General features: G+C 39.9%; 1 protein-coding gene across 2 annotated transcripts; it reads left to right on the plus strand.

Annotated features, from left to right (window-relative positions):
* Positions 1 to 14343: 14343 nt before the first annotated feature.
* Positions 14344 to 56369, plus strand: LOC120306741 (cytochrome P450 2J2-like). 2 transcript variants are annotated; one of them, XM_039340496.1, is made up of 9 exons: positions 14344 to 14956; positions 32444 to 32606; positions 34727 to 34876; positions 35073 to 35233; positions 37125 to 37301; positions 38981 to 39122; positions 48479 to 48666; positions 48787 to 48928; positions 55933 to 56369. In XM_039340496.1, the coding sequence occupies exons 1-9, from the start codon at positions 14930 to 14932 to the stop codon at positions 56115 to 56117; spliced, it is 1335 nt and encodes a 444-aa protein (XP_039196430.1). In that variant the 5' UTR covers positions 14344 to 14929; the 3' UTR covers positions 56118 to 56369. The 2 variants fall into 2 exon arrangements, with proteins under 2 accessions (XP_039196430.1, XP_039196429.1); XM_039340495.1 differs by lacking the exon at positions 14344 to 14956 and adding an exon at positions 25488 to 25728.
* The last annotated feature ends 15720 nt before the right edge of the window (positions 56370 to 72089 follow it).

Raw genomic sequence — 72089 nt, forward strand, 5'->3', positions numbered from 1 at the left:
CCATATTATCAAACAAAGAAATCATCTTATTAGATTAACTCAACATTACATAATAATTTTCATAGAAATAAACCTATCCTTCTAAAAGACACATTCTTAATCAATTTAAAATGTATATTCCATTAATCACCCATTTTTCTCTTACTTCTAACTCACAATCTTATTCCTTAAATCAGTCCATAATTCTAGATTACCTTTAATCCATTACATAAAAATATCTCTTTTTTAAGCTAAAATATTGATCTATCCTAAACCTATCTAATCCATCAATCAAACAATCTCTTTAAGCTGACAAAATAATATCAAACCATAGATCAGCGGTTCTCAACCTATGGGTCGCGACCCCATTTGGGGTCGATCGACTATTTTTCGGGGGTCGCCAAAGGCGGCGATCTGCCATTTTTCGTGGCGCCGTGCACGTGCGCCGCGCATGGGGGCGGTGCCGTGCACATGTGCCACGCATGGGGGCCACCGCACATGCGCGCCACGCATGGGGGCCACCGCACATGCGCGCCGCACATGCGCGTCGCGCATGGGGCAACGCCATGTATGCGTGCCGCGCATGGAGGGCATCATGCATGCGTGCCGCACATGGGGGCCCGCACCCATGCGCGCAGCGCCGCGCATGCGCAGAACGTTTGTGTGACGGGGGTCGCCGTCACACAAACGTTGAGAAGCACTGCCATAGATCATTTCAATCCATTAGGTATCAAACAAACAAATAATCTTATTAGATTAACATTCCATTAGTTATTAAATCAATCCAGATCTAAAACATCTCTTCAATTTTCTTCCTTCCATTACATAATAATTTTCACATAGATAAACCTATCAGTCCAAAAAATACATTCTTAGTCAATTTAATATATATCTTCCATTAATTGCTCATTTTTCTCTTACTTCTAGCTCATAATCTTAGTCCTTAAATCAATCCATAATTCTAGATTGCCTTTAGTCCATTACATACAATTTTAAATTTCATTTATTTTCACTCTTATTCTGGCTTTCTTCTTATGCCAAACAGGTTTCCATAGCAGAGCTTCCCTTCCAGCTGATAAGTCTCTCTTTGTTGCTTGCAATATAATTTGAATCAGTGAAAACCATCTTGGCCTCTGTATTGGCCCTCTGTTTCTCTTAACCATAAAGCTCCATTGCTTTAACAGTTCAAATCTGAGTCTTTGCTTTTTCTGGTCCTCAAAGTCATAAGTGAACTGCTTGTTCCTCAATTATATCTTGCTCTAATAAATGTCGACATAGTTTACTTATAGTCTTGCCTTCCCTACTAAATAAGATTTCATCTAATTCTGAAGAGTCTTGCTTTATTCCCCGTTCCTTTTTGTCTTTATTAAATATGGATTGGATCTGAAGATACACCCACCATTCCAGATCAATTCCTTCTTCCTTTAAGGTATTTCTCACTTTTAATTCTCCTCTCTCATTCAAAATATCTTTATAGGTGACAGCACCACCACATTTATCAAATTTGGATGTGTGTACATTTCTAATGTAGACACCCAGTTGGGGATTTTCATATAATTATTTCTTTTTATTTTTTTCCAGATATCCAATAGTGCTCTCCTAATATAATGCTTCTGGAAGTATTGCTGGGCTAAATGTCTTTCTTCCCACAAAATAGCAGGCCACCCTGTCTGTAGGTCATGACCTTCTATTGCTAATAATCTTGTATTTTTGAGATGCATCCACTCGCTTAGCCAGAACAACGCTGCTGCCTGATAATACTTTCTCCAGTCTGGTAGGTCAAATCCTCCTCTTTCTCTAGCGCAGTGTTTCTCAACCTTGACAATTTTAAGGCATGTGGACTTCAACTCCCAGAATTCCACAGCTAGCATTCCTGGCTGTGGAATTCTGGGAGTTGAAGTCCACATGCCTTAAAATTGTCAAGGTTGAGAAACACGGCTCTAGCGTCTTGTAATAGTTTTAATCTGATTCTTGGTCGTTTCCCTTGCCATATGAATTTTGAAATGAGTCTATCCAAATTTGTAAAAAAATCCTTTTTAAGCCAAATTTGTATGCATTGAAATAGAAACAACACTTTCAGAAGAACATTCATTTTAAAAATTTTAAAACAACTATAAAAGTTGTAAACGCCTCTCTCTCCTTAATGGTATATATTTCTATTAGATGACATAAAATGAAACAATTATCAATGGTGAAGTGACCAGACTTAAAACCAGTTTACTCTTTGGGTAGAAAGCCCTTTTCAATTAGCCAGTCCTCATTCTTGTATCAAAGGCATTTGGCCTATGATTTAGCTACGATATTCATGAGACTAATTAATCTATAACTGAAGGGTCATCCTTATCACACTTTTGCTAAATGGGGACCTCAGTAGAAATTTTGATAGGAGTTATGGATATGGGTCAATAAATTTGCAGATAAAGGAGCTCACCAATCAAAGGGACATTTCAATAATTTAGGGTGTAGAAAACGTTTCTTAGGAGACCTGCTGGACTACAAAATCTGAATGACTCCTCTAGTCTCTCAGTCAGTTCCTGGCATCCTGGGTGGAGTAGTACAGGAGTACAGGACATTTGTAGAACATATTTTGGGACCCTGTAGTCCAATACAACTTGGGGCAGTGAAGAATTGGAGGTAATATTTCTCTCACATGGAGGCAGGTATAGAGATATCCAAGGGGAGCCTACGTTTTCTCAATATGCAACCGAATACAAAATCAAAAGGTGAGACACCAGGACTAGTTTACCTATACTCTTGTCTAAAAAGAGTTTTTTTAGGGGTGGGTTGTAATGTATCCCATTCTCTCAATCATCAGCAGATGTGAGATTAATGGAACCTGATATATTCAGGTATACACACTGATTGGTGATTTTGCTTTTCCTTGAAGACTCTACTTGCCAAAGCAGCATCCCTGGTCAATGCAATTCTATACCATACTGTCTTCTCTTTGTTGCAATGTTTCCTCTAATTTCCTTGTGAGTCTTCCCCTGGCACTCCAATGCATTGGTGTTAAGGTTGTTCATCTGAGGCTCAATGCTAGAAGAGTTCTGAAGATCTCGAATATTTGATTGAGTCTGCGGAGCTAGAGGCGTTGTTCTTGGTAGACTGTTCTTGGTAGTGGGTTGATCCAAAGTTTTGTGAATTTTCTTCTGGAGTGGGGTTTAGTTACCGAGCAGTCCTTTTGGTAAAAACATGGCATCAGGGGAAATGAAGTTGTTGTTTTTAATGGTGCAAGATCAATCTTTCTTCATCTTTTAAAATTGCCAGATTGTCCTCCTTCTGGTTGCTCTTCTGTTGAAAATCCTCACTTAAGTCAAAGTGTATCAGAGGCATTTGTAGATGGCTATCACTGTTCCTGCAACCCTTTTGGGGAAGATGTTGCCACCAATTCAGTCAGAGATTCTGCTGCTGTATGAGTTGATAACAGTGTCCATTGTAACTACATTAATTTCATCTGGCTCACTATTTGGTGGGGCTCCAAAAGAATGAATGATCTGTTTCTAGACATTCTGTGCAGAATGATTTCCAGAGCTTGGGGAAGGAACTTAGCAGAATAGGCTGTAGGCTTACTTTCTCAGAGGTTTTGCCAGTGTATAAGGAGCAAAATGGAAAAGGCCAGCGCATAGCACAATTCAATATGTGGCTAAAGGAGTGGTGTAAAGGGGAAGGCTTTGGATATATTAGTCATGATGTCAGTAGCTGGTCCAATCAAAAGATGTACAAAAGAGATGGTTTGCATCCATCAAAAAAAGGGACTGAGTTACTCGGCTATAAATTCACAGATTTTCTGGAGGGAAATTTAAACTAAACAGCGGGGACAGGGAGTTAATTGATACGGAACAACCCTGTCCCCGGCAATTTAAAAACTATAGGGCTATCAGTGCATGTAGCATAGATGTGTGTGTGGACAAGAATACCAACCTTGCTATCAAGCAAAATGAAGCCTCTAATAGCGAGTGCCACATAAAGTGCACTAACCAAATAGGTGGTAAGACAATAGGGGAACTCAGGCACCACACAGGTTATGTAGAAAGGAAACACAGGGCCACCCACAAAGGACTCAAATGTTTATACACCAATGTACAGAGTATGAACAGCAAACAGGGTGAACTAGAAATTCAGGTTAATGAGGGCAGATACGATATTGTTGCCATTACGGAAACATGGTGGGATGAAACCCACACATGGAACACACAGCTAGAGGGATTTAAATTATTTAAAAGAAGCAGACAAAATAAAAGAGGAGGTGGAGTTGCTCTCTATATAAGAAATAACTATATCTCCACAGAAATAGAGTACAACAATGATAAAAACTGTCTTGAATGCATTTGGGTCAATATAAAAGGGGGTGGGAAATGACATTGCTATAGGTGTATACTACAGACCACCCAACCAAACAGAGGAAATAGATGAACTTTTTGTTAGTCAGCTAACTAAGGTATGTAGGAAGCACATGACAATAGTAATGGGGGACTTTAACTACTCTGACATCAGCTGGGAGACAAACTCCGCACCAAGTGGAAGATCAAACAGGTTCCTGGCAAACCTAGCAGACAACTTTGTCTCCCAAAAAGTAGAGAAGGGAACTAGGGGATTAGCCATTTTGGATCTAATTCTCACTAACAGAGATGAAATGATAGACGGTGTTGAAGCCATAGGAACCCTGGGAGGAAGTGATCATGCAATATTAGAATTCAACATTATAGAAGCACAAGCAATAGAACACAGTCAAACTAGAGTCTTGGATTCAAGAGAGCTAATTTCAATAAACTTAGAGAGGGCTTGGGAAGGATTCCATGGATGAGAATCCTCAAGGGCAAAACAACTCAAGAAGCTTGGGAAATTTTGAAAAATGAGATAATAAAAGCACAGTCTAGCACAACACCAACAAAGAAGAAAAATAACAGCTCTCAAAAGAAACCAGCATGGCTGCATAAAGAACTCTCTGACAAATTGAAAGATAAAAAGGACAAGTATAGAAAGTAGAAAGAGGGGAACATAACTAAGTCAGAATATCAGCAAATAGCCCGAGCCTGCAAAGATGAAGTGAAGAAAGCCAAGGCTCAAAATGCACTAAGGCTTGCGACCAAAGTCAAAAATAACAAAAAAAGCTTCTTTCAACATGTAAAAAACAAGAAAAAAGTGAAGGAAATGATTGGTCCATTAGTGGGTGGAAGTGGCAAGAAGGTGACAAGCAACAGGGAGAAAGCAGAACTATTTAACTCATTTTTTGCATCTGTCTTTACACAAAGGGAAAAAACAGACCAACCTATCAAAAATAGTGCCATAAAAAACAAAACAGAAACACAAGTTAAGATAGGCAAGAAAATGGTTAGTGAGCACCTGTCCAGCCTAGATGAGTTCAAATCGCCAGGACCAGATGGATTACACCCCAGAGTTCTCAAGGAACTGGCAGATGTGATATCGGAGCCACTGAACTATATTTTTCAAAGATCCTGGAACACAGGGGAACTACCAGAGGACTGGAAAAGAGCTGATGTAGTTCCCATCCTCAAAAAAGGAAAAAAAATGGATCCAGGAAATTACAGACCTATCAGCCTGACCTCAATACCTGGGAAGATCCTGGAAAAGATAATCAAACAACGAATCAACGAACACCTAGAGGCAAACAAAGTCATTACTAAAAGCCAACATGGTTTGTCAAAAATAGATCATGCCAGACAAATCTTATTGCATTCTTTGACCAAGTGACAAAATTAGTGGATCAGAGGAATGCTGTGGACATAATTTACTTGGACTTCAGTAAGGCATTTGATAAAGCAGATCACAACCTACTACTTGACAAGATAGAAAAATGTGGGGTAGACAGAACCACCACCAGATGGATCCGTAGCTGGCTGACCGGCCGTACTCAGCGAGTGGTCCTCAATGGAACTGCATCTATATGGAGGGAAGTGTGTAGTGGGGTGCCCCAGGGCTCTGTTCTGGGCCCAGTGACTCTTCAACATCTTCATCAACGATTTGGATGAAGGGATAGATGGGGAACTCATCAAATTTGCAGACGACACCAAGCTGGCAGGAATAGCCAACACTCCAGAAGACAGGCTTAAGATACAGAAGGATCTGGACAGACTTGAACACTGGGCACTAACTAACAAAATGAAATTCAATGGTGAAAAAAGCAAGGTTCTACATTTAGGCAAGAAAAACCAAATGCACAAGTACAGCATAGGTGGCACCATGCTCAATAGTAGTAACTGTGAGAGGGACCTCGGAGTCCTAGTAGACAATCACCTAAATATGAGCCAGCAGTGTGCTGCAGCTGCCAAAAAGGCCAACACAGTGCTAGGCTGCATTAACAGAGGGATAGAATCAAGATCATGTGAAGTATTAATACCACTCTTCAATGCCTTGGTAAGGCCACACTTGGAATACTGCATCCAGTTTTGGTCACCACGATGTAAAAAAGATGTTGAGACTCTAGAAAGAGTACAGAGAAGAGCAACAAAGATGATTAGGGGACTGGAGGCTAAAACATATAAGGAACGGTTGCTAGAATTGGGTATGTCTAGTTTAACGAAGAGAAGGACAAGGGGGGACATGATAGCAGTATTCCAATATCTCAGGGGCTGCCATAAAGAAGAGGGAATTAAGCTATTTTCCAAAGCACCTGAAGGCAGGACAAGAAGCAACGGGTGGAAACTAATCAAGGAGAGAAGCAACCTAGAACTAAGGAGAAACTTCCTGACAGTGAGAAAAATTAATCAGTGGAACAGCTTGCCTCCAGAAGCAGTAAATGCTCCAACACTGGAAGTTTTTAAGAAGAGACTGGACAGCTATTTGTCCAAAATGGTGTAGGGTTTCCTGCCCGAGCAGGGGGTTGGACTAGATGACCTCCAAGGTCCCTTCCAACTTTACTACTACTATGTTTTTGTCACCAAATGACTTGAGTCAAGGCTAAACTCCGAAAGCTCTTTGTGGTAGACACTTACCAATCCCAGAACCTAGAGGGCGATCTTCAGCTTATATACAAGGATGAAAATGTGACCATATTTTATTATCATGAAACACATCTAGTGGGAGTATTTCTGTACCCAGAAAAGATTTTATTTTAAAGCAGCATAGTTGGTTTTATTGAGCATTTAAATGTCAGCAAAACTTTTTTACTTTCCTTTTTACTGGGTAGCCATTCTGCTCCCTTTGGGCCTATTAAAAGATATTGACAGCAGAGATGTGGACTTAAGGATAACACAATCTCTCTTTTTGATATTCCAATGACTCATGTTAACTCTATTAAGAGATATATGTAGGGCAGCCTAGTTTGAAGGATATAGGTATTCCAAATTTTTCTCTTCCTTTTCTCATCACATAGTGATTGGGGATATTCTTTCCTGTCACTGTTACAGTTTCTATTGCTTCAGCTTTTCTTCCTGATGGCTGTATTCCACTGATTGCACATTAATAGCAGCCCATCTTTTGATGCTCTGTCAAATCAGTGCTGGTATTTTCTTAGCAAGACATTAGCCCATTGATTTCCTTACAAATGCTGAATGCTTGGAGTTTTGTGTGCCATTGCTGACCTTGGAAACAACTCTCTGATCTCTTGTTTTGTGTTGTGAATTTTGCTTGGAAACCCTGAAACTCTGACCATTGGACTGGCTTACAAACTTGATTTGGTGTTCAAAGACCTCAGATTGGATTTTGGCTTCTTTTCTGAAACTGCTCAGGCAAGCTTGTATTTCCACAGCCTCCTTAGATTTCGGATATATGTTTCTTTCCTTGTTATCTATGTGGCCTTGAGTAAATTACTCTTCTAATCTAACTGTGTGTGAGTCGAAACCTGAAGAAGGATGGCTTGTTCCATACACACACTTTCCCTGCCTAAAGAGTTAAAAACATATGAAACTACTTGCAGCCAGAGGCTGCTGAAGGTGTGTGTGTCTTATTTAAGTGAGCTAATGAAGGTTTTGTTCCATACAACATGTATTATGGAATTTCATATTACATGTTTAGATTTAGATGATACTGGAGGAGGGGAGGAATGTGGCATACAAAATTGTAATAAGAGCTGATAAGGCATGGCAGAATAAAGAACTGGGTGGAAAGCTAGCATTTCAAACTAATTGGAGAATGTGATTTATTACTGTTACTTGTAAGATGGAATTGTGCTTTGATCTATGTGCTGAAGGGAGGGGAAGTCAGATTTTGGCTTCTACTATGTACATGCCAAAGCTATGCTGCTCGAATAAAGATTCTTTAAGGTAAACAATGCGTCACAGTTCTTTGAAAAGTTTCATCTTTCAGAACCATGATATTATGGTCTATCTCTGGTACATATAATACATTATCTATTTCTCCTATACCATAAATACATAAACTTTACCTTCCCCTTTAAGAGCAGACTGTTGTCCATTAGCCAAGCTAACAAATGCTTGCTTAGCTGGTCTCAAATTGGAAAACATTTGTGGGTCATTTGCAATATACTAACTGCCTCCACTGTCCAACAACCAAGTATTTTTCTCAGTTAATGTCGCTGCCAGGGAAAATGTCAGTTGTCTCGCTACTGCTCTGTTTCTCCCCTCAGGGCAGTGTCTCTGGAGATGCTCTGTAGAACCACACTTGAAACAGCATTACACCATGCAAACTTTCTCAGCTACTCTGCCGCACCCTGGGATGTAGCAGTTCTAGGCTTGAGCGGTGTGTTGTTATCCCCTCTCTGCTGCTTTTCCAAACATTTCTGTTCCTCCTCCAGCAACCAGCCAGTCAAATAACTCATGGTTAAGTCCTTCTCCTGCATGGACTCTAAATTGGTCATTAGGACATCCCATGAATTGTCCCAATGAACTGAGCACCACATACACCTTATGTGACTCAGTGAAAGTCATTCCTCTGTCCTCTAATTCTATGAATGTCTTTCTCATGGATTGCAAATGCATAGACATGCTCTCTCCTGGCTTCAGCTGTGCTTTATACAGCTTTCTTATCATCATTACCTTGCTGCTCGCAGTCCCTCTCATGTATATACTGCACAAAGCTTACCAGCACTCCTTAGCAGACTGGAGACCCCTCATGTGTATCAGCTGTCTATCTCCTAAACTCAGGAATATGCTGGCCAGTGCTTTCTCATGCCTTCTCTGGTCCCCATCATTCAGGATTGCATGTGGGTCAGTAACTATCATCCACAACTCCTCCCTTCTCAGGTACATCTCCATTTTCAGACTCCAGGAGAGGTAGTTTGTCTCATTCAGCTTAGATACTATGAAACTTCTTCCCATTATGCTGATGGAGTCCATGTTGCCAAACCATAACAAACCACAACAGACCACAAGCCTCAACTCCTCTGACTCTGGGTCAAACTCTCACTGGGTTTCTCCTCACTGTGGGCCCATAACCTGTCAGAGCATGCACAGTCTTCTTGCACTGAGTTAACCCAGGAGTAAATACAGTAAACAGTGGTTTGTAATTAAATGTGGTTGATATTACACTATATCTACAAATATACACTAGAAATAAAACACATATATGTGGTTAAATGGAAGAGAGAGAAAAAACTCCAGTAAAAACTCCTTTTATACTCAGCCTCTTAAAGGCACAGACACAGACCTTGCTGCATCATCTTATCATTGCATCGGCCACATTCCATTACGGCAGTGGTTCTCAACCAGTGGGTCGGGACACCATTTGGTGTCAAACGACCATTTCACGGGGATCGCCAAACAACGCAGTCCGACATTTTTTCCCCCTTTTTCTTAGCTGTGCTACTCCCTTTTATTCTATTGGCTTTTGAAAGCCAATAGAATAGACTCTCTTGAATAGAGTCTAATTCTATTGGCTTTCAAAAGCCAATAGGAATTGTCCAGGCTGTCTCTGCCCTGCTGAGCCCACCAAAAGTCCCATTCTGCAAACAGTGCTGCACCAGTTGAGTAGTCCTCAACTTACGACTGGTTGAGTAGTCCTCGACTTACGACCAGTTGGGGTTGCGGCATTAAAAAGGTTGGGAACCACTGCATTACGGGTATGTCAAACCCGCAATGTCATGTGACATCGTGCAACATATTGGGACTTTTCCCCCTTTGCCGGCAATTGGGTGGGTGCAGTTTCAGCGTGACGGATCCGGCCTATGGTCCAGCAGTTTGACATGCCTGAAATAAGCTGTTAAATTATCATCCTGACATTCTGAGATCATCATGGTCTGAACAGGAAACCAAGGAATCGAAATTCCTTCTAGTTTCAAAAGGAAGAGCCTGAATTTCCCTTAGGCTATAAACTTTGAGCTATGAAGGAATAGTTAGACTGTAATTTTACTATTGCAGCTTTGTAATATATGGACAAGATTGCACGGTTATCTCTAGTGTTTGGGGGAAATTATTAGCTAAATCCAAAGAACACTTGCTTAATTGTAGCTTCTTACTGATGGATCTGGACCACAGAGTTATTATATTCCTTGCAGGAAACTGAGTTTCTATCTACTTACATTGGATAATAGGCAGTATTAAACATGGGAGTCATGCCCTACTTATGTTACTCCACTCCCATGCTCTGTTCACCCAGCATCAATGATCAAAGCACATAGAAATCCCTGAAAATCACCTTTGGTACATAATCCTGCGGAATCACTTTCTAGGTATAGGCCAATAGGAAGGACTGGAACTACTCTGCCCCCAAAGCCCAACTCCAACCGATGGCCCAGAGACATGCATGGTCAATGGATTGAAAGTAATTGATGGAGGCAGGAGAATTATCTCTCCCCACATCAATATTCTGGCAATTTTTTTTCTCAAGAGAACCAAAACATGTTGAGTAGCATAAGTAAATAAAATACCAGTTGAAATGCCCAGTTTCATCCAAATGCATCTGTACTTATGAGACATTGCTTTCTTTATTGCTTGAAATATTTGAGAATGATCTATATTCATAAAAAAAGGTGATTTAACTCTACCAGTAAAAAGAGACCCTTATAAGTGATGTTGGGCCATCTCCATATTTTTTCAAATCAGCAAAGACTCCACAAAGCACAAGGCATAAGATTGTCTTGGTGTATTCCATCCAGACCTATCTAGTACCTCAACCACAGTATTTTAGTAGCACTTCATCCCTGCAGAACATGGTCTGCAGAAGGTAATCTCCAATTATTGCAGAGATTGGTTTCCATCTGACATAATGGCATCCACATCCATCCATAGCAATAAAGGTTATGTTGTTTCTTATTCAGATAGAAATAGAATATCGAACCCAGAATCTGGCATCCAACAGTAGATAGGAGAGATCCACAGCAATGATAGCTGACATCCTGGGCCATTTCAATCAGAATATATCTGGGACCTTGGATGTCTTCTAGTCCAACCCCCTGCTCAAGCAGGAGATCCTGTATCCTTTCAGATTGGTGGCTGTCCAGTCTTTTCTGAAAAACCTCCAATGATGAAGCACTCACAACTTCTGCAGGCAAGCTGTTCCACTGGTTGACTGTCCTCATGTCAGGAAGTTTCTCCATAATTCCAGGTTGCTTCTCTCCTTGATCAGTTTCCAACCATTGTTTCTCATCCTTCCCTCTGGTGCTCTAGTGAACAACCTGACCCCTTGTGCCTTGTGGCAGCCCCTCAGATACTGTAACACTGCTATCATGTCTCCCCTATTTCTTCTTTTCTTTAGACTATCCAGACCCAAGTTCCGTAGCTGTTCTTCGTATGTTTTAGCCCCCAGGTCTTTGATCATCTTATTTGCTCTTCTCTGAATTTTTTCCAAACTCTCAACACCTTTTGGTGATATGGTGACCAAAATTGGCTGCAGTATTCCAGGTGTGGTCTTACTAAGGTTTATAAACACTGTTTATACAACCCGGGATTATATTAGTTTTTATGGTTGCTGCTGCACACAGCTGGCTCATAGTCAAGTGATCGTCCACTAGGAGTCCAAGGTCCCTCTAGCAGATACTGTTTTTAAGCCAGGTCTCACCCAATCTGTCTTTGTGCCTTTAGTTTTTCCTGCCTAAGTGTAAGACTTTGCTTTTCTCCATGCTGAAACTCATTTTGTTGGATAGGGCCCGTTGATCGAGTTTGTCACAATCTTTTTGGATCCTGAGTTTGTCTTCTGGGGTGTACTCCTGACAGCTTGGTGTCATCTGCAAATTTGACGAGTTTCCCTTCAATTCCTTCATCTAAGTCATTAATGAAGATATTTAAAAAGAGCCGAGGTGGCGCAGCAGTTAGAGTGCAGTACTGCAGGCCACTTTAGCTGACTGTGTTCAGCAGGTCAGCGGTTCAAATCTCACCGGCTCAAGGTTGACTCAGCCTTCCATCCTTCCGAGGTAGGTAAAATGAGGACCCAGATTGTTGGGGGCAATGTAAATATATATATATATATATATATATATATATATATATATATATATATCATATATATATACATTGCTTACTGGTGTACACTGCTTAGAGAGTGCTTGCACTTAAAGCGGTATATAAGTCTCATAAATAAATAAATAAATAAATATTGAAGAGTACTGGGCCTAAGACGGAACCTTGTGGTACCCCACTCTTACTTCTTGCCATATGAATGTAGTGCCATTGAGGACTACTCATTGAGTACAGTTTGTCAGCCAGATACAGATCCATCTGGTGGTGATGTTGCCTATTCCAGCTTTTTCTACTTTACCAAGGAGTAGGTTGTGGTTTACTTTGTCAAATGCCTTACTGAAATCTAGGTATACTATGTCCACTGCTTTTCGCAGTCTACTAGTTTAGTCTACTAGTTTAGTCAACTAGTTTAGTCACTTTATTGAAGAATGAGGTCAGATTGATCTAGCATGATCTGTTTTTAACAAACCCGTGCTGGCTCCTAGTTATGACTTTGTTTGCTTCTAGTTGTTTGCAGATCTGTTTTTTTAATTATCTTTTCTAGGATTTTCATAAAGGATTTGCAATTAAAATAAGCATAATCATAGTGCTAATAAGGAGGGCTGTTGTAATAGATTCTGCAACAACTATTATTGAATGAAAGATGTCCTTAATCCAAGCATCTAATTATAGGTAGAGTTATAAGTGTTTCGAAATAGCTATCTGAAAACAATGTCACAACTCCAACTGCCTAACCCATTAGCACATCTGAATATGATCCATGCTAAAGGTTTACCAGGGACAATTTATCTAACTCTGAAGTAACATTAAACCCAATAGAGACCACATGGCTTGATTAGGACCTAGCCATCCTTTGTGATATTTTGTTTTGCCTTATGGGCCAATATTTTTATTGTTCTTTTTATTCCTTACCACTAACTATATTACTGATTGCTATGATGTATCTCATTCTGAGCACAGTCTGAAACTTTTGAAGTTTTTTTGAAGCTCACATTTTCCTGAGCTTCAGGTGCTTTCTTTTTCTCCTTGGGAACACAGCAGAATGACTCATGTTTCACTTCATTCCTTCAGTCATTCTATAATTATCCCTTCATAGCACCACCTTTATGGTAATTGGGTGTCAGGCCCATGCCTCAAAGACAGGGATCCCCCAGTTCTATCCTTGAATCATTTTCTTGCTTGTTGTTAATTTACTTACTTACTCAGTGCACAAATTGTCTCATTCAGAGCCGTGGTGGTACAGTAAATTTAGTACTACCGTATTTCAGGCTAACTCTGCCCACTGCCAGCAGTTCAATCCTGACTGGCTCAAGATTGACTCAGGCTTCCATTATTTCGAGGTCGGTAAAAGGAGGACCAAATTTTGGAGGCCAATACACTGACTCTGTGAACTGCTTAGAGAGGGCTGTAAAGCACTGTGAAGCTGATATAGGTCTAAGTTTGCTATTGCTATTGCTAATTCACCAGAGTGACTCTGTGTGATTTGCAATACATGAATTTTTTTCCTAACTGCTCTTGTCCCTACCCCAGTCCTTGCCATTCATTAAAAATATTCCCCTCCCCACAGTGTCTCCTTAAGTCTTAGTCTCCAGGTGTGCCTTGTGGAGAGGGGTGGGGCCTCTCTTCCCCAGTAGTTGAGCCCACCTGTGTTGTTTCCTGTTTTCTCCACTCTCTGTGCTCTAGGATCAGGAGGGGGTGGCCCTTGCTCATCACCTGAGCTGTCTCTCCTGTTCATCCTGTCCCAATCCTGAAAGGCCCTGGCCTGCCTCAGCCTGTTCTTCCCCACATTCCTCTCCAGTTCCAGCTCATTTTCCTCAGCAGATTCAAGCTCCGATGGGGGCATGCAATTACCTGTATCCAGATTAGAGATAATGGGAGCTAGTATACATCCTTGACTGACTCCTCTATTGGTATTAATTTTCCCCGTTAGGGTGCTATGCATTCCTGTGTGTACCTTAGGCATGAATCTGTATATAATGTCTTGAATAAAGAGAGGAGTTTAGGATCCATGCTCAGGTCCATAGGTTTTTTTCCACAGAAGTTCTATGTTTATTGAATCAAATATTGCACTGAGGTTTATAAAAGTTATAAATATCTGTCTACCCTTATTGGTATCTTTTTCTATTAAATAACATAAAATGAAAGAGTTAAAACCACTTTGCTTTTTGGTAGAAAGCCCTTTTCTATTACCCAGTCCTCATTCTTGTATCAAAAACATTTGGCCTATAATTTTGCTATGATATCAATGAGACTAACCAGTCTATAATTCGAAGGATCATCCTGATCAAGCTTTTGCTAAATGGGGACCACAATAGAGACCTGCCAACCAGATGGAATTGGCAGGAATTATTTATTTGGGTAAATAAACTTGCAGATAAGGGAGCTCACCAATCAAAGTGACATTACAATAGGGGTAGAAAACGTTTCTTAGGAGACCTTCAGAATGTGAATGACTCCTCTAGTCTCTCATTCAGTTCCTGGAGTCTAGGGTGGAGTAGTACAGGAGTACAGGCCATCTGTAGAACATTTTTTTGGATCCTCCAGTCTAATACAACTTGGGGCAGTAAATAATTGGAGGTAATAGTCCTCTCACATGGAGGCAGGTATAGAGATATCCAAGGGGAATCTACATTCCTTCAATGTTCAACCGAATGCAAAATCAAAAGGTGAGACTTCATGAACTTGCTAGTTTAGCTGTACTCTTGTCTAAAAGGAGCTTTTTTTGTAATATTTTATTGATTTTCTAATTTTACATTTAAGTAGTTAAAAAGCAACGTGGTGGCTGGGTTAATCGAAAATTCAATAACATACAAAATCTCAAGCTACCATATCAAATATTTCCTCTCTTTTTCCCTTAATATCTACAGTCTCAAATTTGAACTAATACAGTTCTTATTATATCAATTAAGTAAAAACATTGTTACATTTATCAATAAATTTTTAGCATATAAATATCCTAGTTGCTTTAACATTCAATCTTTATAGACAATCAATGTCCTGTTGTTAGTTTTTCCCAATTTTTAGTTTCCCATCACTATTTAAATTTAACATTTGATATTTATAATTTCCAAGTTTTAGGTAACCAAAGTTTTGTTTATCACAATTCCTAACAAAGTCTAATATTCAAGATACACATCTTATCTATTTGAGTATATTCTTTTTCTTACCATCTTACCTCATCTAGTTATTAATACAGTATAATATCCTTATTTCCAACTAATTTCTAAATGTTTTAAATTTAGTGACCACAATTTCTCCTATTTCAATTTCAAGTATTTCCTCTCTTTTTCCCTTAATATTTCTTTTATTTGTTTTCCCCAATTTTTTAATTTCCCATCACTATTCAAATTTAACTTTTAAGATTTATACTTCCAAGTTTTAAGTGACCCAAATTTTATTTATCTCAATTCACAACAAAATCTAGTATTCAAAATACATATCTTGTCTATTTGATTATACTCTATTTTAATTAGTAATATAAAATCCTCTCTAATAAATCAACACCCCAATTTTCTTCAGCCTTATTCTGGCTTTCTTCCTTTGCCAGCTCGCCTTCCATGTCACTGCTTTTAAGTCATCAAATAGATCTCCCTCTGTTGTTATATATATTATTTGAAATAAAAGAGACCATCCAGTCACCATTTTTTGAGAAGGGCTAACGAATTGTCTCTCTATTATTCCAGATCCCCATAGTTGTCCTGATATGTTTGTCTTCCCTTCATTCTGTTCTTCTTCTTGCTCCTCAAGTTTCTTCTGGTTTATATAGAAAGTCATTTTCATTTTCAGTGTTGTCAGTCCCTTTTCTGGATTTTCCAATGATTGTATTTGTTGGTCAGTTGAATCCTCTATCATAGTATTTCATTGTTCCACTTTTTCTGTTTTCTTCTGCATAGTTGATTTTTTAATTGTAGTCAAAATTTAGGTTCGTATATCTAAGCTGACATCTTGTTTTTTCTGTAGCATCTTATTTCATCACAAGCTGAAAGAATGGTTTCATGTATTGCATTCAACATAAAAAGAATCTGTTCCTCGTCTTCATCCACATTTTCTTAATGGTGTGTTAAATGGAGGGCTTTAAAGTCAGAGAATGAAAATAATTTTATAACTGAGTATAGAACATAGCTGAGCTTCTCACAGCTGATATTTGTCAAGGTTGAAAAAGTCTTATCTGTAGTCTGGGCTTCAAGCCAAGTTTCCTTTAGACAATAACAACTTGTAATATCAAACTTGGCCACAATATGTCACCAATGCCATTTAAAGATTTTTAAGTCCAAATTTTTTATAATCCTTTTTCCAATTTTATTTCTTTTTTGTAAATAAAAACCAAAGTCTTCAGTAAAGATAATAAATTTTTGGTCCCCAAATTTTAGAAGCATATAAATCCAGTTAGATTAAGGTTATTTTTTCAGTGTTTTAACTCCCCTGGATAGTCAGTCACTGCTATTCTTAGAGGATGGGGTATTTAAGGAATTCATCTCTCTTAGAATGACATATGTATTCAGAATCTTTTCTATTTCTTTAACCATATTCAAACTAATGTTTCTTTTTAAAATATTCTCTCTGGTAGATCCCATCATCTATTTTCTTAATGTTCACTTTGATCTTTTCCCTTTGACCAGTATCTTTCTTGATCAATGTATTTTGCTGAATCAAAAAGTTTTTCCATATATTCATGACTGTTGCTGTAGGTATAAGAAATAAATCGAATAAAGTGTCTTTATGTGAGGCTTTTGCCTTTCTGTGTTTTTTGAAAATGTTTCTCTCTTTCTCCTTCTTTGCTTCTCTTATCACTTCCTTTCTCTTTGATGTTTTCACAATCTCTACATTCCATTTTATCCAATCTGTTTTTTTGGCCTCAGATTTATCTTGTAGTCTTAAGGGATGAGTTGTTTTTTCTATTTCTTGTAAAAAAAAATCTCCACTAGGATTAAATCATGTTTTCTTGCTTTATTAAGTTCTGTCTGGGTCTCTAGTTTCAATTTTATGTCCACTTTTTGTTTTATCTGCTCCTTCTCTGTTGTTGTTTCTTGGAAGTTTTTTTGTTGTAAAGTTAACTTAGAGATAGATTGATTTGTATTTTCAAAGTTATTTTGGATTTCTTTGTGATTTGAACTCAGTGTTATTTGAATTAATTGCAGTATACTATATATCTCCTCATGAGAGGTATTTATGTTTCCTTGGTGTGTTCTGTCTATGTCTCATATCCATGATAGCCAAAAGTTTGAGTTTTCGTTCTTATCTACAAATAGCTTTAGAGTCCTGGTTAAATAGGTATTTGTAATTCAAAGAGTTCAAAACAGATTTTTTTTTCTAAAGTTTATACTTCTCTCTTTGTCTGCTTTCTTTTTTATCATAGCTGTTCTTTATTATTAAAGCTTTGAAAATCACAAGCAGAGATTAGCTTTTCCCAGGTTTTGGCAAGTTCTCTATAGAAATCAGCTGTCATAATCTTCAACCACCACTATGTGTCAGCATCTATTTAGTTTTCAATATGAGCAATGATCTTTAAAATGAGAGTCTTAACCATTCAACCATCTTAAACTTGTCCAAAGTTAAATTTTAGCTTTCAAGTTTATAAATTTATTTCACTACCATATATTTTGATCCTCCATAGAAATTTTAATTTGCCACTTCTGTTAGTATAAGGATAGGGCAGAAGTCCTCCTCCTTCCTTTTCAGAGGCATTTTGCTTCTTGAGGATCTTTTCCAGGAAATTTAGAATAGAGAAGAGAAAATCAGATTCTCACCCAGTTTCAAGCACGCTGTTTATTGTAGTGTTGGTTAGTTCTTTTGGACGCCGGTTGCAAGTAGCTTGGGCTGATTGATGAAATAAAGCCTTTCTCCTGTCGGGTTAGAAGGCTTTCCCCAAGACAAATGGAATGACCGCCATGATTCCAGAGTCGCTGGGGCACCCTTCTTTCTTCATTACCTCTCCAGGGCGGCTTGGATGCATGAAGGACTTTAGGCAGGATGAAAGTTGGCAACGGGCGTGGGGCAGGCCGCAAGCCTGCGACCAGTCGCTACCGCACAGGACCGGAAGTCTGGGAACCTGATATATTTAAGTATACATACTGATTGGTGATTTTGCTTTTCCTTGAAGACTCTACTTGCCAAAGCAGCATCCCTGGTCAATGCAATTCTATACCATATTGTCTTCCCTTTGTTGAAATGTTTCCTCTAATTTCCTTGTGAGTCTTCCCTGGCACTCCAATGCATTGGTGTTAAGGTTGTTCATCTTAGACTCAATGTTAGAAGAGGTCTGAAGATCTTGAATATTTGATTGGCTCTGCTGAGCTAGAGGTGTTGTTAGACTGTTCGTGGCAGTGAATTGATCCAAAGTTTTGTGAATTTTTTTTTGGAGTGGGGTTTAGTTACCTAGCAGAGTCTTTGGTAAAAACATGGCATCAGGAGAAATGCAGCTGTTGTTTTTTAGTGGTGCAAGATCAATCTTTCTTCATCTTTTAAAATTGCCAGATTGTCTTCCTTCTGGTTGCTCTTCTGTTGAAAATCCTCACTTAAGTCAAAGTGTATCAGAGATTACTGTAACCGCTGTTACAATTGCGGTTGTTTTCTTTTATCTGATGCTTTAGCTTTTCTTCCTGATGGCTGCACTCCACTGATTGCACATTAATAGCAGCCCATCTTTTGGTGCTCTGTCAAATCAGTGTTGGTATTTTGTTAACAAGGCATCAGCCCATTAATTCACATAACTCTGATTATGTTTCACTTACTGTAAATAGGGGAATTTTTAAATGAATGGCAAGGTCTGGGGTAGGGGCAAAAGCAGTTAGGGAAAGAAATCCACATATTGCATATCACCTAGAGTCACCTTGGTGAATAGCAATAGCAATAAAACTAAGACTAATATATTACTTCACAGTGTTTTACAGCCCTGTCTAAGCAGTTCACCGAGTCAGCATATTGACCCCAACAATCTAGGTTTTCATTTGATCAACCTCAAAATAATGGAAGGCTGAGTCAACCTTGAGCCACTCATGATTGAACTGCTGGCAGTGGGCATAGTCAGCCTACAATACAGTAGTCCTCAATACACTGCAACCCCATGGCTCTGAATGAGATAATTTATACATTGAGTAAATAAGTAAATTAAAACAAGCAAGGAGGTGATTCAAGGAGAGAACTGGAGGATCCCTATCCTTGAGGCATGGCCTGGCACCCAATTAGCATAAAGGTGGTTCTATGAAAGAATAATTATGGAATGACTCTAGAAATCAAGTGAAACACGAGTCATTCTGAGTTCTGCTGTGTTCCCACGGAGAAAAAGTTAACACCTGGAGCACAGGAACAAGGGCAGATGTGAGCTTCAAAAAAACTTCCAAAGATTCAGTCTGTGCTCAGAATGAGATACATCATGGCAATCAGTAATATAGTTGTAAGGAATAAAAAGGATAACAAAAATATTGGACCATAAAGCAAAAAAAAAATATCACAAAGGATGGCTAGGGCCTACTCAAGCCATGTGGTCTCTATTGAGTCTAATATTACTACAGTTAGGTAAATTGTTGCTGCTAAAACTTTAGCATGTATCATATTCAGATGTGCTAATGGGTTAGGCAGCTGACTCGTGACATAGTTTTTAGGTAAGTATTTCTAAACACTTATAGCTCTTGATCTATAATTAAATGCTTGGATTAAGGGCACCTTTCAATCAATAACAGATGTTGCAGAATCTATTACAACAGCCCTCCTTATTAGCACAAGGATTACACTTAGTTTAGTTGCAAAAGGCTGCACAGCACCAGAAATGGTCCTTAACTGAATGAACCCTTCATGAAGACATTCCCTTATTTCTAAACAAAATTGAGGTAGTTTTATTTTTATGATAACGTCCTAAAATTGGACTTGCAAGGATATGTATGAGATATAACCCTGGACTGGATATTATCTCTTTGGCCCATGAGGTACACTATGATTTTAAAATAATTCTGGTATACTATAATGTTTGGGACAAAATGGATTACATAACCCTTGATTTTTAAAAAAATAATGTCTTCCTCTGTTCCAATATCTCAGGGGCTGCCCCAAAGAAGAGGGAGTCAAGCTATTCTCCAAAGCCCCTGAAGGCAGAACAAGAAGCTACAGATGGAAACTAATCAAGGAGAGAATCAATGTAAAACTAAGGAGAAATTTCCTGACAGTTAGAACAATTAACGTATGGAACAACCTGCCTCCAGAAGCAGTAAATGCTCCAACACTGGAGGTTTTTAAAAAGAGACTGGACAGCCATTTGTCCGAAATGGTGTAGTGTTTCTTGCCTGAGCAGGAGGTTGGACTCAATGACCTCCAAGGTGCCTTCCAACTTTATTATTATTATTATTATTATTATTATTATTATTATTATTATTATTATTATTATTATTATTATTATTATTATTATCATCATCGCACAGTCAGCCAGATGTTCAGACTGGATTTGGCATTTTGTCTACCTATCGAGTCCTTACCCAGGACCTGGGATAGGCAGATGTGGATGTTTGATGGTATTACAGATATCGTCGCAGGATGGAAGCAGTTCCTAATAAGGCCGCCTTTTGCAATTGACTAATAGCGAAATTTGTCAATGCCAATGGTGTTCAAGTGGTGCTCCAGTTGTTTTGGGATTGCACCCAAGGAGCCTATGACTATTGGTACTACCCTTGCTTGCTTTTGCCACAGTCTTTCTATTTCTATTTGTAGGTCTTTGTATTTTGTTATCTTCTCCAGTTCTTTCTCTTCTATTCTGCTATCTCCAGGCACTGCCACGTCCACTATCCAGACTTTTTTGTCTTTCTTATCGACAATTGTTAAGTCTGGGGTGTTATGTTGCAGGTGCTTGTCTGTTTGAATTCTGAAGTCCCAGAGCATTTTAATTTTATCATTTTCTATGACTTTCTCTATTTTATGATCCCACCAGTTTTTGCTTACAGGCAAATGATATTTTTTGCAGATCTTCCAATGCACCATTGTTGCTACTTTGTCATGCCGCTGCTTGTAATCAGTCTGTGCAATCTTCTTGCAACAGCTTACCAAGTGGTCCACTGTTTCTTCAGCTTCTTTGCATAGGCGGCACTTACTGTCTGTTGCTGTCTTCTCAATTTTGACTTTGTATGCATTTGTCCTTAAGGCTTGGTCTTGTGCAGCCAGAATTAGTCCCTCGGTCTCTTTCTTCAATTTTCCTGCTCTTAGCCATTGCCAGGTTTTATTATTATCTGCTTTCCCAGCTATTTTTTTCATGTATTGGCCATGTAGTGCTTTGTCTTCCCATGCCTCTATTCTGTTCTTCATTTGGTCTTTCTTGTAGGCCAGTTTGGTCTCTCCAGTAGTTAGTAAGCCTTCCTGATATACTAATTTCAGTGCATCTTCATCATTGTTCTTCAGATATTCTTCCAAAGCCATTTTTTCTTCTTCAACCATCTGATGTACTTGTAGCATTCCACGCCCACCTATTTGCCTTGGTAGATAAAGTCTATCAATGTCACTGCGTGGATGAAGGGCATGATTCATTGTCATTATTTTTCTGGTCTGCCTATCCATTGCTTTTAGTTCTGCTTGAGTCCAGTCCACTATTCCAGCTGTGTACCTGATGACTGGGATTGCCCAGGTGTTGATTGCCTTTATGGTATTTCCTCCATTGAGTTTGGATTTTAAGATCTTCTTCACTCTCTTGATGTATTCACCTCTAATCTTTTTCCTGACTTCAGTGTGCTTGAGGTTGTCAGCTTGAAGGATACCCAAGTATTTGTAGTACTCTTCCTCATCCAGACTCTTAATGTTATTTTCGTGGGGCATCTTGATTCCTTCAGTTTTCACTATTTTTCCTTGTTTGATAGTAAGTGAACACTGGGCACTAAGTAACAAAATGAAATTCAATGGTGAAAAAAGCAAGGTTCTACATTTAGGCAAGAAAAACCAAATGCACAAGTACAGCATAGGTGGCACCATGCTCAATAGTAGTAACTGTGAGAGGGACCTCGGAGTCCTAGTAGACAATCACTTAAATATGAGCCAGCAGTGTGCTGCAGCTGCCAAAAAGGCCAACACAGTGCTAGGCTGCATTAACAGAGGGATAGAATCAAGATCACGTGAAGTATTAATACCACTCTTCAATGCCTTGGTAAGGCCACACTTGGAATACTGCATCCAGTTTTGGTCACCACGATGTAAAAAAGATGTTGAGACTCTAGAAAGAGTACAGAGAAGAGCAACAAAGATGATTAGGGGACTGGAGGCTAAAACATATAAGGAACGGTTGCGAGAATTGGGTATGTCTAGTTTAACGAAGAGAAGGACAAGGGGGGACATGATAGCAGTATTCCAATATCTCAGGGGCTGCCATAAAGAAGAGGGAATTAAGCTATTTTCCAAAGCACCTGAAGGCAGGACAAGAAGCAACGGGTGGAAACTAATCAAGGAGAGAAGCAACCTAGAACTAAGGAGAAACTTCCTGACAGTGAGAACAATTAATCAGTGGAACAGCTTGCCTCCAGAAGCAGTAAATGCTCCAACACTGGAAGTTTTTAAGAAGAGACTGGACAGCCATTTGTCCGATATGGTGTAGGGTTTCCTGCCCGAGCAGGGGGTTGGACTAGATGACCTCCAAGGTCCCTTCCAACTTTACTATTATTATTATAAGTGTGGCACATTTGTCCAAGTCAAACTCCATTACAATATATTGGCTATATATACGGACAGTGTTGAGCAGCGATTCTATTTCAGATGATGTTTTTCCATACAGCTTCAGATCATCCATATAAAGGAGGTGGGATAGTCTAGCAGATGTTTTTGATGTTTGATAGCCATGTCCTGAGTTATTCAGTATTGTTGACAGAGGAAACAGTGCAATAACAAATAGTAATGGTGATAATGAATCTCCTTGAAATATTCCTCTCTTGATATTAACCTCTCCCAGCCTCTCACCATTGATCTGCAACTGTGTCTTCCATTGTGCCATCGATCTTTGCACAAATTTTCTGATGTTTCTACTGACTCCTGTTATTTCTAGGCACTTGATTATCCAATCATGTGGCAGAGAGTCAAATGCCTTTTTGTAGTCAATCCATGCCACATTCAGGTTGGTCTTCCTTCTCTTGCAGTTTTCCAAGATCATTTTGTCTATTAGGAGTTGATCTTTTGTTCCTCTGCTATTGGGGCGGTTTCCTTTCTGCTCAGGTGGAAAGAGATTGTTTTCAACTAGATGCTGTTGTACTGCATCAGCTACCACACCAGTTAGTAATTTGAAAGTTGTTGGTAAGCAGGTAATTGGCCTGTAGTTACCTGGTGTTGCCCCTTTTGCTGGATTTTTCATTATTAGGTAGGTTTTCCCAGTTGTTAGCCACTTTTCAATTTCTCCTCCTTGTAGTATATTGTTGAACTGTTTGGCAATGAGTGGGTGTATAACAGTTAGATGTTTCAACCAAAACCCATGCAGTTCATCTTCACCTGGTGCTGACCAATTTTTGATTTTCTTTGCTCTTTTTTCTACCATTTTTGTTGTTATTACTAGTTCTTTCATTTCAACTTCTGTTTTATTTGCATCTACCTCTTTTAACCAAGCTGCATCCTTGTTGTATTTCTTTGGGTTATCCCATATCTGCTTCCAGAACTGCACTGTTTCTTCCTTGTCAGGTACTGACTGATTCCTTGCAGTTTCTCCATTGATGGATTGGTAGAAACGTTTCTGATTGGATTGAAATTGGAGGTTCTGCCTATAGTTTGCAATTCGAGCTTCATATCTACTGATTTTCCTGGCTATAGCTGTTATTTGTTGCTTTATTATTTCCAGTGCTTCCTTGATCTTCCTTGTTTCTAAGTGGTATTTCTTGATTAGGTATTCTTTGGTCTTCTTGTTCTTCAGCTTCTTTTCTTTCATCTGTTCTAGCTTGCTTGCATGTGATCTTAACTTGCTGATCTTATTTTTAATCTAACCTTCCATTTTTCTGGTGCACTGTTTGTTTGTTTTTCTTTTTTGTTGATTTTGCATCCCAGGTATTCTGTTATAACTGCAGCTGTGCTGTACATTAGTTGGTTTGTTTCTTGCAGTGAATTGGTGCTTATACTTGATATTGCGGTATTTGCATCTTTTAATGCTTGTGCAAGCTGTTTCTTTGGAACAAGCTTCCATGCAGGTAGCCTTATTCTGTTGTTTTTGTGCTGTTCTAGATGCTCAGTTATTCTTTGTTTCAATTCTTTTATTTCTTTAGTTAGAGGGTTTTGTTCTTCCTGAGGAAGAGGTGCCTGGTTTCCAAATGAGAACAGTTGTATATCTCTGCTGGATTCCTTCACTGCCAACTCCCCCTGGTTTGCCTCTACATTCTGAATTACTTCTGGTAAGGCTTTGATTTCTTTGCCCTGGGTAAACCTTTGCAGTTCGTCCAATTCTGTTTCTGTGAATACTTTATTTCGTGTTATAAATCGGCGTTGATCTGCTAGTCTCTGTTCTATTATTTCTGATTCTGGATGTTGTTCTTTCCAGAACTGGTGCATTCGTTTTAGATATCCTCTTCTTGTTGGACTTGATCTGTAGTAACAGATCATTATTTCTTTGTTTTCCATCACTGTGTATCTGCGACGGGTAAACACCTTTTCTTCCAGTAGTTCTGCAGCTGCTGGCCCTGGTTGCTCAGCCAACAGTCCTGAGTCCTGTAACCCATTTTTCACCAGATATCCAGGAACTCCGATATCTAGCGCGGACCTTGTTAACCCAGGCGACGTCCGAGCCGGTATGGCATTCTGCAATTTACGTCTCACCATATTTTTTATGGGAGAGACACTCTTTGTCTGACTCCTCTGATGAGACCTGTCCAGTATGGTTGAACCTCTGGCATAGCTCTCATCTTCCTCAGAGCACACAAGCCCCACAACCACGTCAAGGTAGTGCCTCACTGGGGGTTATTATTATTATTATTATTATTATTATTATTATTATTATTATTATTATTGCCACCACTACTAATACTACTACTACAACAACACCTATTAAATTTCTCATGAGTTGACCTGAAAAAGAAGTTGTTTAAAGAACTGGCCACTGAATCTCATGAGTTATTTTTGTGGCATGTGATTAGAGGCAACCTCATTAACCTGAATTAATGTGATAGTATCTTCTTGACAAAGTTCCACCACAAATGAGGCAGAACATCAGCATCATGTTGCTATTTGTATCCCATCAATGGAGTATATAAAACAGGAAGGAAAAAAAGCATCAGACAAAAGGATACAACCATCTTTAGATCCACAAGTGAGGATCAAAGAAAAAAAAGCCAGAAAAATGATTGCTGTAGGGACAATTTTGTTTGTTTTGCTGCTTGCTCTGCTGATTCTCTTCTTCCTGAGACAACTTTGGATCCAAAGACATTTACCTCCTGGTCCTTTGGCTCTACCTCTCATTGGGACCTTGTGGGCTTACGGGCTTTGGTTTCGTGAAGATTATTTTCGTAAGGTATTTCATTCTCAATAATTAACCAACAATATAAAAAATCATTCTCAATTATTTTCTCTGTAACATAACTGTAGAAAAATGTATTAACCTAGTAAATATTCTTGCATGACGAAAAATACAATTAATTAAATGATAGTGATGACACATGATTATTTTCCTCTTCATATCAGAATATCCAAGCCAAGTTCTGCTCATCACCGTTTCACAGAGTAGGATGTGAAATAAATGGGGCTGAGTTTTTAGGCAGCAGATTCTAGTTCAGTCTTACAGAGAAATATTTGAAAATGGAACCAGTTCTTCAGAGAGGAGAGGTTTCTCCTTCATTCTGCCTAAATGAAGCTAGACATTTTATAATGATTTCAAAAGCTCTATGGATCTTTGTTCTAGACTAACATCTGTTTCCACTACCTGCATGAGTCATAATATTACAAGGAAGTATTTCCTCTTTAAGTTGGCTATTGAATGGTAGGAATTTTTCATTTTTCTGCCGAGGATCTGCTGATTTTGCTTCCAAAGCTGGTTCTCTGGCAGTGCTTCTCCCTGGATTTGAATGAGAGCACTTAGAAATGAGCCAAGACAGCTCATGAAGGGGAGTTGTGAAGATTCCAGGTCCCCGTGGAAGTAGTCAGAAAGTTTCCAATCATCTATCTTCCTCTCAGCAGTTTGTTTTCTTAAGCATGCCTGGGTTTTAACTTCACTTTTTGAGTCTTTTGTTTTACTTTGACTTTTATCTTTAAAAGTAGACTGGCTGGCAGAATGCTGATTTATTTTAACCCCTTGTTGGACTTTATAACATCTTTTTTTCTTTTTCCCTTTGATTTATGTGGTTGTTTTGAATAAGGTTTGCTTTTCTGTAAGGAAATATAGCATGCTCTTGGATAGTGGAAACACTTTTATCTGATTTACATCTATATTGGACTTTCACCACAGGGTTTTTGCATCTTATTAATTTTGCAAAAATATTTGGAGCTTATTTTTTATTTTTATTTTAACTTTTGATCAAAATATCCAGAAAATATTTTCCCTGCTTCATTATCTACTTCTTCACTTTGCTTTAGGATTTTGTGTTTCCTGTTTTCTTTCATGTATCAATGCTAAATTACACAGAGCAACAATATATCAGATTACAGACCAGCAAATTTATCTGTTATCTGATAAAAAGTTTGATAACATGCAATCCTTAGTTTTGAAAGCCATTTTAAAAAGTTTGATGAAATGATAATGGCTTTGGAAAATATTCAGATGCATGTAGCTGTGGATAAATTAGATCCAGAAAAGGAATGTGGTTTGAAAGCAGCAGATTCATTTCTAAGAAATGTGGACTGTACAAACTAGCATAACTTGTATTGATTTCACACAACTCAATGAAGTTCAAGTCTGAGTTCTTTTACAACGGCAGAAATCTAACTGAATGGAGAAGTGATAAACTGATTTTCCCTAGGAGGGTTGAAGGCAATTTGGGGAATGGATTTATCACATTTAACTGGAAAACAATTTCATCTGGACTTTTTTGGGTAGATAGACCAACTTTGAAGATTGAATTTATTATATTTAACCAGATAAATATTGAAAAGATGTGGTATTGAGAAATAAATGTTGATATTTAATTTAGGATGAATCACTGTGAACTCTTGGATTGATTTGGGATAGATAAGATGCCATGGTAGATTTTCTATGAGTTGATTAAAATAACAATTTTTTAGCAGGATTTTGAAAGTTTAACCTTGCCTTTTTATTATTATTATTATTATTATTATTATTATTATTATTATTATTATTATTATTATTATTATTATCATTCATCGCACAGTCAGCCAGATGTTCAGCCTGGATTTGGCATTTTGTCTACCTATCGAGTCCTTACCCAGGACCTGGGATAGGCAGATGTGGATGTTTGATGGTATTACAGGTATCGTCGCAGGATGGAAGCAGTTCCTAATAAGGCCGCCTTTTGCAATTGACTAATAGCAAATTTGTCAATGCCAATGGTGTTCAAGTGGTGCTCCAGTTGTTTTGGGATTGCGCCCAAGGAGCCTATGACTATTGGTACTACCCTTGCTTGCTTTTGCCACAGTCTTTCTATTTCTATTTGTAGGTCTTTGTATTTTGTTATCTTCTCCAGTTCTTTCTCTTCTATTCTGCTATCTCCAGGCACTGCCACGTCCACTATCCAGACTTTTTTGTCTTTCTTATCGACAATTGTTAAGTCTGGGGTGTTATGTTGCAGGTGCTTGTCTGTTTGAATTCTGAAGTCCCAGAGCAGTTTAATTTTATCATTTTCTATGACTTTCTCTATTTTATGATCCCACCAGTTTTTGCTTACAGGCAAATGATATTTTTTGCAGATCTTCCAATGCACCATTGTTGCTACTTTGTCATGCCGCTGCTTGTAATCAGTCTGTGCAATCTTCTTGCAACAGCTTACCAAGTGGTCCACTGTTTCTTCAGCTTCTTTGCATAGGCGGCACTTACTGTCTGTTGCTGTCTTCTCAATTTTGACTTTGTATGCATTTGTCCTTAAGGCTTGGTCTTGTGCAGCCAGAATTAGTCCCTCGGTCTCTTTCTTCAATTTTCCTGCTCTTAGCCATTGCCAGGTTTTATTATTATCTGCTTTCCCAGCTATTTTTTTCATGTATTGGCCATGTAGTGCTTTGTCTTCCCATGCCTCTATTCTGTTCTTCATTTGGTCTTTCTTGTAGGCCAGTTTGGTCTCTCCAGTAGTTAGTAAGCCTTCCTGATATACTAATTTCAGTGCATCTTCATCATTGTTCTTCAGATATTCTTCCAAAGCCATTTTTTCTTCTTCAACCATCTGATGTACTTGTAGCATTCCACGCCCACCTATTTGCCTTGGTAGATAAAGTCTATCAATGTCACTGCGTGGATGAAGGGCGTGATTCATTGTCATTATTTTTCTGGTCTGCCTATCCATTGCTTTTAGTTCTGCTTGAGTCCAGTCCACTATTCCAGCTGTGTACCTAATGACTGGGATTGCCCAGGTGTTGATTGCCTTTATGGTATTTCCTCCATTGAGTTTGGACTTTAAGATCTTCTTCACTCTCTTGATGTATTCACCTCTAATCTTTTTCTTGACTTCAGTGTGCTTGATGTTGTCAGCTTGAAGGATACCCAAGTATTTGTAGTACTCTTCCTCATCCAGACTCTTAATGTTATTTTCGTGGGGCATCTTGATTCCTTCAGTTTTCACTATTTTTCCTTGTTTGATAGTAAGTGTGGCACATTTGTCCAAGCCAAACTCCATTACAATATCTTGGCTATATATACGGACAGTGTTGAGCAGCGATTCTATTTCAGATGATGTTTTTCCATACAGCTTCAGATCATCCATGTAAAGGAGGTGGGATAGTCTAGCAGATGTTTTTGATGTTTGATAACCATGTCCTGAGTTATTCAGTATTGTTGACAGAGGAAACAGTGCAATAACAAATAGTAATGGTGATAATGAATCTCCTTGAAATATTCCTCTCTTGATATTAACCTCTCCCAGCTCTCACCATTGATCTGCAACTGTGTCTTCCATTGTGCCATCGATCTTTGCACAAATTTTCTGATGTTTCTACTGACTCCTGTTATTTCTAGGCACTTGATTATCCAATCATGTGGCAGAGAGTCAAATGCCTTTTTGTAGTCAATCCATGCCACATTCAGGTTGGTCTTCCTTCTCTTGCAGTTTTCCAAGATCATTTTGTCTATTAGGAGTTGATCTTTTGTTCCTCTGCTATTGGGGCGGTTTCCTTTCTGCTCAGGTGGAAAGAGATTGTTTTCAACTAGATGCTGTTGTACTGCATCAGCTACCACACCAGTTAGTAATTTGAATGTTGTTGGTAAGCAGGTAATTGGCCTGTAGTTACCTGGTGTTGCCCCTTTTGCTGGATTTTTCATTATTAGGTAGGTTTTCCCAGTTGTTAGCCACTTTTCAATTTCTCCTCCTTGTAGTATATTGTTGAACTGCTTGGCAATGAGTGGGTGTATAACAGTTAGATGTTTCAACCAAAACCCATGCAGTTCATCTTCACCTGGTGCTGACCAATTTTTGATTTTCTTTGCTCTTTTTTCTACCATTTTTGTTGTTATTACTAGTTCTTTCATTTCAACTTCTGTTTTATTTGCATCCACCTCTTTTAACCAAGCTGCATCCTTGTTGTATTTCTTTGGGTTATCCCATATCTGCTTCCAGAATTGCACTGTTTCTTCCTTGTCAGGTACTGACTGATTCCTTGCAGTTTCTCCATTGATGGATTGGTAGAAACGTTTCTGATTGGATTGAAATTGGAGGTTCTGCCTATAGTTTGCAATTCGAGCTTCATATCTACTGATTTTCCTGGCTATAGCTGTTATTTGTTGCTTTATTATTTCCAGTGCTTCCTTGATCTTCCTTGTTTCTAAGTGGTATTTCTTGATTAGGTATTCTTTGGTCTTCTTGTTCTTCAGCTTCTTTTCTTTCATCTGTTCTAGCTTGCTTGCATGTGATCTTAACTTGCTGATCTTATTTTCTAGTCTAACCTTCCATTTTTGTGGTGCACTGTTTGTTTGTTTTTCTTTTTTGTTGATTTTGCATCCCAGGTATTCTGTTATAACTGCAGCTGTGCTGTACATTAGTTGGTTTGTTTCTTGCAGTGAATTGGTGCTTATACTTGCTATTGCAGTATTTGCATCTTTTAATGCTTGTGCTAGCTGTTTCTTTGGAACAAGCTTCAATGCAGGCAGCCTTATTCTGTTGTTTTTGTGCTGTTCTAGATGCTCAATTATTCTTTGTTTCAATTCTTTTATTTCTTTAGTTAGAGGGTTTTGTTCTTCCTGAGGAAGAGGTGCCTGGTTTCCAAATGAGAACAGTATATCTCTGCTGGATTCCTTCACTGCCAACTCCCCCTGGTTTGCCTCTACATTCTGAATTACTTCTGGTAAGGCTTTGATTTCTTTGCCCTGGGTAAACCTTTGCAGTTCGTCCAATTCTGTTTCTGTGAATACTTTATTTCGTGTTATAAATCGGCGTTGATCTGCTAGTCTCTGTTCTGTTATTTCTGATTCTGGATGTTGTTCTTTCCAGAATTGGTGCATTCGTTTTAGATATCCTCGTCTTGTTGGACTTGATCTGTAGTAACAGATCATTATTTCTTTGTTTTCCATCACTGTGTATCTGCGACGGGTAAACACCTTTTCTTCCAGTAGTTCTGCAGCTGCTGGCCCTGGTTGCTCAGCCAACAGTCCTGAGTCCTGTAACCCATTTTTCACCAGATATCCAGGAACTCCAATATCTAGCGCGGACCTTGTTAACCCGGGCGACGTCCGAGCCGGTATGGCATTCTGAAATTTACGTCTCACCATATTTTTTATGGGAGAGACACTCTTTGTCTGACTCCTCTGATGAGACCTGTCCAGTATGGTTGAACCTCTGGCATAGCTCTCATCTTCCTCAGAGTACACAAGCCCCACAACCACGTCAAGGTAGTGCCTCACTGGGGGTCAAGGTATTATTATTATTATTATTATTATTATCTACTTTCTCAATATAATATATAGATGACAGATTAATAATTTGCAAATAGATGTAGAATTTTAAAAATTTAGGGCCAGTTTCTCAAGGGGTGCACTTTTAATGCACTTTTAAAAATGTTTGTTTTCTATTTTTTGTTTGTTTTTTAAATATTTTTTGAGTTTTGTATTTTAACTTTTTTTGAATAAAATAAAAACAGAACCAAAAAAGAAAGAAAGAAAGAAAGCTGATCAATTATTTTAACATCTTACCCAATAATTCATATGGATAGTACTATTCTTGTGGCCAATTTTAATTCAGGTTTAATTCAGCAGCCCACGTTTCTAGAACATTCTGTCAATAGAACTGAAGTTGAAAAGTTGAGGAATGGATGACTGAAAAAAGCAGAAGGCAGAGAGGTTGAGAAAGCCTCAGAAGACCATCCAAACGGTAGTGTTCAAAGGTTGTGACTCATAGACAAGCTGTGGCTCACATATCTGTCAATCACAGGAGGACTGGGCAGTGAGAAGGCCATCTCTCATCCAAGGCAAGGATGAATTGAGGAAACAGATGTTTGAAGCAGAAACAAAGAGAAAGGCACACCCCAGGAAAATAAAGGAAATACAAGTGCAAAAGTTTTTGGCAGGAATCTGGGGTTGGGGGGAATAAATTTCTAAAGAACAGATAATTGCTTATGGTGAAAAATCTTAGAACTGAAGATTTAGGAAAGACTATAAGTGGCATATTAACTATAAATAATCAATGCTCAATAGACAAGTAGATACATAATCAATAGATCACATAGACATCAACAACATCTATTGACTATGCAAAAGAGACTATCAAACAGCCCAAAAGAGAAAAAAGACTCCAGAACCTCTCCACCAGGAATCAGCATTCAGACCAGCATAGATTAACTCCAAGGTCAACTTCAGATTAAGAATGAAGTAAGCAAAACCCCAATCAAGAAACTGCCACAAAGCCATTAGTAAACAGCCCCACCAAAGAATCCTAAGACCGCCGTTCCCACCCAGATATGAAAGACATCAGAACAAAAACTGACAGCAAACAGCACTCCTTACTAGCACTAATGATGTCACCTAGTTAGGGTAATGAAACGAAAGAAAAGAAAACAAGCAAGCTCAGAGAGCACCAAGGACCCCTTATAAATAATCTGTTTTATTTGATTATAACATTTCTAAAGTTTGATTCTCTTGGCAGCCTGTAAAACGATATGGAAATATATACACCATGAGTGTTGGACCTCAACTTCTAGTAGTGCTGTCTGGATTCAAAACTGTGAAAGAAGTAATGACCAGCTTCCCAGAGGAATTCTCTGATAGATCAGAGGATGCTTTCATGACTGCTTTGGGGAAAAAAATGGGTAAGTGCAAATAGTAAGGAATTGTATCCAAATAACCACTGTTACCATTTGTGTGAATAATGGTATGTCGTGAAAATGGCTGATGGTCAGATTCCGAAAGATGAGCCAATGATTTGCTGAAGCTGGCAAAAAAGCCAATGTAGTTCTAGGCTGCATCAACCAAAGTGTACCATCAAGATATTGAGAACTGATAGCACTGCTTTACATCACTTTGGTGAGACCACATTTAAAATATTGCATCCAGTTTTGGTCACCATGAAACAAAAAAGATAGGCTATTTGCGAGACTGCTTACAACCTCATAGTTCCCTACGTCCAGTTAGATCCCACAGGCTGGGCCTCCTTCAGGCCCCGTCGGCCAAGCAGTGCCATTTGGCAGGACCGCGGAGGAGGGCCTTCTCTGTGATGGCGCCCACGCTTTGGAACCAGCTCCCCCTGGAGATTAGGACTGCTCCCACCCTGTTGGTCTTCCATAAGCTACTTAAGACCTGGCTTTTCCGGCAGGCCTGAGGTTTATAAAACCTGACCCCTGGATGACTGTCTTTATATTGTTTGTTTGTTATGTTTTATGTGTTTTCTATTGTTAGCCGCCCAGAGTCCTTCGGGAGTGGGGCGGCTTATAAATTTTAAAAATAAAATAAATAAAATAAAGATTGAAACCCTGGAACATGTGCAGAGAAGAGAACAAAATCGATAAAGGATCTGGAGGTTAACAGGTAGGTCTAGCCCAGGAGTAGGCAACCTTGGCTCTTTTATGACTCGTGGACTTCAAGTCCCAGAATTCCTGAGCCAGCTATGCATGGTTGAAATCCACGAGTCATAAAAGAGCCAAAGTTGCCTACCCCGGGGCTAGCCTATTGAAGAGAAGGATTAGGGAGAAAGTTGTCTTGTAGCACTTGAGGGCTGTCACAAAGAAGAAGGACAAGAAGTACAGGTAGTCCTTGACATGCAACCACAGTTGAGCCCAAAATCTATGTTGCTAAGAGAGATATTTGTTAAGTGAATTTTGCCCTATTTTACAGCCTTTCTTGCTACAGTTGTTAAGGGAATCATTAGTAACACGTTTCTTAAGTGAAACTGGCTTCCCCATTGACTTTGCTTGTCAGAAAGTTTCAAAAATGGATCACATGATCTCATGACACTGCAACTGACATAAATATGAACCAGTTGCAAAGCATCTAAATTTGTTTAATGAACATGAGGATGGGAATGCTGCATGGTTGTACGTGTGAAAATAGTTATAAGTCACTTTTTAAAATGGCATTGTAACTTCAAACAGTCACTAAACAAACTGGTGTTAGTCAAGGACTACCTGTAATGGATGGAAACTTGTCAAAGAGAGAACTGATGATGTTACCTAGTTCGTGGAATGAAACGTCTGCAAATGTCTATGGAGATTCTGGGTAATCCAGGGATTCAGTTTGAGATGAAGACATCACAGACTCATCCCCAATAGCCCACGCCTGTCTTCAACAGTGAAGGGACACAGGGCAGAAAACATCCTACAGCCAAGAAGGCTCCACACACATTTGCATTACTCAGGTGAACCTGAGGACACAGGTAAATCTCCAAATGGCCTCAATGACTCTCTAAAAGAATGCAAATGACTAGCAGTCTGCAAGGAGTATAAATCCTTCCATTCCCCACCATCCAGTCAGTGCTGAAGAAGCTTCTTGGATGAGAAGCGAAACGTCTTCAAAGAAAATCAAGAAAGTCCAGTTGCCTCCTGAAAAAGGACCTTTGGGACAACCATGACCTGGATGACTGAGAATCTCCATAGATCTTGTAGGAGGAAGTTACAAATGGATTCTATTACCAGTGAGAACATCCTGTCCCTTGTGCTTATAACATGTTCTCGCACGTGAACTTTTACATCATCTTAGAAGCTTTGATGTCCATCATAGAAGCTGGCAAGCACTGCAACTGTGTTCACCATATCACACATTTGTCCATGTTTTTATAATAAAACTTAACATGGCCGAAATTTTACAAAATGGCAAAACTGAACAAAGGTTTTCTACCTGAAATTCAGAGCAATGTTTGGGAAGAACTAGATCTGTTTTATTTTTTAACATGGAATGTCCTCAGGAATCACTTATCATTCTCTGCTGCTGCCTTCAGGTATTGTTTTCTCCAATGGCCACATCTGGAAAGAGCAGCGACACATCGGCATCACTTCTCTGAGGAAGCTGGGCCTGGGGAAGAAGAGCATTGAGCATCAGATAGAAGACACAGCTCAGACGTTGGTGGAAACATTTAAAAAAACAAAAGGTATGCAATTTGGGCTAATCGCTCAAGTCTCTGTCTGCAGAATGTTTTTCCATTCTCTCTATTTCTAACAAGAACAGGTATATTTGCTATGATGTTTTAAAATTTTTGAAACAATTGACAGAGTTCCCAATAATGTTGTTCATTGCCTAGAAGTCCTGTTCTTTAATAATTCATTATGAAATATCTTCATTTGCAGGAAAGCCATTTGACCCTTCAATTCCAGTAATAAATGCAGTTTCTAATATCATATGTGCTTTGAGTTTTGGTCATCAGTTTGCTCCTGAAGATGAAAGCTTCCAGAAGCTAATTCAAGCCATTGAAATTATTGTGAAATTCACTGGCAGCTTTTTTCATATGGTGAGTCATGTTTTCTGTTAAAGAGACAAAACTGTTTCCATTAATATTTTCATGTAATCATGAATGGAATTCATGGAGGAAGCCTTGGAAATCATCTATTGTACTATTATCCCCAGTGGCCAAGACAAGTCTTTGCAGTTTCCTTGTCAAGATTTTGGAAGTGGTTTGCCATTGCCCACTTTCTAGGGCTGAGAGAGAGGGACTTGTCTAGTGTCACCCAGTTGACTTAGTGCTTCAATTGGGACAAATACTCAGAATATCTCAATAAAAGATGGTCCACCACTTTCTGGGTCAATCTGATATTGAACAGTTCTTTCAATTTTTTCTTAAGAGCAAACCGATGTCTGCTTCATTATGATTTAAGCCTATTGCTTCCATGCAGAAATTCTTTTGCTGCAGCTACCAGAAAAGCCAATGCAGTCCTAGGCTGTATTAACAGAGGGATAGAATAAAGATCACATGAAGGCTTAGTACTGATTTATAAGGCCTTGATAAGACCACACTTGGAATATTGCATTCAGTTTTGGTTGCCACAATATAAAAAAGATCTTGAGACTCTGGAACAAGTGCAGAGAAGAGCAACAAAGATGATTAGGGGGCACGAGACTAAAACATATAAAGAACAACTGCAGGAATTGGGTATATCTAATCTAGTGAAAAGAAGGACTAGTGGTGCCATGGTGGCAGTACAATATCTAAAGGGTTGCCCCAAAGAAGAGGGGGTCAACCTATTCTCAAAAGCCCCTTAAGACAAGACAAGAAGCAATGGATGGAAACTAATGAAGGAGTGAACCAAGCTAGAACTAAGGAGAAATTTCCTTACAGGGAGAACAATGAACCAGTGGAATGGCTTTCCTCCAGATGTTGTGGGTACTCCACCACTGGAGATTTTAAAGAAGAGATAGGCCAGCCATTGTCTGAAATGATATAGAATCTCTTGATTGAACTGGGGGTTAGCCTAGAAGACTTCCAAGGTCCCTTCCAATCTGTTATTCTGTTATGAAAAGCTAGCAGACCGAAAATCCAACCCATGTAGTTAATTCATTATTTAGCCTGCCATGTGTTGAAAGAAAAGTCTTCATCAGGGTCCAGTCCAAGCCGGGAATAAACAAAATGGAGACTGCTTTAGAAAGAAGGTTGTAGTTTATTGAAGAGGAGAGCCGGGCAGAAAGATGGCTCTGGGAAATCTGACCACATGTAGCTGGGAGTGGTGGGTTTTTATACCTTTCGGGCTTTTGAGGTGTGTCCTTTTGGTATTCTGATGGTGGGTTAATCCTATTATGTCACCAAAGGTCATGTCTTTTAGAGTTTGGGTTGGGTATGTAGATTTTAGGGATCTTTGTCTTCTTAATCTCATGAGCTTCTAGATTCCTGGCTCCAACCTTCCTGAATGGATTATTACATCTGCATTTTTAAAAGCTGGTTTCTGCTGAGTTTCTGCTTGGGGCTATTAAGAAAAACTGGGCTTGCTTTTTTGCCTTTAAGATCCTTTGGGGAAATATATTCTGCCTATTTAATATTCCCCAAAATATTTCTTTCTCTGGATTCTTCCCACACATGTGGATCCAGTTGGTCTAATTTATTAAATCAGTTAACCATAGATAACCATAATTACAAAGGCTCCTGGAGAGAATGAGAGAATAAGGGAATTTTATATTAGCTTTAAAATAACCTATCTGCCTCTAACATGATTCTTTTCTGGAAGAATTTGGAAACAGCTTTTCTGGAGGACCTTTGGGACCTGACACCATGTAAAGTTTGCCATGTTTCAATGTGCTTGCAATGTTTTTCTTTGGTTATTAAGTGCTGTCTATTACTCTGAGCTGCTGAGAGTCTTCTTTAGTTGTAGTAGGAAATAAATAAACAACCTTTCCTTTTCCATTTCTATTAGATGTTTGTTGTCTTCCCACGATTAATCAGCTACTTCCCAGGGCCTCACAAGAAGGCCCTGGCTGCTATGGAATTGATTGTGTTGTTTGCAAAGCAGAAAATAGAGAAACACAAAGAATCCAGCTCTCTGCATGAGCCACAAGATTTCATTGATCACTATCTTCTTCAGATGGAGAAGGTATGGGTTTATTGTAGTTCAATACATGGGCAAGGAATTATTACATTCCTGGCTATAAGTAAGAAGAGGCGATACTGGAATTTTTTTCTTTTTCATTCAACTCCCATTCTGAATTTCACCCATTCTAAATTCCGGTTGCTTCTAAATAAGGACTATATTGTACATCTGTAATATTAGACTCTTGTTATACATGGAAGGTTCCTTGGAGAAGTTAGAAATGTTTTTTTGTCATCCTGTAATGTTTGCCTACCACTCCTTTCCCCCTTTTATAAAGATGTTCCATTAAGAAGGAAAAGAATTAACAAGTAGAGACGTTTGATTGATTCATACTTAAATAAATATTACCCTGAAATGGTTGGAAAGGGACAGATATGTTCACAGCTTTGGCCATAAGGAAAAATGTAAAACAATTTGAAACAAGCAATAAAGATCCTCCTCTCCATTGTTTTCAGAAAAACATTGATTTTTTTTTAGAACAACTTTTATCAGTTTGAAGTTACGTTTGCCTTTGGTCACTTTATTTACATTTTGATACCATCAGTCTTGAGTGTATGAATGGTTCAAGGGTGGTGCAGTGCTTCAGTTCATTTTTCACTCTCTATAATGCTATTATCAGTACATAATAGCATCCATGGGTGTTATAATTGTAGGTTTCTGGTTACAGTGTCCACACTAATTATAATGAGCGATGGTGAGTGGTTGGACCATTTGTAGTTGGGAAAGGAATAGGTCATGTGGTACTTGCTCAAACGCCTCTCTATCTCAGTGATTGTCATACCTGTGGTTTGTTTCACAAGATGCTTCTCCATCAATAGGCAGGTAGACTGGATTGTCTCGTTTGTCCCATAATTCTTCAGGACATTACACTAGTTTGGTGAAAGGTTATTGAGGTTTCACAAGAATCCAGTACAGGTATTATTTGATGTACAACTGGGCCCAAAATTGCTAAGCAAGTATTGCTAAGCAAGACAGTGAATTCTACCCCCTTTTATAACCTTTCTTGTTAGAGCTGTTAAGTGAACCATGGGATCGTTAAGTGAATCTGGCTTCTCCATTGACTTTGCTTGTCAGAAGCCAGCTAGGAAGGTTACGAATGGTGATCACATGACCCCAGGACAGTACAACTGTCATTAATACATGCCCGTTGCCAAGCACCTGACTTTTCATCACATGACCATGGGGATGAAATTAGGTCATAGAGTAAGTCACGTTTTTCACTGCTGTTGAAATTTTGAACGATCACCAAATGAATGGTTGTAAGTTGAGGTCTTCCTGCACTCTAAAAAATGCATGAATTGTCATAATGTGGCATAGTAGCCACAAAAGCTGGTAGTGAGATCGGTCATGTACATCACCTTTGGCCATAACGTTAAATTAGAATGCATGCAGATACTCCTGCTGTTGATGTTTTGTGATTCACTCTAGTAGGTGCACATTAATCACTGTTCCACATGCAAGCATTTACTGAGGTAACCAATCATAAAATAAAAGGAAATGAATTCAAGTTCTTCCAAAGCCAAATCTTTCTTTGATCTTAGCTACTTCAATTTAGTATCTTATTCAGTGTGAACCTACCAGGTTTATATTTATTCTCATGGCTTGCTACACAGAGATATAAATAACTATAAAAAACTTGCATAGAATTCATTGTAATTTTTATTTTCCATTTTAAACATCAGAGCAGGAATGATCCCAACTCTACCTACAATGAAGAGAACCTGGCTCAGTGTATTGTTGATTTTTTTGCTGCTGGGACACAGACAACCTTGACTACTCTGATGTGGGCACTGCTCCTCTTGACCAATCATCCCGACATCCAAGGTGAGAGAAATCTGGGCTGTGGGAACAAGGCGCGTCTCAGGTTTTATAATATACAGAAATTATTTGAAATTCTAAGCTATTGAATGAGCAACTGAATCTATTCTTCATAAGAATATAGATAAGCAGGGGCATGAATTTAGCAGTATTAAAGGAAAGCCAGCATATAAGCAGGGGCATGAATTTAGCAGGATTAAAGGAAAGCCAGGAATGTACAAATAGAGAGCCTTCTTTGAATTTTCAATAAAATGTTGAGTGAGGAACTAAAAACTGGAATCAGTACAAATCTAAAACATTTAATACATTCAGTGTAGAAATCTACCATGTTTTTCAGATTTGCTACTTGTTTTTGGCCTAAATTGGATATAGAGGACCAAATTTCAGCATGATAATAACTATAGAAAAAAGTCAAGATGGAGGCAGCAAGCAAATGCATAACACAAGGCTTCCTGACATGAAGGGAAGGAATGGGGAAATTGTGGGGGAGGAGGTGGTTACCACTTGGAGCAGCAAATGAAGCCCTCAGTCTTCTCCTTAATCCTACTTTCTTCCTGCCCTGCTTCTGCTGAGTCTGCTCCTTGACCGGAGACGAGAAGCTGAAGAGACCAAGCTAGAATGGTCTGGCAAAAAGAGGGGATTGGTCTGGAGCTGGGAGCCCACTGAGGCTTGCATTTTCATCCTGCTAACCAGGGAAGACCCCTGGCCACAGATTTGGGGTGGAGGGGTGGCGAGTCAATCTAGGGCCATTGTCTGCAGCACCAAGGGACACAACTAGGAGAACAGACTGTTCATCATTGTAAAATGTTGAAAGTACCAAGATGTTAAAAGTACTATCATGATGCCTGGGGAATGTTCATTTGGGGATTCCTTTCATGCCCCCTAAAAAAGTCCACCAAAGTAGTACCTATTTATCTACTCACATTTATAAGCTTTCAAACTGCTAGTTCAGCAGGAACTGGAGCAAGTGTCAGGAGCTCACCCAACAACAAAGCAGCCCTCAGGTCTTGAACGGGGGCTTGCAGATTGTCAGCCCAGCATTCTAGCCATGTGAGCCACCATGCTCCTATGAGACTGGTGGGAAGTAGAGAGGTGGCTTTGAGTCTGACCCGGTGCCAGTCTGAAGGTGTTGAAGGGCTGGAAGCCATGCCAAAGAGTGTGTGTTAAGGGTGGAAGGCTGATGGAGGTACTGGAAAGAGCCAGCTTGGAGCTGGAGCTGGAGACAGCTCAGAAAGATGTCACGCTGTCAGGGACTGGAAGCAAGAACTGGCCTAGGGAATCAGGGAAGTATGTGATTCAGATCATAGATTGAAATGAGGAGTACAAATTCCACAGATCAGGGATGGATTTGGGGCCATCTGGTACTGAACACCAGGTTATGGCAGCAAACTTTGGAATTCCAACACACATAGAGCCCAGAAGCTGGATTCCCATTGGCACTAAGAGCTACAGTGAAAATGCCACATTGGGTGAGTCTGTATGACTGGCAGAATGACTTGTCTGCCAGCACAGTAGGAGGTCAGGTTTAGGGGTAGAAGAGCAGCTCGTAGGGTTTAGAAAAAGCAATTCAAATAGTGATGGGTAGGAATATAAATAGGTGCCAGGGGCAAGCCCCAGAAGCAGCTTAAGTGTTCATGGCCATCACGGCAGCTTTTTCAGGTTATCCATGACCTAACCCAGGACAGTGGACACCCTTGAAGACATGATCTGCTTGTCAAAACAGTGGCAATGTGATCTGCTCTGGGAGTTATCATTATTCCCTCTGTCATGGTCAGACTACACAGTGGTGTCCTTGAGATTTTCCAGCCCTGCCCCCTCTGCAGTGAGACTGGACCGATTCACATAGTCTCTTCTTGATGACTGATGGACTATTCAGATTCCATAAGGAGCTGTGGGATTGTCCTGGGGGATCTGCTGTGTCGCCCTTTGGAGGCTCTGGCCACAGCCTGGAATCAGAAAACAGCTGCAGACATGGACAGGATTGTGCCCATATGCCCTCTCTTGGCCCATCACTTCTGACACTCCAGTGGTTTATGGAGGAGTTGAGGATATTGAAGAGACAAATGCCCGTGAAGGAATAAAAAAAACAGAATTGCCATTAAGTCCTTACCTCGTGGTGCTAAGAGCGACAAAATGCCACATCACTGCAGAGGGGATGTTCACAGCATCATTTAAGGAGACCTTGATCTGACTCTTCCTTAAGTCACCTTCACTGAACCACACCTTTCTTGACAATTTCTGTCCAGTTTGCCATCTCCCCTTTTTAGTGAAGGGGAAAGTAGTGGAAAAAATGGTTGCACTATGGGTCCTGGATGAAATGGATATCTGCACCCCTTTCAGCCAGGTTTCAGGCCTGGTTATGGGACAGAGACATTAACCATACTTGGATGATCTCTGGAGGGAGTGGGATGGGGAAAGCACGTCCATCATTGCTCTTCTTTTCCTGTCTGCGGCTTTTGATACCATCAACTGTGGTATCCTTTTCAGCTGGCTATGGGAATCAGAACTGGATGGTGTCAGACAGGTCCTGTGTGCAATTTGTGGATTCTTCCAGACTCATGACTCCAATTGAAAGAGCAGGCGGCATCAAGGCTAGGAGACTCTTTGTGCAATTTCATGTTATTTGCCAATTGTACCCTTTCATGGATTGTGAGGACCTGTGCAGGGTCACTCATGCCTTGTAATCTCTCATTTGGATTACTGCAATGTGCTCTACTTGGGCTACCCTTGAAGAATGTTCGTAATCTACAGCTGGTAGCAAATCCAGTGGTGCAGCTACTTCTAGAGATCCCTTGGGTGGCACATTTAACACCACTTTTACATGAGCTGAGCTGGTTGGTAGTTTGGTTCTGGGTGCAGTTCAAGGTGAATTTAAAACCTTTTATGGAGTGGGTGTAGGGCACCCACATTTCTGGGTTGGTTGTGCAAGGCTCACAGCATTGCTAGTGCTGGAGCAAGGGGGGGGGTGAGCGTGCACACATGTGCACTCACACTGGCCAGCCACTCACATTACCGAGTGGCTAAGAGGCCATGGTCTGGTAGTGGGCTATGGCCCATAGGTTGGGAACCACTGGTCTAGTGGAGCTGTCTCAATCCAATGTGACAAGCCCGTCCTAGTTTCTCTAGCAGAAGAGACCTACTGACTGCTATAGAATTTCAACTGGCAGTATTCAGGAGAAGAGGTTATTCTGCTGTGGCCCCCACTGTCTAGAATATTCTTCTCCTGAAGATGAGGTCCACCCTTACCCTGCGGATCTTCAGGAAGAGTCTTAAAACTTCGCTCTGCCAATTGCTCTGGAGCCCTTATAGAGGTGCACTACTATGGGAGTGACTGGTAGGGTAGAGAGACAATCCTATTTCTTGTTACCCATCCTCTTGGTTTTTAGTTTATTTAATCCTCTTTATTTTAATTCTTCCCCTTTATGGATTACTGCCTTATCGTGGCGAAGGGGCTTGTGTAACTCAATGAAGCTATAAGCTATGCCGTGCAGGGCCACCCAAGACAGACAGGTCATAGCAGAGAGTTCAGACAAAATGTGATCCACTGGAGAAGGAAATGGCAAACCACTCCAGTATCTTTGCCATGAAAACCCCATGGACAGTACTAAAAGGCAAAAAGATATGACACTGGAAGATGAGCCCCTCAGGTCGGAAGGTGTCCAATATGCTACTGGGGAAGAGCAGAGGGCTAGTACTAGTAGCGCCAGAAAGAATGAAGCGACTGGGCCAAAGCCGAAAGGACGCTCAGCTGTGGATATATCTGGTGGTGAAAGGAAAGTCCGATGCTGTAAAGATTTTTTCTCCATAGGAACCTGGAATGTAAGATCCATGAATCAAGGCAAGCTAGACGTAGTCAAAAAAGAGATGACAAGACTGAACATCGACATCTTAGGAATCAGCGAACTAAAATGGACAGGAATGGGTGAATTTAACTCAGATGACCAGCAGGTATACTACTGTGGGCAAGAATCCCTCAGAAGAAATGGAGTAGCCTTCATAGTCAATAAAAGAATAGGAAAAGCAATACTGGGATACAATCCCCAAAATGACAGAATGATCTCAATTCGAATCCAAGGCAAACCATTCAATATCACAATAGTCCAAATCTATGCCCCAACCACTGGTGCTGAAGAGGATGAAATTGACCAGTTTTATGAAGCCCTACAGCACCTTATAGAATTAACACCAAAAAATGATGTCCTTATCATCATGGGGGATTGGAATGCTAAGGTAGGAAGCCAAAAGATAACCGGAATAACAGGCAAGTTTGGCCTTGGAGTACAAAATGAAGCAGGGCACAGGCTAATAGAATTTTGTCAAGAGAATACGATGGTCATAACAAACACTCTTTTCCAACAACCCAAGAGACGGCTCTACACATGGACATCACCAGACGGTCAACATAGAAATCAGATTGACTATGTGCTCTGCAGCCAAAGATGGAGAAGCTATATACAGTCAGTAAAAACAAGACCAGGAGCTGACTGTGGCTCAGATCATGAGCTTCTTGTTGCAAAATTTAGGCTTAAATTGAAAAAAGTAGGGAAAAGCACTAGGCCACTCAGGTATGAACTAAATCATATTCCTAATGAATATACAGTAGAGGTGACAAATAGATTTAAGGAATTAGATCTGATAGACAGAGTGCCTGAAGAACTATGGATGGAAGTTCGCAACATTGTACAAGAGGTAGCAACTAAAACCATCCCAAAGAAAAAGAAATGCAAGAAAGCAAAATGGCTGTCTGAGGAAGCTTTGCAAATAGCTGAGGAAAGAAGGGAAGCGAAAGGCAAGGGAGAAAGAGAAAGATACACCCAATTGAATGCAGAATTCCAGAGAGTAGCTAGAAGAGATAAGAATGCCTTCTTAAATGAACAGTGCAAAGAAATAGAAGAAAACAACAGAATAGGGAGGACCAGAGATCTCTTCAAGAAAATTGGAGATATGAAGGGAACGTTTCATGCAAAGATAGGCATGATAAAGGACCAAAATGGCAGGGACCTAACAGAGGCAGAAGAGATTAAGAAGAGATGGCAAAACTACACAGAAGAACTATACAAGAATGAGCTTAACATCCCAGATAACCACAATGAGATGGTCACTGACCTCGAACCAGACATCCTAGAATGTGAAGTGAAATGGGCCTTAGAAAATCTGAGCAACAACAAAGCTAGTGGAGGTGACAGTATTCCAGCTGAGCTATTCAAAATCCTAAAAGATGATGCAGTAAAAGTGCTACACTCAATTTGCCAGCAAATTTGGAAAACTCAACAGTGGCCACAGGATTGGAAAAGGTCAGTTTACATTCCAATTCCAAAGAAAGGCAATGTCAAAGAATGTTCAAACTATTGCACCATTGCACTCATTTCACATGCTAGTAAAGTTATGCTTAAAATCCTACAAGCTAGACTCCAGCAGTATGTGAATCGAGAACTACCAGAAGTACAGGCAGGATTTCGAAGAGGCAGAGGAACTAGAGATCAAATTGCCAACATACGCTGGATCATGGAGAAAGCTAGGGAGTTCCAGAAAAACATCTACTTCTGCTTCATTGCCTATGCTAAAGCCTTTGATTGTGTGGATCACAACAAATTGTGGCAAGTTCTTAAAGAGATGGGAATACCAGACCATCTTATTTGTCTCTTGAGAAACCTATATGCGGGTCAAGAAGCAACAGTGAGAACTGGACATGGAACCACTGATTGGTTCAAAATTGGAAAAGGAGTCCGGCAAGGCTGTATACTGTCGCCCTGCCTATTTAACTTATATGCAGAGCACATCATGAGAAAGGCAGGGCTAGATGAAACAAAAGTTGGAATTAAGATTGCCGGGAGAAATATCAACAACCTAAGATATGCAGATGATACCACTCTAATGGCAGAAAGTGAAGAGGAACTAAAGAGCCTCTTGATGCGGGTGAAGAAGGAGAGTGCAAAAGTTGGCTTGAAACTCAACATTAAGAAAACCAAAATCATGGCATCCGGCCCTCTCAATTCCTGGCAAATAGATGGGGAAGAAATGGAGGTAGTGACAGATTTTATTTTTCTGGGCTCCAAGATCACCTCAGATGGGGACTGCAGCCAAGAAATTAAAAGACGCTTGCTCCTGGGGAGGAAAACTATGGCAAATCTAGACAGCATACTAAAAAGCAGAGACATCACCCTGCCAACAAAAGTGCGTATAGTATATAGGCCATGGTTTTCCCAGTTGCAATGTATGGCTGTGAAAGTTGGACCATAAGAAAGGCTGAGCATCAAAGAATTGAGGCCTTTGAACTATGGTGCTGGAGAAGACTCCTGCGAGTTCCTTGGACTGCAAGGCGTTCAAACCGGTCAGTCCTAGACGAGATCAACCCCGACTGCCCTTTAGAAGGCCAGATCCTGAAGTTGAAACTCAAATATTTTGGCCACCTAATGAGAAGGAAGGACTCACTGGAGAAGGGCCTAATGCTGGGAAAGATTGAGGGCAATAGAAGAAGGGGACGACAGAGAATGAGATGGCTGGATGGAGTCACTGAAGCAGTAGGTGTGAACGTAAATGGACTCCAGAAGATGGTAGAGGACAGGAAGACCTGGAGGAACATTGTCCATGGGGTCGCGATGGGTCGGACACGACTTCGCAATTAACAACAACAACACATTTTAATTCTTCTGTACTATCTTTTTTCTCTTCTTATTATATTGTAAGCCTCCCCTTCTGAGTTACTGTAACAGTGAGATGGGTAACATATACATATAATGATTTTAAAAAATAATAAAAATAAATAAACAAACAAGTGCTTTACAAAAATTTGGTCCACATTATTTTCAAGATAATTATAGAACTTTCTTTAAACTGAATCAGATTTCTAAACTGGTTTGGGATTGAATTCTAGGGATTGACTACACTTTGGGCACAATTATTAGGCAAGTTGTATTTTGGAAGATTAATTTTCTTATTCAATAACTACAGTGCTGTCGGTCAATCCAAGATGCTAATAAACCTCAAACCTGAATATTTAAGAAAGTAAAAGTGTAGTTTTGTCTTTTTTAGGAGAATATCTATGTGTGCACAATTTTGGGGCAACTATTAGTGAGCAGAATTATCATGTAACTAAATGAAAAAAAATGAAAATTTGCCCATCTCACTCATTTATTTGCATCTGTTAAAGTGAGAATAATAAACAACTCAAAATGTGCAAATAAATATTTCTGATATTTCAAAAAACAAAAGAAAATTGGAGTCAGTCAGTTTCTTGATCTGTTGACGATCAACGTTTTGTGCAGCAGCAACCACAGCCTCCCAAACATTGTTCAGAGAGGTGTACTGTTTTCCTTCACCGTAAATCTGCCATTTAAGAAGGGCCCACAAGTTCTCAATAGGGTTTAGGTCAGATGACAAAGGGGGCCATGTCATTGCTATTTCATCTTTCAGGCGTTCACTGGCTAGCCATGCAATGGAGTGCTTTGATGCATGTGATGGAGCATTGTCCTGCATAAAAATCATGGTCTTCTTGAACGATGCAGACTTTTTCCTGTACCACTGCATGAGAAATTGTCTTCTAAAAACTGGCAGTAGTTTTGGGAGTTGATTTTGAATATCCCACCTCCAACTTTCTGGTGTCTGAATCAAAGTGGAGCTCTGTGCGCATAACTGATCCAGCCATGGGGCAATCTATCTGCTCCATCAAGAGTCATTCACATCTCATCAGTCCATAAAACCTTTGAAAATTCTGTCTTCAGAGATTTCTTGGCCTAGACTTACCAGTTCATCTTCCGTGTCTTGTTCAGTGGGAGTTGGGTTTCAGTCTTCCTTACCTTGGCTATGTCTCTGAGCACGGAGCACCTTGTACTTCAAGGTACTCCAGGTAGGTTGCAAATCTGGACTATGTCAGCACTGGAGGATAATGGGTTCCTGCGTAGCTTCACGTTTGATTCTTCTCATATCTTTGGCAGTTAATGTGTGTCTCTTTTTCTCAACACATTTCTTCCAATCCTGTTAAGAATTTCCAACAAAACCTTTGATGGTTGTGTGGAAAATTCAAGAGTGCTGCATCCCTCTGAAAGACTTTTTACAATATTTGACTTTTCAGAGTCAGTTGAATGTCTTTTTTGCCTGAAGAAAAGAAGCAGCATAATAATTATGTATCCCTTGATAAAGAGTGTTGACCTCCTTAGGCCAAACCCTCCCTCATTACACAACTACACATCACCTGATATTCTTATATCCACTAAGCATTCGTGTTTATACAGCTTGGAAGTGGAAAATATACATAAAAATGATGATACGGTCCAAATATTCACTTGCCTAATAATTGAGCACATAGTGTAGATTGAAAAAGGTTCCGTGGAATATTTCAACTGAATGAACAGTTTTCATCAATATTCTGAACCTGTTTGGACTGGATATGATCAGAGCACAGGAAATGCATTTTCAATCTACTCTCCTTCATAATATTTTTTTAAAAGGAAGCAGGGCTTTTCAACCAGTGGTACGGGTACCACCTGTGGTACATTGGCACCTGGCAGGTGGTATGTGACCATCCTAGAAAAGTGGTAGCAGGGGAGGGGAATGAGCTGAACTGGTGGCAGCACCGCACAAGCCTGAGCGAGAGATGGGTGGAGCTGCAGGGCTGTCAGGGCTCAGTGGAAGCACCAGGATCAGTGCCAGTCTCCAGCTGTATCTCAGTGCTGATCCTGACACTTCTGCTGAGCCCAGAAGAAGCACCAATCAGCTGGAAAGCAGCACTGATTCTGACACTTCTGCTGAGCCCAGAAGAAGCGCAGATCAGCTGGAATGTTGCAGCATCTCCAGGGTCTTGTGATTTACATTCAGATGTTTGGCAACTGATTCATATTTATGATGGTCACAGTGTCCCAGGGTCATGTGAAGTGACCAAAACCTGCTGCAACTACCCAGAAGATGGGGGGAATAAAAACCAAACACCCACCACCCCACCCCCGCTGCCAATCCTCAACAGAAATGCTCACAACAATGAAAACCTCGGACAGGAGGAAGAGTGTGGCCAGGCGGGCAGGTGTCTTGCTCGGTTGTGGCTTGGGGGGCACATTTTTTCACTGCCATTGTAATTTTGAATAGTCACTAAGCGAACTGTTGTAAGTCGAGGTCTACCTGTACTTTATCACTTTTTCCTTTTCCTTTTTTTTTTTTTTGGTCATCAAGTTTTTGACACATTGTTAGGCGACTGGTGCTACTCGGATGTTGCCATATCCTAAAAATGATGCAATGGGTGAAAAGATTGAAAAGCCCTGCCCTAAAGGGTATTCTATGTCCTAAACTTCTGTTAAGGATTAAAATTTGGAAACGAGTAAATGAAACATAATAATGAAAAAGAGGCTTCTATTTCTATTGTTTTTTTCTAGAGAAAGTCCAGAAAGAGATTGAAGAAGCCTTTAGTTCCTCGGTCTCAATTTTCTATCAGGATCGGAAGAAGCTGCCCTACACCAATGCCGTGATTCATGAAATTCAGCGTTTAAAATATATTTTGCTATTTGGGCTTCCCAGGCAAAGTACAAAAGATGTGACGATGAAGAGTTACCACATTCCAAAGGTGAGAAATGCTAAGAATAGCCACTGCTTCCAGAAACTGCTTTGGAAATGAACAAATATGGGTCTATCAAGACAAGCTAAAACCAAACATTTCAGTAATATTGTTTGAATATTTTTGCAGAGGACCATGATTTTGGCAGACCTGCGCTCTGTTCTTCTTGACCCTGAACAATGGGAGACGCCTGAAGAATTCAACCCAAATCACTTTTTAGATAAGGATGGGAAGTTCATGGAACGAGAAGAGTTTCTGCCCTTTGGAATAGGTACGTCCATGAGCCCAAAGCAGTTTATCACATATAGATTCCGACCACCCCCATCACTGTGTTATTCTGAAGTCATCATGGACTGAATAGAAAATCCATGAATTTCTATTCCTTTTACTTTCAAAACCATGAGAATCTGAAGTTCCTCTTAGGCTATAAAGTTTAAACTACAAAGAAATACTAATTATATTTATATGGTAATCAGTAGAGCTTTGCACAATTATCTCTGTTTTTGGGGGGAGAATTATTAGCTAAATCCAAAGAAAAGAAGCCTACTTTTAGCTTCTTTTTTAAAAAACAAATTGTATTAGTTTTTTAATTCTTTTTTATTGAAAATTTTTAAAATTTTACAAAAAAAAGATTCCCCACCCCAAAGCCTCCCAACCCACCCCAACCCCCCCCCCAACCTTCCCAGAGCTGAATACAGGCTTAATTAAAACTTAAAAAAAAATTTAAACACTTGTAAACCATAAACAATTAATTACAATAATTAAACAAATTATAAAATACTTTAAGACCAATATATAAAAAGCAAAAAAAATAATTATGATTTAATAATAATAATAATAATAATAAAGTTGGAAGAGACCTTGGAGGTCATCGAGTCCAACCCCCTGCTCAGGCAGGAAACCCTATACCATTTCGGACAAATGGCTGTCCAGTCTCTTCTTAAAAACTTCCAGTGTTGGAGCATTCACAACTTCTGGAGGCAGGTTGAACCACCCTTAAAATTTTATAAACTTTAAGTGTAAATTATTCAAAAAAACCCTAAACATTTTCTAATGTCATTACTTATATTATTTAAAATTCATCCCTCTTTCTTTATAAACACCCTCAAAAACACACATATAAACATTACTTATATCATTGAAATTCCCTTATACATATTTAAAACAAAATATTCCTTTAAATACTCCTTAAATATCTAAACATGCACTACCTATCTAAAATTTTCATTCAATCTCCATAATATCATACTTATATTATATAAGATCTAATCTATCCCTCTTTCTTTATCATCAAACACAAAAATAAACATATAAACGTTAATTATACCATTAAAACAAAATATTCTTTTGAATACTCCTTAAATTACTGAACTTAAACTTCTTATCTAAAATTTTTATTCGATCTACATAATCTTCTCTCCTCTTTACCAATAACCAATTCCATCCACAATGAACTATAATCTGTCAATAACCTAAAAACAATCTATACATTCTTTATCAATCTCTCTTATCCAAAAACCTCAAGAGAAGTGCTTGAAAATCTGCCCTTGAAGATTGCTCCCAAAAGTTTATAGATCTTGCTTCTCCCGCAGGCTCAGAAACAAATACTTGTGAGGCTTCCTTAACCTCCTTCTTCTGTTGCTCCTTTTCTTTGCGTTTATGTATTACACGAGTTATCCTCTGCTCCTTCTTCTCAACTTGTTGAGGCCCCCTCAGTCTGAGATTTCCCAGTTTTCATCAATATAGGCTCTTCAGACTGCAAGTCTGCCTTCTTCTCTTCCAGAGCTTTAAACATAATAGGTGGTGATAAACATACCTCCAGGACTGAAGTATAAAACTCTTTTGCTTTAGAAACAGTATTAAGTCTATAACGTGTCCCCGCATAATTCACCACCATTCCGGTCGGGACATCCCATCTGAACAACATTTGCCTCTTTTTAAGTTCATCTGCTAAAAAAGCAAACTCCTTTCTTCTTCTTAAAATTTTAGATGGAATCTCCTTTAAAATTATAACATCTTGTGAAGCAATCTGAAACCTCTTATTGTAAAAAGCTTGTATAATTTCATTGCGCAGGGATCTTTTCCCAAAATAAATTACCACATCTCTTGGCAAATTTCTTTGCTTTACCACCACAGAATTGACCCTAAATATTTTTTCAATTTGGCTAAATATTTCCTCTTTTTCTCTGTCCAAAATCACAGCAATGTCATTTGCAACCATCTCTCTCAGATCTCCTTGCAGATACTCTCTCAAGCCTCTAATTCTTAAAGCATATTCCATTTCTCTATATTGAAGCATAAGAATCTCATCTTGAGAATTTTCCATCTCTTTTTCCATGCCTTCAAATTTTCCCTCCAACAGGTCCACTTTATCTGTAACCTCTTCTACACGAAAATACAACTTTTCAAGAACAGAGGCAAATCCTTTTAAAGCCAAAACTATATCTTGCCTCAGAATCCTATTATTTTCCGCTAAAATCTCTTTCATTTCTCCCCTGATTTGGGATATAGCATTTCCCATTATGTCTTGCAAATCTTTTACCGTTAATAACTGTACCAAAGGAGAGGGTGATACTATTGATTTAGATTGTTGCACTGATGATATCACCGAAGAAGGAACCACCTTAGGAGCTGTGGAAATTACTGGACGCTTTGGAGCCATATTAGAAAATCTTTACTCCTTCTTAAAAAATACCCAAAAAAGGAGGGAAAAAGGAATTAAACAAAAAAGGGGGGATTAACTCCAAAAAATCAAAAACTCCTTCAAAAGGAGATCATTATAATAAGAAGAAAAAAGTTAGAAAAAAAGAAAAAGGAAGGGGAAAAAGAGTAATTAAATAGAAAAAATCCATTCCGTTTTTTTTCCTTTAAAAGTACAAAAAATAAAATAAAAAATTCCTTCAAAAAATAAAAAAAGTTAGACAGAAAGGGAAAATAATCCTCCTGAAATCCAAACCCAACATCAAAAAATCATTATAAATAATCAAATCCATTCCATTCCGTTGCAGTCATTAAAAAAAAAACCCAAAAAAAACTGCCGATCGCCATTTTACTTTCCCTTTCAACAAAAGGAGAAAACAAAAAGAGGGAATAAAAGTAAATCTTTAAATTTAAAATCAAAATGAAATCAGAAAAAGCAAAATCCTCTATTCAGCTCTGTCCGCTTTAAAAAAAAACTCACCAGATCACTTTAATCGCGGAGGTGGGTGCAGCGGCTTGTTTTGTCCCTAGAGACAAAAACAGCTGGGAAGCGGAGACAATCCGAACTCCGTGGGAGCACTCTTTTCACCCCCCAAAAATGGGGGTGCATCAGAGGCTCTACCACTATTCGGATGATACTCACCTCCCTCCCTTTGCCCGGGAAGGAGGTTTTGAACCACAGAACAGCTGATGTCTGCTGTTCATAGCGGTTCTAACACTTTCTCAGGAGGACGGCTACAACGTAGCCGCCATCGAGCGTGCAAATCCAGTTTTTTAATTCTTAAGACAAAGTGTTCAAGACACAACGTGATGCTAGGGTAATCAAACATCCCAAAACAAAACATATATACATAATTCCATCAATACATCAAGTATTCCCTCTCTTTTTCCCTTAAATAGTATAATTTATTTAAAATAATACAACTCTAGCTTAAATTTATTCAACCTGGACCTGTTTTTAAAGCTTTATAAATTTACAATACCGTAATCAAATTAACTTTAAATAAAAACATTATCAATTCAGGTATCCCTTCGAAATATGTTCTAGTTCCTTAATTTTATCATAAATTTTATTTATTTCTTCTTCCACTAATATCCCTTATTTAAAATAAAATATTAATCTATCCTATACATATCTAATCCATCAATCCATATACATATCTAATCCATCAATCAATCGATCTCTTTAAGATGACCTTAAATCATTTCAATCCATTAGACAGAATTCAAATTTCATCCAATTAATTATCATAACTAATAACATCCATATTATAAAACAAACAAATCATCTTATTAGATTAACTCAACATTACATAATAATTTTCATACAAATAAACCTATCCTTCTAAAAGACACATTCTTAATCAATTTAAAATGTATATTCCATTAATCATCCATTTTTCTCTTACTTCTAACTCACAATCTTAGTCCATAAATCAGTCCATAATTCTAGATTGCCTTTAATCCATTACAAAAAATATCTCCTTTTTAAGCTAAAATATTGATCTACCCTAAATATATCTAATCCATCAATCAATCAATCTCTTTAAGCTGACAAAATAATATCAAACCTTAGATCATTTCAATCCATTGAGCATCAAACAAACAAATCATCTTATTAGATTAACATTCAATTAGTTATTAAATCAATCCAGATCTAAAACATCTCTTCAATTGTCTTCCTTCCATTAAATAATAATTTTCATATAGATAAATCTATCAGTCCAAAAATACATTCTTAGTCAATTTAATATATATATTTCATTAGTCGCCCATTTTTCTCTTACTTCTAGCTCATAATCTTAATCCTTAAATCGATCCATAATTCTAGATTGTCTTTAGTCCATTACATAAAAGTTTTAAATTTCATTTCTTTTCACTCTTATTCTGGCCTTCTTCTTATGCCAAACAGGGTTCCATAGCATAGCTTCCCTTCCAGCTGATAAGTCTCTCTTTGTTGCTTGCAATGTCATTTGAATCAGTCAAAACTATCTTGGCCTCTGCATTGGCCCTCTGTTTCTCTTAACCATAAAGCCTCGTTGCTTTAACAGTTCAAATCTCAGTCTTTGCTTTTTCTGGTCCTCAAAGTCCTAAGTGAACTGCTTATAAGGCAAAATAAATTTCTCTTTATTCTCAGTTAAATCCTCTTCTTGTGTAATCTGTTTTATAGAATAGTCAGGTATAGTCTGAGAGTCAGTTTTGAAGTTTAAGGGAGAGATTCTGGCTCTTAATTCTGTAATAAACTCTTTCATTGTAGCACATATTTCTTCTTTAGCCTCATAGATCTTTTCCAGTATAAGTTTACAATTTAAATATGAGTGAGGCTCCGTTTTAAAAATAGTTGAAGAGAAATCCTTTTTTTTCCCTTTTGGTGGAAGCTGTTGCTAATAGCAGTAGAAAAATATCCACCCCCAGAAATCCCACAGCTGCATCAAGTTATCTTTCTCTTAAAAAACAATTTGAAGGCCAAAACCATCTCATCTCCAAATAGTCAACAATTACAATATTAACATTTGACCAGTAGACTGTCCTCAGTCAGCTAAAAAATCTTTTTCAAATGCCATTTTCCCCTTTTTTCTATTTTTTAACGAAAAAGTGGAGAAAGAAATACTCTTCCAATATAAGATGATAATACCGCTCCCCCCCCAAAAAAAACAGCATAAGATGATGGTACAGCTCTTAGAAAATAATTTTTTCAGTACCCCAAAACATGTGAAAATAAAATGTAGTCTTTAAGATTTTGTTCTATTCTTTTGTTCAACGCCTTTCTTACCAAACATGTAGAAGATGCTTTTCCAAGCCAGGGATATAATTCCAGCAGGGCTTTTACAGGCAAAAAAAAAAGCAAAATAGAATGAAAAGAGGAGCAAAATAAAAAGTCTCACCCGGATTCACCACAGTGGTTTTTAAAGCTTAGATGTTCTTTGACTTACGGTTTGAAGCGGCTAGGTGATCGGTTATTTTACTGGCCGTTCTTCTTCTGCGTCCGCCCTCAGAGTTGGCCCGGACAGCTGGAGGAACCACCGCTCCTCCGCATCCGAGCAAAGCCTCTTTGACAGAAGTCGCACCCTCCAGGGTGACTTTCAACCCGCATAAGGGTCTACCGGCAGAGGGAAACTAGCCAATGAGGAGACAAGTCTCTTCGTGAGATTAGAGGCACCGTGATCTGGATCCAGAAGTCACTTTTAGCTTCTTAATGATGGATCTGCATCACAGAGTTTTGGTCCTAGATGCATTAAGCTCACTCTTTTTAATGGCTGCAGTGCTCCCCCTACAACAGCGTTTTCATCCTGTCTGGTACTGCTTATATACCAATGAGTGTTTTTCTATTGCTGGTGCTGATAACAAACGGCATAAAAGGCACAGCTTCAGTTATGATAGATATGGAAAAACTATTGTTGTCCCCCAAAACTCATGTCCTCCTACCTAAACATACAGCCCCAATGACCCACACCAGTCAGGTGGAAAGGAAAAAAAATCCTTTTCTATGTAAATAAAAGATCTACTCGGAAGCAAGTTCTGAATGGGCACACCTCTGCTTGGAGTGGACCCCCTTTGATGCAATTTTGAAAAGTATACATTGCCATGATGCCAATCATGGAAATACATATCATTATAAAATAATCATTAAAAGCAGTATACATCTTGCTTACATCTTCAGGGTCATAGTAAGACAGTTTTAATTAATCCATATGTCATCCACCTTATAATAAAATGAGCGTGGGTTCCTTAGTTCAGCTAAAGCTTGAACTGCCCATAGCCAGCTGTTCAATCCTGACCGGCTCATGTTTGACTCAGCCTTCCATCCTTCTGAGATCAGTAAAATGAGAACCCTGATGGTTGGGGGCAATATGCTGACAGTGTAAATGACTCCCAGAGTGTGTTAAGGCTCAATGGAGTGGTATATAATTCTAACCGCTATTGTTATTGCTATTGCTAAAGGTTACATGTTAAAGGTTAGAAGGTAGTCTAAGACTTTATCAGTATCACCAATAGTGTTCCTCCTTACTAAAAACCTTCCTATGCAATTTGGTATCCTGGTCCTGCCTATCACCTTTATGGTCAGGGATTCCTGAGCAAGAAATAGATGGTCTGCTCAAATTGGCGCTATTTCTGTTTAGCAATAGCAAGCACTTAGCACTTAGAGTTATATACCACTTCATAGTGCTTTTAGAGCCCTCTCTAAGTGGTTTACAGAATCAGCATATTGCCCCCAACAATCTGGGTCCTCGTTTTACCAACTTTGAAAGGATGGAAGGATGAGTCAAGCTTGAGTCTGTCATAATCAAATTCCTGGTAGTGACCTGAGTTAATTTGCAATACTGCATTCTAACCACTGCCCCACCAAGGCTCATAAACTGCTTTAATAAAACAGTTTGAGCAATGGCTAACCACATCAATAGATTCAAAGCATTATCTTCAAAAGCTGTTCCTGTGTACTAAATAATAATGTGTTAATCAATAAGTAATACTAGAAGATAGGAAGATTCAATCTTCTTTCACGTTTCCTTGCTGATGGGATATATTCTGGAGAGTTGATTATTATCCCCTTTATGCATGCTTTTATATCTACAGGTGAACGCATATGTGTGGGAGAACAGCTGGCAAGAATTGAGATCTTCATCTTTCTGACCAATCTGTTGAGGGCCTTCAGCTTCCGATTGCCTGAAGGAGTGAAAGAACTCATTGAAACCCCTATTGTAAAGGTGTCAATGAAACCACATCCTTACAAACTGTGTGCTATTCCCACAACGGCTTAAAATTAAACCCCATAAAAAGCATTAAATTATTACAGAATAGGTATTCAGTATGACGAATGTTTTCTCTGTACCTATTCACTTAACATTGTGCTTTGCTTCTATTTACTCAATACTGAAACTTCTTTAACCTATTGCTGGGGTCACACAACATACCTAACAAGGTCAACCAATGATTATATTTGAAAAATGTTCTAACTAATCTTATCATGCTTTATCTTTGTTTCCTTTTGAATGCCAATAAAACATATTACTTTTCATTTATTTTTCGTATCTTTTTCATTTTTACTAAATTTCTGCTACGGACCATGTTCCCCACTCAGGGAAAAATTCATAGATAGACCAAAAGGATGCCATGCTTGAAGGGCTGAAACGATGCTGAGAGAACTAACAGGAGAAGAAAGTGTGTGGCTCCCATCCACACCCCAAGGCAGAACATCCACTGAAGCAACCAATCCATCTTTCATCCCACACTTAGAGCTAAACTTAGACTGGATCTAATTCTATGCTTCATCTGAAGCCCTCTACAGCCTAATCACTTTCTCTACAACCTTCCCCTAATATGTTTGACAGTACAGGTAGTCCTCTACCTACAACAGTTCATTTAGTGACCTTTCAAAGTTACAACAGCCCTGAAAAATGGCCTATGACCACTTTTCACAGTGATGACTTTGCAGCATCCCCATGATCATGTGATCAAAATTCAGATGCTTGGCAAATGGATCATATTTATGACCATTGCTGTGTCCCAAAATCATGTGATCACCATTTGCGACCTTTGATAAGTAAAATCAATGGGGAAGCCAAATTCGCTTACATCCTGATCACTAAGTTATCAACTGCAGTGATTCACTTAACAACTGAGGCAAGAAAAGTCATAAAATGGGGCAAAACTCACTTAACCAATGTCTCATTTAATGAGAGAAACTTTGGGATCAATTGTGGTCATAAATTGAGGACTACCTGTATTGCTCCAGTTCTTCCAGTTTCTGGCAATTCCTCTCCCAGAATTCTTATTCAAAATCTTCCTCTGAATCAATGCAAAGAAAGAGGCCCCTTGGGGTTAATCCTGCCTGGTCCCTTTGTTATCCACGTATTCTGGAGACTGAGTAGATTGCAAGTAGAAGGACCTGCCAGGCTTGTGGGACATTTCCTCAAGTGCCTCTTGGAAACCAGTTGGATGTGAATGATGCAATCGAAACAGGGAGCTCGATCCTAGAAGGGAGCTTCCTGGAATATGGAAAGTGATCTCACCACAAGTGACGGGAATGTCCTAGATCTTCAGATCGCATGTTAGCTAAGAAACAAACCAGAGCAAGGGTGTATTGCTCTCAGTGTGAGTTAGTATCATGATAACTTCTTGGTTTTGTCTTGGTGGCCATGAATTTCTGAGCCACTCAGATCCTGCACTGATGGCCTAGAGATTGTCATTTTGGAGTATAATAAGCCTGGATGAATTTACCAACATCAGGGCAATGGGGTCATGAATCACAGCATTGGTGTAGGGGAACTTTCTCTGATCCTGATAGGAAATTGTCCCTGAGAAGCCAAACACGTCTTCAATCTCTTTCTGGACTTTGTTTAGAAAAAATGATTCAACATTCAACCAATGTTCTTCAGAGGATCTGGCCTTCTCCTTCAAGTTATTGCCAGCTTCTGGGCTCCAGTTGCAGATTTGTAGCCCCAGTCAGACTTCCAATGCCAGTTGCCAGCTCATTGAACTTTATGCCACTACTTGCACCAAACCACCTTACAGAGGGCCCCAAATCCATCTCTGATCTCTGAGCACTGCACTGCTCCCTCTTGCCTCTGATCTCTGATCTGGGCCTTGTATTCACTGTCAAGGCCCCTGTTGACTCTCTGGGCCAGTTCCTGCTTCCAGTCTCCTCCAGTTTGTCATCCTTCTATGCTGCAGCTCTGACATCAAGTTGGCTCTTCACTATGGCTCAACCAGTCTTTTATCCTCAGCACACACTCTTCGCTGTGTCCTCCCATGCCTGCAACCCTTTCAGACTGGCACTGGATTAGAATCAGGCTCAGCTCTTCACCTTCTACCAGGCCCTCATTGTGCTGCCCCACTCATGCACACATGCTCACAATGGAAAGTTCAAAGTTTTGTATTCAAAACCCTCAACAGTTTCAGTAGTAAACTAAATGACGAGCTGGCCAGGTTACAAACCCCACAGGAGATGAACTCTTGACAAGATTCAATCCAAGAAATGCCAGACAAAGTCCAAAGCCAGTCCTAAATCAGTACACAGAGCCAGAGGTCAAGAAACTGGACATATTGTTCCAACAATACCCATTACTTTGATTCAGTCCCAGAAACACCAAAATCCAAAGCCAGTCCTCAATCAATACACAGCTGCATTAAGCTCAGGTCAAAGGCCTGGGGAGTGAGAAGGCATTACAACAACTGTACTCACAGCTTATCCTCCTGGGCAGCCACATCAATGACTCGTTGACAGCTTCTTTGGCCTTTAGATCAGATTGAACTGGGATTTGGATGGAGAATCCACATTGTGAAGACATTTGAAAATTGGTTAGCCCAATTGCAAGGTCGCATGCTCAGGTAATCTATCTGGGTCCATAGATCGGACTTTCAGCCACAGTATGTTTTGCATATTTTCTAGTTGAATATTTTAATTACTGGATGGCTTTATATAAGCGGTAGATCCAACTAGATCTGTATTGCTGGAAGTGGTGTAGAGTAATCCACCCCGAGAATACATTTGAGAAAAGTAGAGTGCATCATTTCCACTACAGGGGCAGTTATATAGTCCTACAAATCGGCGCCATTTGTGATCATTGGGATGATTTTGCTGTTATGTACAATATCTGTATGAAATAAAGGTGTACATTCCCTATCCAAGTTCCAACTATACATACTCCGCCTCTCCTCAAAACAATTACTTTAGGTTTGAATTTATTGACCTTCAGGTCACTGAGTGCACAATATGAATTATCCCTACCTGGATACATGATATTAATACTAACTGATCTGCATAGAGCACAATGTTTACATGTTTAATTCTGGGGATATGCATATTGGTTAAATGGAGGGACCTTGGGATTTTATTCATTTAGCTAGTCCATTGCCGAGCACAATAGTTTTTAAGTAAATTTTGCCCCAGTTTATGATCTTTCTAGACATTGTTGTTAAATGAATCAGTGCAGTTGTTAAATTAGTTACACAATTGTTAAGTAAATCTGGCTTCCCTATTGATTTTGCTTATCAGAAGGTTGCAAAAGATGATCACATGATCCACAAATAGTTGTCAGTTGGCAAGTGTACAAATTTTGATCATACAAGAATGAGGTTGCTGTAATGATTGTAAGTGTGGAAACAGCCATTAAGTCTTTTTTTTTAATTGCCATTGTAACTTTCAATAGTTACTAAATGAATGGCTGTCAGTCAAGGACTACCTGTTGTGGGTAAAACTGCACGTGCAGCAAACTGCCATGCTTTCCCCCCCACAAACCTCATAACCTTTTGATACCCTTTCTCCTAATGAAGCAGCCAGAAGGTCATCCCCTTTTGACTTGATATCTTACTTACCTAAATAAATAATATGTTTAAGTCCCCTCTTATCTCTTCCTGTCTTTCATCTCCGTGTATTGGTTTTTACCTGGTCTCTGAACAGGTAATATGTTACTAGAAAATAGTTGCTTATATGAAGGAATTTTCCAATAAAGAAACTTTATGTCAGCATCTAATAGTTAAACTTATGAATGTAAAAGGTCAGCATTTAATGGTAAAAGTTGGCGAACCCCAGAAAGCTTTCTAACTGTCTTCGTGTGGTGGGCGCCTTCCAGTCCAGAACTGCTTGAACTTTAAGTGGGTCCATCTCCGCTCCCGCTGCTGATATACGATATCCAAGGTAGTCTAACTGGTCACGGTGAAACTCACACTTGGATAGTTCTACATATAACTTTGCCGCAAGTAGCTTTTGCAATACCTGTCGTACCAGGCTAATGTGTTCTTCCAGGGTTGTAGAATAAGAATATCGTCGAGATATACAAGGACCCCTCGATATAGGTGTTCGTGCAGTACCTGGTTGATCAACTATATGAACACTGCGGGGGCCCCCTATAGCCCGAACGGCATGACCCAGTGTTGAAAACTACCTAACGGGCAGTTGTACGCTGTCTTCCACTCATCTCCACTTTGTATTCGTACTCGATAGTACGCCTCCCGAAGGTCCAATTTGGTAAATATCCGCCCTTTCCCTAATTGGGCTAGTAGGTCTTTCATGAGCGGGAGTGGGTACTGATGTGCAACACACACAGCGTTAAGACCTCGGAAGTCAATGCAGAGACGAAGCGATCCATCCTTTTTCTCCCGGAACAAGACAGGTGCAGCAACTCGGGAACGGGCCGGTTGGATGAACCCTCTTTCCAGGTTTAAATCAATGAATCGCCGTAACTCCTCCAATTCCCTGGGCGCCATGGCATACATCCGAGGCTTTGGCAGCTTAGCCCCCTGTTCAATTTCGATGGCACAGTCCGTCGGCCAATGAGGGGGTAGCTGGTTGCACTCTTCCTCGCTGAATAACTCAGCCAGATCCTGATATTCCACAGGGAAAGGGTCCTTCCCCCCCCTACAACCCCATACACCGGGGCTTGGTTGGTAGGGCCTGGGGCCAGGGACTGACCTTTTGGCTGCTGTTCAGGGGGTTGGGGCCCAACACCAAGGCATACCTTGCGGTACCCACCCTCCCACCAAATGGTGGGCTCCCATTTATCCAGCCATGCCAGGCCGAGGATCACGGCCTCACTCATAGCCGGGGCCACTATAAACCGGAGGGTTTCCCAATGGGCCCCAAGCTCCAAACAGATTGGTTCCGTGATATGGATAGCTGGAGCCCCGCCTAACAGGGAACCGTCTACCTGCTCAAAGCGCACAGGCTGGGCCAGTTTATGTAACCAGATTCCATGCTCCAGACCCAACGCCCGGCTTATCAAACACCAGATGCATCCTGTGTCTATTAATGCCCGGCACTCCCATCGTGCCCCAGTCTGTGGACTCGTTAACACTATGGGCAAGATGAAAGGTGCTATGGGTTCACTTAACATTGGATCGTTTTGCCGCTTTTGACGCTTCGGGGCTTTTTTGTGTGTGTGTCGGAGCAGGTCCTCTTGGTGTTCCGGATCCCAATGGAGTAGGAGCTGGGCACTCAGCCGCCCGAGGCCCCGGCTGATTACACCAGAAACAATGGAAGGACGTGCCACTGGGTGGACCAACCGCCTTAGGGTAACCGGCCAAACCGATGGGTTGACTTTGTCCGCTCTCCCACAGCTGCCCCACGAGTGGTCGTGCCCGACCAGTGTCCCAGCTTCTCTGGAGCTCTCTGAGGTTAGTGTCAAGGTCTGCTGCTATCCAGAACCACTCCCGAAGGCGGTTGGGGACACCCCTGTAGATACAAGCTTGGTGCAATTCCTGGTCAAGCCCAGCCCAGAAATGGTAAATCAATAGCCTTTCTGGCCACGACAAGCTAAGTTGGCCGCCCAGCCAACGGAAGTCATGGATATACTCCGCTACTGCCCACCCCCGCTGTCTTAAAGAGAGGAGTTCCGACTCGGCCCGCTGGATACAGGAGGCGTCCTCGAATCGACCATGAAGTGCTTCCAGAAAAAATCGCACGTTGCCAAGCTCCCTGGCATGATCGCTATAGAGGTCGGCAGCCCAAGCTGCTGCCTCTCCCTGCAGCCCTGCCATGACCGCCACCACCATAGCCCATTGGGATGGGTATAAGTGGGCATACCGATCGAGGTGGCTGACCACGTGGCTCAGGAACATAGCCAATCTGTCAGGATCCCTATCGAAAGATATGGGAATAGACGGTGGGGCCCATGGATGTCCTGGGCCCCATTGAGCTTGTGGCATTAACCCACCATTTCCAACCGGTGTAGTTGAGCCAGGTGCTGCAGCTCGGCTTTGTGCCATCCTGCCAGGGTGTTGGGCCCAGCTATCGGCCCCTGGACCACTGGGCCAAGCTGCCTGGTCCAAAGGCCCTGCAGAACCCAGAGATAGCAGCCCCCATTGCTGCTGCATCCCCAGCTGGGGCAGCCGAAGCCAAGGACTGCTTAACCAGAACTGCGAAGCGTCTGCACGTCCAGAGAGGCCGTTCGTCCGCTGCCTAGTTGAGAAGCCCTGGCAGCTGCCTTCACCGAAGCGCTCACGAAGGACATCCAATGTATACTCCCCCAGAGCGATGGAGTAGCTCCACTCCTCTTCGTCATCACCTGTCAATCGCCTTTCCCTCCACCCCAGAAGCGATGACCTGTCTGGGGGTTACGAGGCCTTCCAGAATCCAGAGATGTTAAAGCCAGGTTCTGCCACCATTCCTCTCTTGGTTTGGTGACCCCAACTTCCTTAGACACCGCCAAGGGGCCAGGCACCTGGGTGGTCCTTGGCCTCACCACCGGATGCTCCTCCCCTGTTATGGCTGCCTGGATAGAGTCCACAGGGGCAACTGCTGCAGCGCCAGCCATTGCAATGTCCTCCACCTGAGGAGCGTCTTGCATCCCCTCCGCCATTCCCTAGGTATGGGGAAAAGGCAGAAGGTAGCAAAAGAAGGGGTGAGTGCTGACTTACTTTCAAACTAGGTCCTTTGTCATCCGGAACGAAGAAACCAGGAACGCAGGAACTTAGTGTAAGTTAGGAAGTTTATGCCTAACAAATAAAGTCAGCACTGGGAGTGGTTTGCTCCCAGTGCTCTTTATAATAACACCACGCCCAAAACCCCACCCTCCACCCACAAACCACCATCCGCCCAATCACCCTTATAAAGCCTTCCTTGTGACCCAATCCCTCTTCCCGTGAAACCCCGCCCCCTTGGTCCTTCGCCTGACCGGACACAGCATGTCCGCCTGCCGCTGCCCCACATCCTGGCTCCTTCGGCACTGGAGGTTTTTAAGAAGAGACTGGACAGCCATTTGTCTGAAATGTATAGGGTTTCCTGCCTGAGCAGGGGGTTGGACTAGATGACCTCCAAGGTCCCTTCCAACTTTACTATTATTTTGGATCATCGCACAGTCAGCCAGATGTTCAGACTGGATTTGGCATTTTGTCTACCTATCGAGTCCTTACCCAGGACCTGGGATAGGCAGATGTGGATGTTTGATGGTATTACAGTATCGTCGCAGGATGGAAGCAGTTCCTAGTAAGGCCGCCTTTTGCAATTGACTAATAGCAAATTTCTCAATGCCAATGGTGTTCAAGTGGTGCTCCAGTTGTTTTGGGATTGCACCCAAGGAGCCTATGACTATTGGTACTACCCTTGCTTGCTTTTGCCACAGTCTTTCTATTTCTATTTGTAGGTCTTTGTATTTTGTTATCTTCTCCAGTTCTTTCTCTTCTATTCTGCTATCTCCAGGCACTGCCACGTCCACTATCCAGACTTTTTTGTCTTTCTTATCGACAATTGTTAAGTCTGGGGTGTTATGTTGCAGGTGCTTGTCTGTTTGAATTCTGAAGTCCCAGAGCACTTTAATTTTATCATTTTCTATGACTTTCTCTATTTTATGATCCCACCAGTTTTTGCTTACAGGTAAATGATATTTTTTGCAGATCTTCCAATGCACCATAGTTGCTACTTTGTCATGCCGCTGCTTGTAGTCAGCCTGTGTAATCTTCTTGCAACAGCTTACCAGGTGGTCCACTGTTTCTTCAGCTTCTTTGCATAGGCGGCACTTACTGTCTGTTGCTGTCTTCTCAATTTTGACTTTGTATGCTTTTGTCTTTAAGGCTTGGTCTTGTGCAGCCAGAATTAGTCCCTTGGTCTCTTTCTTCAATTTTTCTGCTCTTAGCCATTGCCAGGTTTTGTTATTATCTGTTTTCCCAACTATTTTTTTCACGTAGTGCTTTGTCTTCCCATGTCTCTATTCTGTTCTTCATTTGGTCTTTCTTGTAGGCCAGTTTGGTCTCTCAAGTAGTTAGTAACCTTCCTGATATCCTAATTTCAGGGCATCTTCATCATTGTTCTTCAGATATTCTTTCAAAGCCTTTTTTTCTTCTTCAACCATCTGATGTACTTGTAGCATTCCACGCCCACCTATATGCCTTGGTAGATAAAGTCTATCAATGTCACTGCGTGGATGAAGGGCATGATTCATTGTCATTATTTTTCTGGTCTGCCTATCCATTGCTTTTAGTTCTGCTTGAGTCCAGTCCACTATTCCAGCTGTGTACCTAATGACTGGGATTGCCCAGGTGTTGATTGCCTTTATGGTATTTCCTCCATTGAGTTTGGACTTTAAGATCTTCTTCACTCTCTTGATGTATTCACCTCTAATCTTTTTCTTGACTTCAGTGTGCTTGATGTTGTCAGCTTGAAGGATACCCAAGTATTTGTAGTACTCTTCCTCATCCAGACTCTTAATGTTATTTTCGTGGGGCATCTTGATTCCTTCAGTTTTCATTATTTTTCCTTGTTTGATAGTAAGTGTGGCACATTTGTCCAAGCCAAACTCCATTACAATATCTTGGCTATATATACGGACAGTGTTGAGCAGCGATTCTATTTCAGATGATGTTTTTCCATACAGCTTCAGATCATCCATGTAAAGGAGGTGGGATAGTCTGGCAGATGTTTTTGATGTTTGATAGCCATGTCCTGAGTTATTCAGTATTGTTGACAGAGGAAACAGTGCAATAACAAATAGTAATGGTGATAATGAATCTCCTTGAAATATTCCTCTCTTGATATTAACCTCTCCCAGTTTCTCACCATTGATCTGCAACTGTGTCTTCCATTGTGCCATCGATCTTTGCACAAATTTTCTGATGTTTCTACTGACTCCTGTTATTTCTAGGCACTTGATTATCCAATCATGTGGCAGAGAGTCAAATGCCTTTTTGTAGTCAATCCATGCCACATTCAGGTTGGTCTTCCTTCTCTTGCAGTTTTCCAAGATCATTTTGTCTATTAGGAGTTGATCTTTTGTTCCTCTGCTATTGGGGCGGTTTCCTTTCTGCTCAGGTGGAAAGAGATTGTTTTCAACTAGATGCTGTTGTACTGCATCAGCTACCACACCAGTTAGTAATTTGAAAGTTGTTGGTAAGCAGGTAATTGGCCTGTAGTTGCCTGGTGTTGCCCCTTTTGCTGGATTTTTTATTATTAGGTAGGTTTTCCCAGTTGTTAGCCACTTTTCAATTTCTCCTCCTTGTAGTATATTGTTGAACTGCTTGGCAATGAGTGGGTGTATAACAGTTAGATGTTTCAACCAAAACCCATGCAGTTCATCTTCACCTGGTGCTGACCAATTTTTGATTTTCCTTGCTCTTTTTTCTATCATTTTTGTTGTTATTACTAGTTCTTTCATTTCAACTTCTGTTTTATTTGCATCCACCTCTTTTAACCAAGCCGCATCCTTGTTGTATTTCTTTGGGTTATCCCATATCTGCTTCCAGAACTGCACTGTTTCTTCCTTGTCAGGTACTGACTGATTCCTTGCAGTTTCTCCATTGATGGGTTGGTAGAAACGTTTCTGATTGGATTGAAATTGGAGGTTCTGCCTATAGTTTGCAATTCGAGCTTCATATCTACTGATTTTCCTGGCTATAGCTGTTATTTGTTGCTTTATTGTTTCCAGTGCTTCCTTGATCTTCCTTGTTTCTAAGTGGTATTTCTTGATTAGGTATTCTTTGGTCTTCTTGTTCTTCAGCTTCTTTTCTTTCATCTGTTCTAGCTTGCTTGCATGTGATCTTAACTTGCTGATCTTATTTTCTAATCTAACCTTCCATTTTTGTGGTGCACTGTCTGTTTGTTTTTCTTCTTTGTTGATTTTGCATCCCAGGTATTCAGTTATAACTGCAGCTGTGCTGTACATTAGTTGGTTTGTTTCTTGCAGTGAATTGGTGCTTATACTTGATATTGCAGTATTATTATTATTATTGATCATCGCACAGTCAGCCAGATATTCAGACTGGATTTGGCATTTTGTCTACCTATCGAGTCCTTACCCAGGACCTGGGATAGGCAGATGTGGATGTTTGATGGTATTACAGATATCATCGCAGGATGGAAGCAGTTCCTAATAAGGCCGCCTTTTGCAATTGACTAATAGCGAATTTGTCAATGTCAATGGTGTTCAAGTGGTGCTCCAGTTGTTTTGGGATTGCCCCTAAGGAGCCTATGACTATTGGTACTACCCTTCCTTGCTTTTGCCACAGTCTTTCTATATTATTATTATTATTATTATTATTATTATTATTATTATTATTATTATTATTATTATTATTATTATTATTATTATTATTATTATTATTAAATCCTCTCTAATAAATCAAAACCCCAATTTTCTTCAGCCTTATTCTGGCTTTCTTCCTTTGCCAGCTCGCCTTCCATGTCACTGCTTTTAAGTCATCAAATAGATCTCCCTCTGTTGTTATATATATATTATTTGAAATAAAAGAAACCATCCAGTCACCATTTTTTGGGAAGGGCTAGCGAATTGTCTCTCTATTATTCCAGATCCCCATAGCTGTCCTGATATGTTTGTCTTCCCTTCAGTCTGTTCTTCTTCTAGCTCCTCAAGTTTCTTCTGGTTTATATAGAAAGTCTTTTTCATTTTCAGTGTTGTCAGTCCCTTTTCTGGATTTTCCAGTGACTGTATTTGTTGGTCAGTTGAATCCTCTATCATAGTATTTAATTGTTCCACTTCTTCTATTTTCTTCTGCATAGTTGATTTTTTAATTGTAGTCAAAATTTGGATTTGTATATCTAGGCTGACATCTTGTTTTTTTCTGTAGCATCTTATTTCATCACAAGCTGAAAGAATGGTTTTATGTATTGCGTTCAACATAAAAAGAATCTGTTCCTCGTCTTCATCCATATTTTCTTAATGGTGTGTTAAATTGAGGGCTTTAAGGTCAGAGAATGAAAATAATTTTATAACTGAGTGTAGAACATAGCTGAGCTTCTCACAGCTGATATTTGTCAAGGTTGAAAAAGTCTTATCTGTAGTCTGGGCTTCAAGCCAAGTTTCCTTTAGACAATGTTGTTGTTGTTGTTAATTGCGAAGTCGTGTCCGACCCATCGCGACCCCATGGACAACGTTCCTCCAGGTCTTCCTGTCCTCTACCATCTTCTGGAGTCCATTTAAATTCACACCTACTGCTTCAGTGACTCCATCCAGCCTCTCATTCTCTGTCGTCCCCTTCTTCTATTGCCCTCAATCTTTCCCAGCATTAGGCTCTTCTCCAGTGAATCCTTCTTTCTCATTAGGTGGCCAAAGTACTTGAGTTTCAACTTCAGGATCTGGCCTTCTAAAGAGCAGTCGGGGTTTATCTCTTCTAGGACTGATCGGTTTGAACGCCTTGCAGTCCAAGGGACTCGCAGGAGTCTTCTCCAGCACCATAGTTCAAAGGCCTCAATTCTTTGATGCTCAGCCTTTCTTATGGTCCAACTTTTACAGCCATACATTGCAACTGGGAAAACCATGGCCTATATACTATACGCACTTTTGTTGGCAGGGTGATGTCTCTGCTTTTTAGTATGCTGTCTAGATTTGCCATAGTTTTCCTCCCCAGGAGCAAGCGTCTTTTAATTTCTTGGCTGCAGTCCCCATCTGAGGTGATCTTGGAGCCCAGAAGAATAAAATCGGTCACTACCTCCATTTCTTCCCCATCTATTTGCCAGGAATTGAGAGGGCCGGATGCCATGATTTTGGTTTTCTTAATGTTGAGTTTCAAGCCAACCTTTGCACTTTCCTTCTTCACCCGCATCAAGAGGCTCTTTAGTTCCTCTTCACTTTCTGCCATTAGCGTGGTATCATCTGCATATCTTAGGTTGTTGATATTTCTCCCGGCAATTTTAATTCCAACTTTTGATTCATCTAGCCCTGCCTTTCTCATGATGTGCTCTGCATATAAGTTAAATAGGCATGGCGACAGTATACAGCCTTGCCGGACTCCTTTTCCAATTTTGAACCAATCAGTGGTTCCATGTCCAGTTCTCACTGTTGCTTCTTGACCCGCATATAGGTTTCTCAAGAGACAAATGAGATGGTCTGGTACTCCCATCTCTTTAAGAACTTGCCACAATTTTTTGTGATCCACACAATCAAAGGCTTTTGCATAGTCAATGAAGCAGAAGTAGATGTTTTTCTGGAACTCCCTAGCTTTCTCCATGATCCAGCGTATGTTTGCAATTTGATCTCTAGTTCCTCTGCCTCTTTGAAATCCTGCCTGTACTTCTGGTAGTTCTCGATCCACATACTGCTGGAGTCTAGCTTGTAGGATTTTAAGCATAACTTTACTAGCATGTGAAATGAGTACAATGGTGCAATAGTTTGAACATTCTTTGACATTGCCTTTCTTTGGAATTGGAATGTAAACTGACCTTTTCCAATCCTGTGGCCACTGTTGAGTTTTCCAAATTTGTTGGCAAATTGAGTGTAGCACTTTTACTGCATCGTCTTTTAAGATTTTGAACAGCTCAGATGGAATACTGTCACCTCCACTAGCTTTGTTGTTGCTCAGATTTTCTAAGGCCCATTTCACTTCACATTCTAGGATGTCTGGTTCGAGGTCAGTGACCATCTCATTGTGGTTATCTGGGATGTTAAGCTCATTCTTGTATAGTTCTTCTGTGTAGTTTTGCCATCTCTTCTTAATCTCTTCTGCTTCTGTTAGGTCTCTGCCATTTTGGTCCTTTATCATGCCCATCTTTGCATGAAACGTTCCCTTCATATCTCCAATTTTCTTGAAGAGATCTCTGGTCCTCCCTATTCTGTTGTTTTCTTCTATTTCTTGCACTGTTCATTTAAGAAGGCATTCTTATCTCTTCTAGCTGCTCTCTGGAATTCTGCATTCAATTGGGTGTATCTTTCTCTTTCTCCTTTGCCTTTTGCTTCCCTTCTTTCCTCAGCTATTTGCAAAGCTTCCTCAGACAGCCATTTTGCTTTCTTGCATTTCTTTTTCTTTGGGATGATTTTAGTTGCTCCCTCTTGTACAATGTTGCGAACTTCCATCCATAGTTCTTCAGGCATTCTGTCTATCAGATCCAGTTCCTTAAATCTATTTGTCACCTCTACTGTATATTCATCAGGACTATGATTTAGTTCATACCTGAGTGGCCTAGTGCTTTTCCCTACTTTTTTCAATTTAAGCCTAAATTTTGCAACGAGAAGCTCATGATCCGAGCCACAGTCAGCTCCTGGTCTTGTTTTTACTGACTGTATAGAGCTTCTCCATCTTTGGCTGCAGAGCACATAGTCAATCTGATTTCTATGTTGACCGTCTGGTGATGTCCATGTGTAGAGCCGTCTCTTGGGTTGTTGGAAAAGAGTGTTTGTTATGACCATCGTATTCTCGTGACAAAATTCTATTAGCCTGTGCCCTGCTTCATTTTGTACTCCAAGGCCAAACTTGCCTGTTATTCCGGTTATCTTTGGCTTCCTACCTTAGCATTCCAATCCCCCATGATGATAAGGACATCATTTTTTGGTGTTAATTCTATAAAGTGCTGTAGGGCTTCATAGAACCGGTCAATTTCATCCTCTTCAGCAGCAGTGGTTGGGGCATAGATTTGGACTACTGTGATATTGAATGGTTTGCCTTGGATTCGAATAGAGATCATTCTGTCATTTTGAGGATTGTATCCCATTATTGCTTTTCCTATTCTTTTATTGACTATGAAGGCTACTCCATTTCTTCTGAGGGATTCTTGCCCACAGTAGTATACCTGATGGTCATCTGAGTTAAATTCACCCATTCCTGTCCATTGTAGGTCGCTGATTCCTAAGATGTCGATGTTCAGTCTTGTCATCTCTTTTTTGATTACGTCTAGCTTGCCTTGATTCATGGATCTTACATTCCAGGTTCCTATGGAGAAAAAATCTTTACAGCATTGGACTTTCCTTTCACCACCAGATATATCCACAGCTGAGCGTCCTTTCGGCTTTTGCCCAGTCGCTTCATTCTTTCTGGCGCTACTAGTACTAGCCCTCTGCTCTTCCCCAGTAGCATATTGGACACCTTCTGACCTGAGGGGCTCATCTTCCAGCGTCATATCTTTTTTCTTTTTAGTACTGTCCATGGGGTTTTCATGGCAAAGATACTGGAGTGGTTTGCCATTTCCTTCTCCAGTGGATCACATTTTGTCAGAACTCTCTGCTATAACCTGTCCGTCTTGGGTGGCCCTGCACAGCATAGCTTATAGCTTCATTGAGTTACGCAAGCCCCTTCGCCACGACAAGGCAGTAATCCATAAAGGGGCCTTTAGACAATAACAACTTGTAATATCAAACTTGGCCACAAGATGTCACCAATGCCATTTAAAGTTTTTTAAGTCCAAATTTTTTATAATCCTTTTTCCAATTTTATTTCTTTTTTGTCAATAAAAACCAAAATCTTCAGTAAAGATAATAAATTTTTGGTCCCCAAATTTTAGAAGCGTATAAATTCAGTTAGATTAAGGTTATTCTTTCAGTGTTTTAACTCCCCTGGATTGTCAGTTGCCGCTATTCTTAGAGGATGGGATATTTAAGGAATTCATCTCTCTTAGAATGACATATGTATTCAGAATCTTTTCTATTTCTTTAACCATATTCAAACAAATGTTTCTTTTTAAAATATTCTCTCTGGTAGATCCCATCATCTATTTCTTAATGTTCATTTTGATCTTTTTCCTTTGACCAGTATCTTTCTTAATCAATGTGTTTTGCTGAATCAAAAAGTTTTTCCATATATTCATGACTGTTGCTGTAGGTATAAGAAGTAAATCGAATAAAGTGTCTTTATGTGAGGCTTTTGCCTTTCTGTATTTCTTGAAAATGTTTCTCTCTTTCTCTTTCTTTGCTTCTCTTATCACTTCCTTTCTCTTTGATGTTTTCAACATTTCTTCATTCCATTTTATCCAATCTGTTTTTTTGTCCTCAGATTTATTTTGTAGTCTTAAGGGATGAGTTGTTTTTTCCATTTCTTGTAAAAAATTTCCACCAGGATTAAATCATGTTTTCTTGCTTTATTAAGTTCTGTCTTTGAGTCTCTAGTTTCAATTTTATGTCCACTTATTTGTTTTATCTGCTCCTTCTCTGTTGTTGTTTCTTGGAAGTTGTTTGGTTGTAACGCTAACTTAGAGATAGATTGATTTGTATTTTCAAAGTTATTTTGGATTTCTTTGTGATTTGAACTCAGTGTTATTTGAATTAATTGCACTATACTATATATCTCCTCATGAAAGATATTTATTTTTCCTTGGTGTGTTCTCTCAATGTCTTTGATCCATGATAGCCAAAAGTTGGAGTTTTCCCTCTTATCTACAAATAGCTTTAGAGTCCTGGTTAAATAGATATTTGTAATCCAAAGAGTTCAAAACAGATTTTTTTTCTAACGTTTATAATTCTCTCTTTGTTTGCTTTCTTTTTTTGTCACAGCTGTTCTTTATTATTAAAGCTTTGAAGGTCACAAACACAGATTAGCTTTTTCCAGGTTTTGGCAAGTTCTCTATGGAAATCAGCTGTCATAATCTTCATCCACCACTAGGTGTCAGTTTTCAATATGAACAATGGTCTTTAAAATGAGAGCCTTAACCATTCAACCATCTTAAACTTGTCCAAAGTTAAATTTTAGCTTTCAAGTTTATAAATTTATTTCACTACCATATATTTTGATCCTCCATAGAAATTTTAATTTGCTACTTCTGTTAGTATAAAGATGGGGTAGAAGTCCTCCTCCTTCACTTTTGGCGGTATTTTGCTTCTTGAGGATCTTTTCCAGGAAATTTAGAATAGAGAAGAGAAAATCAGATTCCTCACCCAGTTTCAAGCACGCTGTTGTAGTGCTGGTTAGTTCTTTTGGACGCCGATTGCAAGTAGCTTGGGCTGATCGATGAAATAAAGCCTTTCTCCTGTCGGGTTAGAAGGCTTTCCCCAAGACAAACGGAATGACCACCATCATTCCAGAGTCGCTGGGGCACCCTTCTTTTTTCATCACCTCTCGGGGGCGGTTGAACCCATTAGGGTCTT

Source organism: Crotalus tigris, unplaced genomic scaffold (assembly GCF_016545835.1).
Source record: "Crotalus tigris isolate CLP2741 ecotype Arizona unplaced genomic scaffold, ASM1654583v1 scf7180000017752.986373038:1224578, whole genome shotgun sequence".
NCBI lineage: Eukaryota > Metazoa > Chordata > Lepidosauria > Squamata > Viperidae > Crotalus > Crotalus tigris.

Coding starts and splice junctions, on each gene's coding strand:
- LOC120306741 (XM_039340495.1), top strand. CDS start 25,558: ATGATTGCTGTAGGGACAATTTTGTTTGTTTTGCTGCTTGCTCTGCTG. Junction 35,234..37,124: donor CTGGCAGCTTTTTTCATATG/GTGAGTCATGTT, acceptor CATTTCTATTAG/ATGTTTGTTGTCTTCCCACG. Junction 37,302..38,980: donor ATCTTCTTCAGATGGAGAAG/GTATGGGTTTAT, acceptor TTTAAACATCAG/AGCAGGAATGATCCCAACTC.